At 41.1% G+C, this 72,089-nt stretch overlaps 1 protein-coding gene across 8 annotated transcripts; it reads right to left on the bottom strand.

The window, feature by feature from the left end:
* Positions 1-13,044: 13,044 nt before the first annotated feature.
* On the bottom strand, positions 13,045-56,879 carry FMR1 (fragile X messenger ribonucleoprotein 1). 8 transcript variants are annotated; one of them, XM_060183390.1, is made up of 17 exons: positions 56,241-56,879; positions 41,708-41,760; positions 38,136-38,229; positions 35,383-35,454; positions 34,443-34,591; positions 32,181-32,274; positions 31,981-32,097; positions 29,553-29,723; positions 29,373-29,451; positions 26,762-26,871; positions 25,970-26,104; positions 25,095-25,157; positions 22,339-22,425; positions 19,004-19,199; positions 17,341-17,448; positions 16,801-16,883; positions 13,045-14,973 (listed from the first exon to the last, which is right to left on the bottom strand). In XM_060183390.1, the coding sequence occupies exons 1-17, from the start codon at positions 56,862-56,864 to the stop codon at positions 14,863-14,865; spliced, it is 2,346 nt and encodes a 781-aa protein (XP_060039373.1). In that variant the 5' UTR covers positions 56,865-56,879; the 3' UTR covers positions 13,045-14,862. The 8 variants fall into 8 exon arrangements, with proteins under 8 accessions (XP_060039373.1, XP_060039371.1, XP_060039370.1 ...); XM_060183388.1 differs by having other exon boundaries at positions 13,045-15,024; XM_060183387.1 differs by having other exon boundaries at positions 17,341-17,523.
* Positions 56,880-72,089: the final 15,210 nt, after the last annotated feature.

The following is a 72,089-nucleotide window of genomic DNA, read 5'->3' on the forward strand; positions in this document are numbered from 1 at the left end:
ATGTGGGAGTCTACAGAAGGGAAACAACATGAGTGGTGGAGTGTTACAGTGACTCTCTTCTCTCCCCTTTCTCTCCTCTCTATTTCTCTCTGTAGTGTGTGTGTGTGTGTGTGTGTGTGTGTGTGTGTGTGTGTGTGTGTGTGTGTCTCTGTGTCTTTCCCTCTATTTAGAGGAAAGGAAAACAGAAAAAAAAGGAAAGAAGGAGGAGGAGGAGAAAGAGAAGAGGAAGAAGATGGAAGAGGAGGAGGAGGAGAAGGAGAAGAAGTAGGTAGTAGAAAAGGAGGAGGAGAAGGAGGAGGTGGAGGAGGAGGAAAGAGAAGAGGAAGAGTAGGAGGGGAGGGAGTGGGAAGGGGAGGATGAAGAAAAATGCAGCTGGTAGTGGTGGAGTCATGGAGACACTGAGACTCTGATAACCCTGGTGTCAGGAAAAAAAAAAAAACACCAATTCAAGGTAACATTTTTTTTTGCCTCCAGGGTTATTGCTGGGGCTCAGTGCCTGCACCATGAATCCCCAACTCCTAGAGACCATTTTTCCCCCTTTTGTTGCCCTTGTTGTTGTAGCCTTGTTGTGGTTATTATTATTGTTGTTGATGTCCTTTGTTGTTGGATAGGACAGAGAGAAATTGAGAGAGGAGGGGAAGACAGAGAGGGGGAGAGAAAGATAGACAGCTGCAGACCTGCTTCACCACCTGTGCAGCGACTCCCCCTCAGGTGGGGAGCTGGGGGCTCGAACTGGGATCCTTACTCTGGTCCTTGTGCTTTGCACCATGCGCACTTAACCCGCTGCGCTACCGCCGACCCCTTCGAGGTAACTTTTTAATTTTTTTAATTTTGTATTTATTTATTCACTTTTGTTGCCCTTATTGTTTTATTGCTGTACATTTCATGTGAGGCCTGCATCTGGAGGTCTTTCTGCTATGTATTAGAGACCTTCCTCCACAACATATCTAGTCTGTTTTCTGCTTTCTTTCTGTGACTGGTCCCTGGTGTATCAGAGGCACATACACAGTGAAAATAGCCCCCCTTTTTATAATTATTCTTTATAAAATAGAAACACTGACAAAATCATAGGATAAGAGGGGTATAATTCCACAAAATTCCCACTACCAGAACTCCATATCCCATCCCATCCCCTGATAGCTTTCCTATTCTGTATCCCTGTGGGAATATGGACCCAGGGTCATTATGGGGTGCAGAAGATGGAAAGTCTGGTTTCTGTATTGTAATTCTGAACATGGGCATTGGCAGGTCAACTCATACTCTCATCCTGTTTCTCTCTTTCCCTAGGGGGCAGGGTTCTGGGGAAGCAGGGCTCCAGAACACATTGGTGGGGTCGTCTGTCTAGGGAAGTCCAGTTGGCATCATGGGGTCATCTGGAACCTGGTGGCTGAAAAAGAGTTAAGATATAAAGCAGAACAAACTGTTGACTAATCATGAACCTAAAAGCTGGAATACTGCAGATGAAGATTTGGGGTCTCCATTTTGGAAAAAGCTAGTAGGTCTATTTATATCCCAAGGGGCCCATGACTTTACTATGTTCATATATATCCATAAATTAGGGCAAAATAAATACCTGAAATAAAAAAATACACAATTGTCTGCAGTAAGTCAGTATAGAGTTCATAATGAAATAGGGTCTACTTAGACTTAGATACCCTCCTCACCTACTTCTTATTACAGTTCTCCCACTCACTCCAAAGTTAACCTTATCAAAGCAAGGACTGCAGAAGCTGAATAAGGGCAAGAGACTGGCATACTTTAATGATGACTCTTTAGTCACTATCAGCCCCCCCCCATTAGCTGGGGCCCTAGTCAGGAAGTCCTGAGATTCCCAAACAGACATGATGGGCCTAGACCTCGAATAAATCTCTCTCTCCATTGTTACTGGTCATTTGTATCAGAAACAACACAACAGACCCCTTTGTGGGCCCCGATAGAAACTTGCCATCAACTTGGATCAACAATGGTAGAGAATATTCTATCCTCTGAAGGGAGGATGGACAACATACTCTATGCTACACCTGAGGAAGAGGGGTCCTGAAATTGGGGCAGCTAGGAATGTTCTAACTCATGACCACAGAATGTGAACTCAGATCTACAGGGATGCAGAGGTCACTTAGGCTCCTAAGCTGAATATGGACCCCAGATCACATTAAATCGATGGGGTTTACAGTCAACAATATTTATACCCCTTTCCCAAATTGGGGAGCTACTCTCTTCCCTGATTCAGCTTTCTGGTCCTTTTTTCCAGCCATGACATCATCTCCACAGACAATATCTTGGATCCACCTGCATATCAGATCTCAGGCTCAGGGGGGGAAAAACCTAGTATAGCCATAGGCCCTTTGGAATATAACTAAAATATGCCTACTAGCTATCTACAAAATGGAGGACCCCCCAACTCTTCAGCAGCACAACTATTCAGTCTTTAGGTTTATGAATGGTCAACAATTTGTTTGGCTTTGTATGTTAACTCTGTTTTCAATCACCAGGTTCCAGATGCTAGCATGATGCTGACTAGATTCCCTAGAAAGACGACCCCACCAATGTGTCCTGGAGCTATGCTTCCCCAGAGCCCTTCCCCACTAGGGAAAGAGAGAGACAGGCTGGGAGTATGGTCAACCTTTCAATGCCCATGTTCAGTGGAGAAGCAATTACAGAAGCCAGACCTTCAACCTTCCGCATCCCACAATGACCTTGGCTCCATATTCCCAGAGGTTTAAAGAACAGGAAAGCTATCAGGGGAGGGGATGGGATACAGTGTTCTGGTGGTAGGAATTGTGTAAATTTGTACCCCTCTTATCCTATGGTTTAGTCAATGTTTCCTTTTTACAAATTAAAAATTAAAAAAAAGAAAATCCCATTGTTAGGATTTGCTGTATCATACAGGACCTCGCCATAATTTATGTCCTTTGACATTTTTTATATATAGCTGTATCTTATAAAGTAATGTGCCACTGGTTGCTTCTGTTCTCCCTGTTCTCCTTTAGGAGAGGTAATATTTCAAAGAACAAGTCATTATTAGAAATGTATTAGCAGGGGCCTGGTGGTGGCACACCTGGTTGGGTGCACATGTTACAGAGCACAAGGACCCAGGTTTGAGCCCCTGGTCTGTTGGGACATTGTACAGATGTGGTTGAACATTGGCAGTGCCCACAAACCACTATATTTCCATGCAAGTATTACTTACATATCACCCACCACGTTATCCCCTCAGGGTATTGCTAATTCCCCCAGCTAAAACTACAGCAACTGCAACTAAGGAAGTTCCCAGAATGCCTTTTTCTTTTCTCTACCCTCTTCCCTAGTCAATTCCGTCCCAACTTGCCACTTCTGTTTTTACCCTATAAAACCTGCTGCTGTTCCTAGTTTCACCCCCTTTTTTCTCTTCTGCATCCTTACCTAGAGAAGACCTGGAGAAGGGCTGGTGTACATAATGGGAGGTGGCCATTTTGCTAGTTCCACATGGCCTAAACCCACTGTGCTCACATCCGACTCTGGAGTGTCCACATGAATAAAGATTTATATTCCTGCTCTGCCACGAGTTCCTGGTCTCTCTCCCTCCTGCGATGCAACCCTGACACTGGTCCCCACCTGCAGGGGGAAAGCTTCAAAAGTGGTGAAACAGTGCTGCAGATGTCTGTCTCTCTCCCTATCACCCCCTTCCCTCTCAATTTCTGATTGTCTCTAACAAATAAATAAAGATAAAAAATTTTTAAAAAGAAATGTATTAGCAGGGGTCAGGTCGTGAATAACCTGGTTGAGAGCACATGTTACAGGGCACAAGGACGCAGGTTCAAGCTCCCTCTCCCCACCTGCAGGGGGAAAGCTTTGCAAGTGATGAAGCAGGGCTTCAAATGTCTCTCTGTCTCTTTTCCTATCTCCTCAGCCCCCACAATTTCTCCTTTTCTCTATCCAATAAAGATAATAAAAATTTAAAAGGTACTTTTTTAAAAAAGAGATGTATTAACAATTTGAGCCCACTGTTAAAATTCAATTTGATTACCAATTTGAAGTCTTAAGTGCTTAGATTGAAGGAACATATACCCCTCCCTTTTTAAAAGCTCTTTCAAAGCTGGATTTATTTATTTTCACTTTATAATTGACTATATTTTGGAAAATATATCTAGGTAATTTTAAGCTATATTTTCTTTTGTCAATTTCTTGGAGGTCAATGGATCTGATTAATTTGTCACCTCCACCATGATAGAGGTCTGCAGAACACTCTCACCCCAAATTTAGGTTCTAACCCACCATTATGTACCAAGACTCTAATACCTCCTCATCCCCATTCCTTCCCATCCTTTCCCAGTCGCCTTTGCTTTGGTGCAGTACACTATACCCAGTCCAGGTTTCACTTACTCTTCTTTTTCACTTACTCTTCTTTTTCACATACTCTTCTTTTTTCTTATGTCTCAACTGTTAAGTGCTATCATCCTGTATTTTTTGGCTCATCTCACTAACCACGATGCCTTAAAGTTCTATATAACATGAGGAAGTAGAGATGTCTTCGTTATTTTAAACAGCTGTATAGTATTCCATTGTGTATCTTGGCCATTCATCTGTCACTGGGCATCTGGGTTGCTTCCAAGTTTGGGCTATCGTGAATTTGCTGTTATGAATGTAAGTGTAATGTAGATCTCTTTGGACAGGCGTTTTTCCTCTGGATAAACCTCCAGGAGAAAAATTGTTGGGTCAAGGCTGGGTGGTGTCACACCTGGTTGAGCGCACATGTTACAATGTGCAAGGACCCGGGTTTGAGTCTCCAGTCTTCACCTGCAGGGGGAAAGCTTTGCAAGTGGTGAAGCATTGTTGCAGGTGTTTCTCTGTCTCTCTCCCTCTCTATTGCCCCCTTTCCTCTTGATTTCTGGCTGTGTATATTCAATAAATAAATAAAATAATTTTGGGGGTCATAGGTTAGGTCCATGTCTAATGTTCTGAGAAATCTCCGGACTGTTTCCTATAGGGCGTGGGCCAATTTACATTCCCACTAGCAGTGTAGAAGGGTTCCTTTCCCTCCACATCCTTGCCAACTCTTATTGAAAGCATTCCTTTCTTAGTGACCTACTGAAAGTCCTGTGCTCTAACACTGAGATAGTTCCCTGGACCTACAGTACGACTCATTTCAGAATAACTACCTTTCAAGTACTCAGTAGTCACATACATGTAGGCAGTGGTTGAAGAACAGAGCTCAAGGGTCACACATACAGCAGGTTCCAGTAGTGGCTCCATCAGTTTTATCCTTTTGGTACAGCAGGTAACTGAGTACCACAGTGAACACGGCAACCACTATGAAAGCCACAGTAGCCAACATTCAGGGGCTTCTTTGGCTAAAAAAGAGTCTATAACAATGGGAGATTGTCTGGCCCCTATTCCTCCCTTCTGGCAAGGCCAGTGAGAAGGGTTTCCTCTCTCACCTACAAGTATGTGCTATTCTCTCAGCTGCACAAGTGTGCAGGCCTTGGCAACACAAGAGACTGCAGTCACCGACAGGATTGCTCTCACCCATCAGGACGGGCTATGGGAGTGGTATGAGGGGACCTGGTGTGTCTGTATCAACTGCACCGTCAGGCCAAGGGCCCATGAGCACAAGCTCATTGAAGAAGTCATGTGCATTTCTTGGCTGCACATGAAACCATTCACAAATCCTGCCAGGGAAATTAATTTACCACTTAACTAATTAAGTTCAAAAATAATAGTTTCTTCAAGCTCCAATATTTGGTAGGTCCAGATCTGCAGAGGACAAGACCTAGGTCAAGTTTTTTTTTTCTTTCTTTTTAAAAAATATTTATTTATTCCCTTTTGTTGCCCCTGTTGTATTATTGTTGTAGTTATTATTGTTGTCATCATAGTTGGATAGGATACAGAGAAATGGAGAGAGATGAGGAAGACAGAGAGGGACAGAAAGACAGACACCTGCAGACCTGCTTCACCTCTTGTGAAGTGACTCCCCTGCAGGTGGGGAGCCGGGGGCTCGAACTGGGATTCTTACTCCAGTCCTTGCATTTTGTGCCACATGTGCTTAACCCGCTGCACTACTGCCCGACTCCCTTTCTTCTTTCTTTATTGGGGGGATTAATGGTCTCCAGTCAACAGTAAAATACAGTAGTTTGCACATGTGTAACATTTCTGTTTTCCACAAAATCTTCTAACCCACTCATTTAGGTCCTCCTCCACCACCCTGTTCCAGGACCTGGACAGAGTCCTTTACTTTGGTGCAATACATTAACTCCAGTCCAAGTGGAGTTAATGTATTGCGTTTCTCCTTTCTGTTATTTTTCAACTTCTATGAGATCTTCCCATATTCATTCTTCTCTTTTGGCTTCTCACTTAAAACGATTCATTCAAGCTCCATCCAAGATGAGATGAAGGTGAAATCACCATTTTTAATAGCCAAGTATTAGTCCATTGTGTATATATGCCACAACTTACCTACCCCTCTGTTGTTGGACCACTTGGTTGCTTCCAGATTTGAGCAATTTGTGCTGCTATGAGAACTTGGACTGGAGTTGGTGTATTGTGGGTTCAGGTCCTGGAACATGATGGTAGAGGAGGACATAGTGGGGGTTGTATTGTAATGTGGAAATGTTCCACATGTACAAACTATTGTATTTTACTGTCAACTGTAAAACATTAATTCCCCAATAAAGAAGTAAAAAAAGAATGTGCTATGAACATAGGTATACACACATCTTTTTAAAAAAATTTAAAAAAATATTTATTTTCCATTTTGCTGCCCTTGTTGTTTATTGTTGTTGTCGTTATTGCTGTCACTGTTGTTGGATAAGACAGAGAGAAATGGAGAGAGGAGGGGAAGACAGAGAGGGGGAGAGAAAGACAGACACCTGCAGACCTGCTTCACCGCCTGTGAAGTGACTCCCCTGCAGGTGGGGAGCTGGGGGCTCGAACCGGGATCCTTAAGCCGTATACACACATCTTTTTGGATGGGTGTGTTTGGTTCCTTCAAGTTTGATTTTGCTGAAAATGAACTCAAACCTAGACCAAAGGGTTTATTGTTATTATCTTACTGACTGGGTTATCACTAGGGTTCCATGATTGCATGACTCCACCATTCCTGATGACTTTTTTTTTTTGAGAGGGCAAGGGACAGAAATAGGACACAACAAGAAGAAAGACTTGCTCCATTTCTTGCTCTACCATTCTTGAAATTTCCCCACATACTGCTGGTGGGCACTAGGGGCTTGAACCTGGGTCTGTACACTCCTCGAGCCCACATAGGACACTCTTGCAGTTGGACCAGAACAATCAGTCTCCTGGGTTGTGATTGTAGGGAAAGGGCATTTTGAGAACTGGCTCCAGCAGCATTCTTGCTGCTGGCTAACCACTCGGCTTCTGGATCTTCTCTAAGGACACAGGTGGCTTTGGAGATGTGCTGGGCAGGAAGTGTGAAGGATGAGTCACCTTCACTTCCATAAGGAACCCTCTAACTCAAGGCTCTGAGCAATTCTTGGAGAGGTCTCTATGAGGACCATCTGAGATTAGCATTGTTTCCTGCACCTGTATGTTCTCTCTACAATCTCCTTCGTATGCTTTGAGTGGCTTATCAGCCTGTCTACTGATCCCATTTTGCCACACAATTCCTTTGTTCAAGAACCAGAGTCACAATGTGTCACATAGAAGTTGTTCTCCCAAACAGACATGACAGGCCTAGACCTTGAATACACCCCTCTCCATTGTTACAGGTAATGTCTATCAGGAACTACACAACAGACTCCTTTGTGGGCCCCCATATGACCTTGCCCTCAGCTTGGATCAACAATGGTAGAGAATGTTCCATTCTCCGAAGGGAAGATGGACAACATACTCTATGCTACACCTGAGGAAGATGGGTCCTGAAATTGGGGCAGCTAGGAACGTTCCTACTCATGATCACAGAATGTGAACTCAGATCTAACAGGGATGCAGAGGTCACATAGGCTCCTAAGCTGAATATGGACCCCAGATCACATCAAATCGATGGGGTTTACAGTCAACAATATTTATACCCCTTTCCCATATTTGGGAGCTACTCTCTTCCCTGATCCAGCTTTCTGGTCCTTTTTCCAGCCATGACATCATCTCCGCAAACAATAACCTGGGTCCACCTACATATCAGATTTCAGGCTCAGGAAAAAAAAAAAAGTATAGTCATGTGCGGGAACACAGTGGGTCAAGCCTGGTTGGAACCCAGGATACCTCTCCGTGAGGAAGAAAGGCGTTCACCTATAAGTCTCCCCACCCCTCCTTGACCTCCATCTTGTTAGACCCAGAGGCTGTAACCTTTCCCCCTCCACCTCGTCTGGATAAGCCTGATTTGCTCAATGGAATATGGATACCCCAAAGAGCCGTTTCCTCATTCTTAAGCCCCATGCCCTGGGTAGGGGGAAGTCAAGAGCTGGAGTTGTTAGAAGGAAGCTAAGAGTTAAAAAATATCTGATTGGTTCTTGCCTGTTAAATGTTTGCCCCTATTTGGCTTGTTGCTCCAGCACCTGTCTTCTTTTTACCCCATATAAACCCTGCCTTTTTCTTCAATAAACACACTACCCTCTGCCATAGTGTCCAGAGTCATCACTCTGCGCAGTCACCCCCACCATGGTCTATACTTCTCCTCCTCTACAACACCTCTCTGGTGGCCAATAGAGTGGTGGACATGGGTTGGACAGGGCAGGCCTTCCAGAGCTTGCCCCGCAGTCATAGACTCTTTGAAATATAACCAAAATAGGACTACTATTTACCTACAAAACAGAGACCACCCCTAACTCTTCATCTGAACTATTTCAGCCTTTAGGTTCATAATTAGTCAACAATTTGGCTCTATATGTTAACTCTTCTTTCAGCCATCAGATTCCAGATGCCAACATGATGCCAACTGGACTTCCTTGGGCAGACAACCCCACCAATGTGTCCTGGAGCCCTGCTTCCCCAGAACCCCGCCCTACTAGGAGGAGAGAAAGGCTGGGAGTATGGATCGACCGACCTGTCAATGCCTAGTTCAGTGGGAAAGCAACTACAGAAGCTAGACCTTCCACCTACTGCACCCCATTAATGATCCTGGGTCCATACTCCCAGAGGGATAAAGAGTAGGAAAGCTTTCAGGGATGGAGATGGGATATGGAGTTCTGGTGGTGGTAACTGTGTGAAGTTGTACCCCTCTTATCCTATGGTTTTTGTCAGTGTTTCCTTTTTATAAATAAAAATTTTAAAAAAAAGTGCTCCCCCTCCACTTACTCATTTGGACTGAGCCCTGGACCTTCTTACAATGCCCCTTTGCCTCACCTTCCCTTTTGGGATTAGGCCTCAGCCAACCCAAAAGGAATATGTCACCCCCTAGTCCCTAGCAGGAACAAAGGTAAAAATATTCCCCTCCCATACAAATCTCAGCAGCTTTCCAAGCATTCTCTGGGTGCTCATATTTCTACCCAAATGCCTGGATTTTTCACACAACTATGTTAACATGCCCACATTTTCCCAGGCAGAGGGCTGTCACTCTGTCCTACATCGGGGGGTGGAGGGGGTGTCCTCCTCTTTGTGGTTATGTCAGTCTGATTTTCTTGGCATTCAACTCAAGCACCAGGCATGTCCATTTGCCTTTTTCAATTATTGGGACTAACTCAAATCACTGATGGCAGCAAACCTCAAACACTAAGCATTCCCTATAATGCCACAGGTACATTCTGAGTGTGTAGAGCATTGAAGCCACTCATATTGCATGCCAGTCGTTGCCCACCCCACCCCAAAGGCTCTGGGTGGCTGCATAACTGGCTTCAAATCTAAGATGAAGTTGCACCAACTTTTCCAACGGCACTTAGAACTTGTGCAGGGCATTCCAGGGGTGGGTCAAAATAGTTGCCTTATTTGGTGGGCTTCCGAGGGTCTTGGTGGCAAATGGCATGGTCCTCAGTAAGCATTAGGGCTACATGTTCTCCAGACTGTCAGCCTCCCACTACCAGTCCAGGAAGGATGCTGTTTATTTTTGGTATACTTCAGCTGATTCCTTTTGCAGGTTCCAAAAAGCAAAGGACAACGTTGGTAGAAGTGGAGTTTGTCTCAGGTTGGGCACCAGCCATGAGGCAGTGGGTGCAGGGCTGTACTCCCAACCCAGGTACAAAGAGAACCTTCTAATGAAGGTAAGGAAGAGGCACCTCAACATCCATGTCTCATGGAAAAGCATGTGAAGGTCAGGGCTATTGGCTACCCTCTGGGGAAGGCCGCTTTCTTCCTCTGAAGAGTTTACCTTTCTCCAGGCTGAGACTGAGAACAACCTCTCTACACAGAGGTGAAATGTCATAACCAGTATTACAGAGCTAGCTTATATGCCCTCCTGGTCAGGTGTGGATTATCCCTCCCTCCTTCCACTTGCTGAGCTCCTTATGTCCCTATTGTATTATATCTGTTTATGATAGAAAACACTCTTTGAGCGCCCACACTCTGTTCTTTGATGCAATATCTTACTGGTCCTGCTCTCCTGAGATGTCTGGCAAAAGACAGCGGAGTATTTACCAAAACAACTTTATACTTGAATGATGCCTGGGTTGGGGAGAGTATAGTGGTTATGTAGAATTTCATGCCTGAGGCACTGAGGTCCCAGGTTGAATCCTCAGCACCATAGACCACAGTTGAGCTTGTGTGTGTGTGTGTGGGGTGTGTGTGTGTGTGTGTGTGTGTGTGTGTGTGTGTGTGAAAGCCAAGCCAGAATTATTTCTTCTTTTAATATGTCATCCAAATTCTGTAAGATACTTAACTATATCCTAAGTCACAGAATTCCTTGTAAGCATATTCTATCAACAGCACATTTTCCAGCTTCCTTTGTAATCAAGAGTATAGTGTACAGAAACTGGAGAGATCTGTAAGGACACAATTTTGAAGCTAGATCTTTAATCATTTAGCAAATGCCAACTTTCAAGGATTTTTAATCTTCCTCCCACTGACATAAAAAGAAGTCTTTGCTATGGAGTTCTGGTGGTGGGAATTGTACCCCTACCTCTTATCCTATGGTCTTGTGTTTTCATTTTATAATTAAAAATAAAAAATATGTCCTTGCATGATAAAAAGTATGTTTCTTCTTCACAAGTTCTCTGAGAAATGATGTTCATGATTTAAATACAAGTATTGTTAAGCTAAACAGGATGAGCATCTGGTAATGGCTTATCTTTCAAAGTAAACGGTTATCAGAAGCATCAGAGGGCCACTAGGTAGATGCCGTTTATGCACAAAAAGCAAACTGACTAAATAGGGGTCAGTTAGTATGCAGATCTGAAAATTCATTGTATCCCTGAAGCACCTTGAGTTTCTAGTCTGCTGCCCCCAACAGGTGATTGATGTGTTGCACTAAAAACTACTGTGAATCCAGGAAAACCCAATCACTTCACTCAAGAGGACCTTTCCTTTCTGTCCACTAGCGTTTTCGCTGGGGCTCAGTGCAGGAGAGATTCCACTTTCCCCCTCCCTCCTTTTCTTTTCTTTAGTTTACAGAAGGTTAGAGACAGAGGAGAAACCATCTGCAGGTGGGGATAGAGGACACTTTCTAGCCACTGCTGCTAGTGGACTATGCTATATGTAATTTAGGTAGAAAAGTTAAGAGACTGGGTGGGTGGTGGTGCATCAGACTGAGCACCCACAATACCATGTGAAAGGACCAGGGTTCAATTTCCAGGTCCCTACCTGCAAGGGAAAAGCTCCACAAGTAGTGAAACAGTGTTTCAGGTGTCTCTCTCTCCCTGTCCTCGCCTCTCAATTTCTCTGTGTCAGATAAAGTTTGCAGGAAAGCAGAAAACAAACATTAATTTTTCTGGGAAAAAAATCAGTGCAGATGAGATTGCCCTGTGTCATCTGGGCATTTTCGATTCTAATACTAGACAGGACTTTCAATGATGCCACCTCTCCATTTGCACCCCTTTATCTTTTTAATTTTATTTTACAAGAGCACTGCTCAGCTATGGCTTATGATGGTGCAAGGGATTGAATTTGGGACTTTGGTGCCTCAGGCACGAGAGCCTCTTTGCATTTGTACCCTTTTAGCTAGGTGTGCCAGAGTTATTTGAAGCAGCTGTCTTGGCAACCAACTCAGCCAGTTTTCTACTTACAAACCTGTCATCGAATAACTACTGAGATAGTGATATGTTGTATATGCTAAATCAACATTGATTAATTCTAGGTGACAGAGTTATGTTTGTGTGTGAGTGCAGAAACCAGAATGGCCTAATGGCATCCCAGGTAACTGGTATGCTGACATTTTATAACTGAGAGTATGGAGAATTATTTCCAAGTTTCTACACTTCTGTCCTTTTAAAGCTTTTGAAAATGATTAGTGATTAATGAGGTAGAGGGAGATGGAGATTATCACTGGCAAATGCAATGATGGGAACAGGACTTCATGCATTGGAGTCTGACACTCTTGTACCACCTCCCAGGCCATGCATTTTGCATTTTAAGTGTGCAGAATAGAAGATCTGCAAAATATATATGCCTTGTAGGATAAATAAGCCCCCCCCAAAGTTTTTTTTGTTGTTGTTATATTTAGATACTTAAAACCAGGAGCAAACATCTATCAGACTATTTTTTCTTTGCTTTTTCTTAAGTGCAACTTTTTAATAAAAATTTACATCTAGATAAACAATCTTCAGATTTTCGAAACTTTAATAAGATTTTAAAAACATCATGAATTTGAACTGAAAAAAAAATACACGTTTAGTACACAAATATTGTAATATGAATCAACTCCAATGCCATTTGAAAACATGTGAATCAAATTACAGTTTAGAAGTTAGTATTTTATATTTAAGCAAGTTAGCGCCTTGCTGATTTGAGCCTTTGTAAAAAAGAGACTTAGTGCATATTGTAATGGCACAGTGTGCTTTTGCGCCATTTTTTTCACCTTTTCAAATAAGATCAAGTTCTTCAACGTTGGTAGATAACAGCTAACTTCCTATGACATGTGAAGTTTCCAATGGTAACAGTTACATTTTGTAACAGAACACTTTCTATAGATTTCTTCTATCTTAAAAGTTTAAAAGCAATCACTTGTAAAGATTGCATCAACATCAATTTAGCAGAGGAAGATCAAACTTTATTGAAACTGCTTGCATACAAAATATATTGCACTATAACCAAACAAATGTCAACATAAAATCCAATCTGTTGTTGCTAATATGTACAGAGAATATTGCCCAAGAGCAGTTACATTACAAGGTCATTATTCTACCTTGGTTAATTATCTACAGTATTTTAAACCAAACAGCCTACAGATGATGTGTGCAAGGTACCAATTTCTGTTTTCAAATACTATACATTCCCAGAATAAATAACTAGAAATCAACATTAATGGTTTGGCAATAATTTTAAGAGACTTTTTTTTTTAATATTCTTGAAATCATGTGCAGTTTGTCGCCATTTTTATATGCTTATTTGTATGCAAGGAAAAATAACTGTAAAATGAAAACTGAAAGAAATAAACTCACAAAATACATCAGAGGCAGAACTTCGGTTTGTACGGCTCTGTACAGATTCAGAGGCAGCACCCCTAGACTTGGAGTTATTTTTATTTTATTTTTTTTACGAAAAAATATAACATCTTAAGAGTGAAGATCCTTCACATATTTTCCTCAGTAAATTTCATAAAAAAAAAAAACTCAAAACAAAATCCATAAAAAAAAAAAGCCTAAGGGAAAAAAAAAGTAGTATTTGTTAACCAATCTTAAGTCTGCTTTCCCATTCTGCTTAAACACTAGACCTAATATTTCAAAGTTTAACCTGCTTCCAAATTTTCTTAGACAAAACACCTGTACGTCACAGGATTCTTATGCACACAAGATATGACCTCCCTATCTCCCCCGAGATAAGCATGAAATTAAAATATGGAAAACATCACAAATATTGAGGAGGACAAAATCAAAAAGGCTCTAAGTTTAAAGTTGGTCATCAGGCCAAAGAGCAGGCATATTCCCCTAACTTTCAACCAGGAATATTTGTTCCTAGCTGAAAACATTTTAGCCTTTCTCAAAGGAAAAGATGGTCATTTCTTCTCCTGTCTCTACAGAAAAATTACACAGCCCTCTCGTAACACCACTTGTCAAACTTCAGTGCAACAAAACAAAAACAAAAACAGTCCTAGTCTTTATACTGCTTAACCTGATGTTTATGTAAGGAAAAAAATATGGAAAGCATGCATTCTCCTATAAAGTACTAATGTTTGACAGGGTTTGCTACATCTTTAACATTTAGTGTTTCCAACTTATCTTCCCTGAACTCTGCATCCAAATATAATATTCCTACCTGCCAAGATATAAAAAAGGCACAGATCATACAACTTTTTTTTTTTGCTAATGAAAATGACAAATGTCACATCACGCACATCCCAGGGTCCACTAAAATACTGAAAAGTGGACCAAAGCATAAACTGACACAGGACATGAAATGACATCATACTTCATAGAGACTTCTATGTGAGATTGAAAAGAGAAGTCTGGTTACCTTCTATATATTATCATAAACAATATATTATGTATTCAGAAAAACTGAAATGTACTGGTCGATTTTATCCAATGCAGGGAAATGGTCCAAATTAACAGAGTATCACGGCTCAGAACTTCTTCTTCTTTTTTTTTTTTTTTAAGTAACTAATCAAATCCCTGTCTTGAAGTTTACTTAAATTGATGTCTGAAAACTTTGAGCTATCTCTTCATGCAATTTGGAAAATTGTTGCTTACGGTTGATAACAAAAAATAAAATCTGAGACAAAATTTGGGTTCATTTCATGCCCTGTGCCATCTTGCCTACTATTTGTCTTTGGCCTAACAAAGTTTTCTAATATGGAATAAGAATTACGGAAATGGTATAGGAAATATAACTTCAGAATTATGCAGTTTAGGGTACTCCGTTCACAAGTGGTTGCTGACCATCCGCGTTGTCTGGCTTTTCCTTCTTCTGGTTACGATCTTTACCCGTGCGCAGCCGGTTACCTTCACTGGAGGTATTCTGTAATGTTTTAGTGTGGACACTCCTTTCATTATTGCAGTCAACTCTGATCTAAAACAAGTTATAGTTGTTATATACACAGATCATCTCCTACTGTACTATGTAACTGGCCTGACAAGAACTTTAAGTTTGCCTGAAGTGTAAATTTCACATTACAAGGGGAAATGGAGGTGAGAATAGAAGTATAAAACTTTAGGTCAGATAGAATCTTTACTTGGTTTATAAGTTTAAAAAGACACTCTTCCTTCTAATTTAACTGGGTCACATTGGTCATCTCACTGTGCCCCAAATTATATAAAAACTTCTAATCCTACTGCCTCCTCTTCAAAACTGAATAGAACAATGAGAAACGACTAACGTGAAGTACCAGTACTGATTACAGGAGTTATACTTAATTATCATGGTAGGATTCAAAAGGAACAAAAGCGAAAGATATAAATCTGGACTTCACCAAGAAGGGAAAAGTGTTTGTTGCTAAAGGTTCAATGTTTTGATTTGGATTTATTCTCATACCTGCATGGAACATACAATTTTTAAAGTGGTATTCTACTCTTTTGATTATAAATATAATTATAAATAGGCAGCCTATTAATCAAAGCAATCAGGCTGGCAAGTTTAGCCAATGTGATAGTTTAAATGGGAAACTACTGGGTTGTCAGAAAAGGCATGAAACATTTTTGCATAGAGAAACATGTCATAACTTTTCTGACAACCCAATATATAACTGGCACATAAATACTTTGCATCTTTGTCAAGCACATTTATATACATTATTTTATTAATAAGTGATTAGGCCTAAGGTCTTTCCTATGCTGGTCCTTAAGAATCTGCAAAATTAACATCTACTTAGAACTGCTATGAATTCTAAGAAATATATTTTGAAGTTTCTGCTTTTAACATATACCTCTCATTAATCCTAACTGTTGATCCCAAACCAAGGAGGAATCCTAGCGACTTGAATTAAAATATTAAAGAGTTTCAGTGAAAACTACTGAAGTTATAGCAGGGAGCTGAGGGGGGGGGGCAGGTAGAAGGCTATCTTTGATGACATGGCAGAGGAACTTCAGTTGGTGGGTATGTGGAGACTCATAAACATACAGATGTATAAAACTATACCTCTGAAACTTTATGGCATTGTAAACCAAGATTGTATCAATGAAAAAGAGATTAAGATTAGAGAAAAGAATTAAGAGCCAAAGAAATAGAATAGAATGCAGATTATAGAAATCAAACACCAAAGTTTGAATGTAAATCTCTCATCATAAACTATATGATTGACTCTACAGTTTACTCACCTATAAGATGGAATAATAAAACTACTTACCACAGGGGGCTGCTGTAAGATTAAAGGAAATAAAACACACATACAAAGAGCACTTCAGAAAGGTGCCTGGGTATGCTCAAGGGTTAATTAAGATTCAGCAAAGGTGATGTCCAGTTTAGAAGGAATTCTTAGCAAAGAGGCTGGCTATAATTTTATACCATGTACTCATTACCTGTCTATCATATTACTACTACCCATGAGACAGACACCTTCTTTCACTTATTTTCCAAAGAAGATAACCTATTCTTGCATCTCTGGGGTAGGGGTGGACCCACAAGGCTTACTCAGATCTCTCTCTCTAGGCTGCATCATCTATAAAAAAGTTGTGTAAATTTTTTCAAAGAGCTAAGATTGTTCACAACTGTAATGGTGAAAGAAAGATGCTTCACAAATACCATGTTTACAACCTTTGATCGCTCTGAAAAACCTAATGAAAATCAACTCATACATTTCAACACAATGTCACTGCAGCAATTTGGAGGGAAAGAATTACATGGCTTTACCTGGAGGGAGCCATCAGCTGCTCTTCCTTTAGCATCTCTTGGATTGCGAGGACGATTATCTGTTCGGGAATGGTCATCATTTCCTATAGGGACATTTACTGAATCTGAAATGCTTATTCCAAGTTAATTTATTTAGACCAATCACAGAATCCACAGTGTAACCAATAACCTAGTGACTCCCAGCTACATAACAGTTAATAACCTAGGATACTACTAAGAAATAGAAATGACCGTGAAGGCATTGTAATTCTGTGCCAATAATGGTTACAGGTCAACCTGAGCTAATAACCAAATTCTATGTTTAGACTTAGAAGAGGAAATACCTAAGTGATTATTCTTATGTTCGCTATGAACTACAAGGCAGCATGTCTAACAGTCAGTCCTCATTACAAAAATGAAAAGCTGAGCTTTTCTTCTGGTGATCAGTGAAAATAGGAGGAATGAGGCCTTGGTAAAATATCACTAAATTACCAACATTTTCACAGAACTTCAGGCAAACACGATGCCTTTTTCTCAGTCATTAAATCAAAGCCTTTATACCTTTGAAGCCACCTCCTCGTCCTCTTCCTCCTTGTCCTCGTCCTCCACCTCCACGCCGTCGCCCATCTCCTCTGCGCAGGAAGTTCTCCCTTTCTTCCTCTGTTGGAGCTAATGACCAATCACTGAGTTCATCTCTGTGGTCAGATTCTGTTTCAGAAGCATTTGATGCTTCAGAATTAGTTCCTATCGAGAGTTAAAAGTTATATACCATTGTCCGACTTTAAAAAAAAAGTTAGGTTAACAGAATCATCCAGAGACGTTTCAGGGGTATTCCAACACTCTTCCCAATTTATAATCCCACCACGTTTTACTACCTTCTATTTTGTTAAAAAATTAAATTCAAAATAAAGGGCTTCATAATATTTGGGGCAATTCTGGTTATAGAAATCTGGTACTCATTAAAATAAGTGGGGAGAGGGTTTCATTAGCCATCTAAGTTCAAACCTGAGTATGCCACATCATTAAACAGCTGCGCTCCTTTAACATCTGTGCTCTCTGGAGGAAATGTTGCCTACAACAGTTAAACGCAATACCTTGATAAGCAAAACCTCTATAAAGGGACTTCCTTATAATCAGGTTTGAGCCCAGGGACAGAAGGAAGTCCACTTCTGCATGGGTAGCAAAGAAGGCCACTGTGGCAGGTGCCTTTGGGAGGAATCTCATGTGGGATCAGGGCAGACTTGGGTGAACCTAGCTCAAGTGGGATATGCTTGCCTGATATTTGGTTCTCTCCTCCTACACCCACTGGAATAACTTATCATTACCAAAGAAATTATGATAATTAACTTGGTCTACTTGAGGGGCTGACTACTAATAGGGAGTAGGCAGTGGGGGGTGGTGGTGGTAAGGTGAGAGAGAGGTGAGGAGGAAGGAGCAGGTTATGCCTCCCCAACTCCACAACATCAACTTTACTACCTCTCTCTCTTCCTCTGGAGGAGCTAATAATAGCTTCACCATTATAGCTTCATTCCTGTGGATCTTGAAGGCTTGTCCATATCTTAAAGAGTTCCTTTTTGAAATGTAAATATTTGTGAGATGGATTATACCTTATACTATCATTAGCAAGTTACATAGGAGATTACACAGTTGAGCAAGAAAGACAGTAGGCTGGCAATTGGTGGCAACGTTCAGTGAAAAGGACTGGGAGAGCAGAAAGAAGCACTGACATAAGAGCTGGGGAGGCAAAGAGAGAGTCTTTGCCTACATCTTGACTGTGCCTAGGGCTGACTTTAGCCATGCCACTCAATATCACCTTATGAGCCACAGGATGCAGACCCCTGATTTACACAGTCCATCCAGCAAGTATGACCTGCGCATGCCTGACAAAAAATGAGCCACAGTACACAAATGAAAAAAAGTTTTGGCTATACAGTAATAGAATCAAGAAAGGCCTTAAGAAGTCATCAACACACAAGGGTTTAAGCAGATTTATCCCCAGTCAGAACATGGACAGAACTCACACCTGCCCTGTGAAATCTATGTGTTTGTCAGATTTTTTTTTTTTACTCTGTATGTCTCTTACAACACAACTTGACCCACTGTGAATTGGAAAAAAAAAATGTAGTGAGAAATTGTTAGAATGGGATTCTAACGAATAACAGAGATTAGTAGCTATTACGTCTAGGAACAGATATAGTAACTGAGTAAAATGCTTAGTTTGTACCTGAAGTATATCCAGGACCGCGTCTGCCGTGCCCCCTATTTCTGTAAGGTCTACTACCTCGACCCATTCCTTGACCATCATCAGTCACATAGCCTTTTTCCTTATCTGTACGATTTGGTGGTGGTCTAGAACTAGCTCCAATCTGTCGCAACTGCTCATCAATTTGTAATCTCTCCAAACGCAACTGGTCTACTTCCTATTTAAAATATACAAGATAACAGTAAAAATAATTTAACATTTTCAATTCTAAACTCACAGTAAACACCGTTACACAGAATTATCAGAAAATTGAATGGTGTCCTTTAAAAAGAAAATATAAATAGAACAAAAATACTCAGCATTAAATTTACACTGAATAGAAATAAATTGCTTGATTTGGCACTATTATCCAGTAGAATCAGAAAAGGCACAAATACGCTACTTTGGGGACTTCTTGATGAGAGGATACTGAATAAACCCACTCTAGGTAAATGGCATTTAAGGTGTAACAAGTTAAGCTTAACAGTATCACATTCTGTAAATAATCTTAACTGAAATAGACCTGCTAGTTAGTGTTTTAATCCACAAAGCATTAAAATTGAGCCATCTCCTATTTTCAAAGAACATATAATATGGTAGATTCTTGGATGTAATTAAATCACAATTCTTTTCAATGAACTAAAATGTCTATATTCCTTACATGGGAGAAGGGACTATCTAATAGATGACAAGTTTGGTCTTAGGGAATGCCCTCAAAACTTCTGGACTACAACTCTGCTAAAACAAGTATGACAAACAGTATAGAGTCAGTTAACCAAAATATATAGCTAAAAATCTTTAACAGACCCTTACACACAAGGTTTCCATATGCTGGGTTTTATCTTTCCTTTTAAAAATAATTCTCATTTCATTTTTTTCTTTCTAATTCTTATTAGAAAGAACAGAGAGAACTTGAGGGGGGAGATAGAGGGAGAGAAAGATAGACAGTGACAGACCTGTTTCACTGCTTGTGAAGCTTCCCTTCTGCAAGTGGAGGGTAGGCTCAAACCTGGGTTTTTGCAAATTGCAACATGTGGACTGAACCAGGTATGTCACTGTCCGGTCCACTGCTAGGTTTTATCAGATTCAGATAAAACCTACATCTAACCCTTATACATACATCTCATAAACTGGCCACTGGGACATGGATCTCTAGGTATAATAGTATAGGTTATCTCAGTCAAGCAAGAGGCTGTAATAGGGGCCATCTACACGAACAGTCAATTGGAGCAGCTTCCATAAAACTTCAGTTTGTAAAAATATTATTCTGTGACAGCTTCTAGAAAAGAAAGGGCAGGTAAGGGTCGACGTGAGTTTCATCTGTGCTCTGAACCAGAACTGATAATTTACAAAGGACTTCAGCAATGGAGTCTATAGCTGAGTAAGCAGTTTACTCTAAAAGTATAGTTAAAGCTCATGAAATGGGAATATCTTGCAAAACAGGATGACAGTCCAGGGTTGTCCCACTGGGGCAGAGCAGCCACCTTTTGGTAAGAAAAGCCACGCCCAGCCAAGGGAAGATATGATGGTGGAAAGAATGGCAACAGGACAGCTATTGATAACCAAAAAACGATATCTAAGTGTGAAGAATAAATCAAAAGATCTAAGAACATTTGTCAAGAGAACAAGGAACTGAGACGATGTAACCCTCACTCTACAGGTCTTTATGATTACTTAAGCTAAGAATATGAAGGAAAACATACAGCAGATTAGACATAAAGTACACTTTAAATAAAAACAAATAAGCAAATCAAAATGGATATCCTACCCATGCAAACCTTGCTGGATGAAACCTTCCCACTTTGAATTATAACTGACCGGGATAAAAATGAAGGGACGTCTAGCTATTATGTTTTTCTTCCTTATTTCCATACATATAGAAACCAATTTTATTTTATTTTTTTTAAGAAATCATCAAAGAAAACTCTTAAGGTAGCCTTAGAAATGGTAAAACTTACTTTGTATTCACTGTTGTAGTACAAGTCACATTACAATTTTGATGCATATGGATGTAAATAATTATTTCAAATAAGTGACAAATATTCAGACTCAAATTCCATGACATTATAGAAAATACTGGCCAAAAAGAATTTCAAGAGGCAGCTAGTCTAGGTAATTACCTTGCATAAAGTCACATAGCTAGTTGGTGACAGAAAAGAGAATAGAAACAAACTGTTGGGTTGGCAACCCAGTGTTCTTTTCACTACATCTTGTAGACTACTGGTTCCTACTTTCCAGTTTGCAGACTATACAAACATTAACTGAAGTGAGCATTTACAAAAAGACACAAATTGTTTATATTTTGTGTAACAGCATAGAGAAAAATACTAAGGTTAAACATTAAAGCAGAACTTTAAGAAAGGCTGGGATTTCCTCGGTTTAATGACATGAAGGGACAATAGAAGCAAGTGGTACACACACAAAATTTACTTTGGAAAAATAAAATCAAAGTCAAGAAAGGATCAATTGGGTGATAAATTAGGATTACCTAAACTGAACAAAGAGACTATCTTTAAAAAAATTTTTATATTTATTTATTTATCTATCCCCCCTTTGTTGCCCTTGTTTTATTGTTGTAGTTATTATTACTCATGTCATCATTGTTGGATAAGACAGAGAGAAATGGAGAAAGGAGGGAAAGACAGAGGGGGAGAGAAAGATAGACACCTACAGACCTGCTTCACCACCTGTGAAGCGACTTCCCTGCAGGTGGGGAGCCGGGGTTCGAACCAGGATCCTTGTGCTGGTCCTTGTGCTTTGCGCCATTGGCGCTTAACCCGCTGCACTACAGCCAGACTCCCAGAGACTATCTTTTAAAAAAAATATTTATTTATTTAATCCCTTTTGTTGCCCTTGTTGTTTTATTGTTGTAGTTATTATTGTTGTTGTTACTGATGTCATCACTGTTGGATAGGACGGAGAGAGATGGAGAGAGCGAGGGGGAGAAAGAGAGGAGAAAAAGATAGACATCTGCAGACCTGTTTCACCGCTTGTGAAGCGACTCCCCTGCAGGTGGGGAGCCGGGGGCTAGAACCGGGATCCTTCCACATGTCCTTGTGCTTTGCGCCATATGCGCTTAACCAGCTACGCTACCACCCAACCCCCACGAAGAGACTATCAAAAGAAAAAGATAACTAGCAGACTTTACTGAGAAGTGGAATTATTGATCTGGTTTGTGAATATTTTTTTCTATTACCTTTTACAGGTCACTCATTGTAATGTAAAGGCTAGAAGAAATCCTAACCGCTGAAAGATTTACTAGGGAATTTTTATGTTAAACCAATTGGATAAGAAGGTAAAGGTCATTCTGTTCTCACCTTCAAATAGTTCAGGTGATAATCCAACAAAACAGTGGCGTTAGCAATGCTGTCCTTTGTCCCCACAAAAACAAATGGTACCATGCCCTGAAAAAGAAATGGCAATAATAAGCCTTTAAGAGCAGTGATGGAATAATCTGAAAAAACCTAGTAACCACTAAGTTCATAACACAGGGTCTTACAAACAATAGGTACACAAATGTTTCTTGAAAAGATAAAAGTCAATACATGAAAAAAGAAGTAGTTTGTATAATTTACACATCTACCATGAATAAAGACAGAGCAATATACCAAGGCCTTAAATACATTAAGTATTATATTCTAAGCACTACCATTGAATGTTGGTAAAATAAAAAATTTTGCACTTCAAAATTAGATAAGCCTTAACATGAGATGCATAAAAATATAATTCTATAAAATGCTCTCATTTACTTAGTGCAGGCTTTTCCTACAGAAACTTATTTAAAGAAATCACTTAGAATTAGGTACCAGCATACAAAAGTAAAAATGAAATGAAATTTTGCTAATCAACAGAGTACAAACAAAATACAATTAGGATAAAGTGAAATGCACTGAGTAATTATTCTGTGAGAGAAAAAAGGCAGGTACATTTATAAGCATAACATTTAACAACCCCGAATACATCTCAGTAACAAATTTTAAAAACTGTTAAAGGCTGAATCATAAGGAAAGTATGATTACCTCTCTATGGTACTACTTTTAATATGGGGGATAGCTTTTAAAAATATATACTTAAAAGAACTTTAAAAAAAGAAACACTGCTATTGTAGTGTATTGGTCTAAAGAAGAAGAAATAAACAAACAAAAAAACCCTTTAACAAAACCTTTTTTGTTAAAAAGTTATAGGGAGGGGACCAGGGAGTGTCACACCTGCATGAGAGCACATGTTACAGTGTGGAAAAACTCAGGTTCAAGACCCCAGTCCCATTAGAAGGGGGGAAGATTTGCAAGTGGTGAAGCAGTGCTGCAGGTGTCTTTCTCTCCCTCCTCCCTCCCTCTCAGTTTCTTTTGTCTCTATATAATAAATAACTAAGTAAATAAATGTAATAAATACGGAAATCTGGTCAGCAGTACAAATAAGCAGCTAACACTTATGATCAAGTAGGTAGTTGTTTAGCATTTTGCTACTGAAGTATAATACACATGGCTACTGATATTCACAAGTGACCTAAGACAAGCATATGGAAGCGCTGCTGATGTGATTGTAATTGTGTGGGTGTGAGAAACCAAGACATTGTGCCTTTGAACAAGTACTACTCTTTAATAAAGAACATTCGTTTGAAAGGTGTAGCTACTGCTGGGCTGCTTGGCTGGACTGCATTCAGTACAGCATCTTCAAGGCACGTAGGGGCTGAAACAGGCTTTTTTCTTTTTCACGGGACAGTGGCTGTCAATGGGGAACAAAACTGAAGGATTAGGAGATACTGCTTCTGGTCTCACTTGCATCTAGTAGGTGAGGTACTGCTTCCCAGCAGCAAGAAAACACCTGCCAAATCAGGTACAACTGTAAACCCAGAGCTTTATGTGCATTTCCTGTGAATAATATAGGAACTAAAATAATATATAATATATAAATAATAAACAATAATTTAGTTCATATAGTAATATATGAACTAAAATATTGATCAGGCCTATGAATTAGGCTTTCTTTTAACAAAACTTATTTTTTTTTACTTGTTACAAAGCAGTAAGCCATATTAGTTCCCAAAATACCATAGGATAAAGTGCTACACCCTTCTCTCTAGCTTATGTATGACCACAATACATCTGCATCTCTACATCAAGAACTGGGGTTGAGCACTGGACTTATAAACTTGAGGCCCCAAGTTCAATTCCCAATACCATCAAATGTCAGAGCTGAGCAATGCTCTGCTCTGTTCATGAAAAGAAACAAAACCTAAAAAAAGGCAATAGCTTTGGGTAGATGGACTTTGGAACACAGACTTAAGAGAGTTTAATTTTCAACACATCCAAACTGAACTGTTGGTGTCCCTAGGTGCTACTCTTAAGGTAATCACACTGTCTGTGGTGCAGAATAGTAAACTGAAATGAAGAGAGACAAGAGCAGAACGGTGGGTGCCTGGAACAAAGACACTAGGGTACATTGACTTCACCCTGTACTGGGATGAGAATTGGGGGGCCTGGCAGAGAGGAAGAACCAATGCACTTGTTCTATTTCTATTTATAAAGTGGCAGTTTCACTTTAGCTCTCTTGTGAATCCTAACACTTTCTCCATAGACAGTTCCTGTGGGGCAGGGAGGGAGCCCTGGCATCCAGGAACTCACAACATGGCTGAGGGTATCAACAAGGCAATGCCAATGTAGTCTTGCTAGAGGGCCTGAGGCAAGGACACAAAGAAAGCTGCACAATGAGTCAAGACAAAGCAAGATGGCGCTTGGTGGACAGCACACTCTGAATTGAGGAAGCAAGTGCATACATCTAGAAGCAACAGTCTAATGGCGTTTACAGAACTTTAAGTACTTCAGCAGAGCTCAAGCTTCTCTAGAATGCCTGGGGGCGGAGTGGTGAGAGATGATACTGCACAAGAGACTGTGGAAGAAAGGCCTTATAAGCAACAAGAAGAGACTTGAGCTTATCCCCCAGAGCATGGGAGCTACACACCCAAAAGCACTCCTCCGCCATCTCCCATCCCTGCTGAGTATCTGTAAGCTTTCTTAACAAGGGGGATAAACAGTAAAAAATAAAAAGTATTTTTCAAGGAATGTTTTCCTACCTGCCAAGCCTTGAGTTCAGGTTTCTGGGATTCCCCTGCTACAACTGATGAAACCACTAATACCTAAAGCAGTATAAGGAATGCAAGTGATGTCATTAACTATAACAAATGTAGAAGCCTGAACGCAGGACTTTCACTGCAGGACTTCTAAACCCATCAATAAAGTTAGGTTAGTTAAAATATGAAAACCAGGGAGTCGGGCTGTAGTGCAGTGGGTTAAGCGCAGGTGGCGCAAAGCACAAGGACCGGCATAAGGATCCCGGTTTGAATCCCGGCTCCCCACCTGCAGGGGAGTCGCTTCACAGGCGGTGAAGCAGGTCTGCAGGTGTCTATCTTTCTCTCCTCCTCTCTGTCTTCCCCTCCTCTCCATTTCTCTCTGTCCTATCCAACAATGACGACAACAACAATAATAACTACAACAATAAAACAACAAGGGCAACAAAAGGGAATACATAAAAATAAAATATTTAAAAAAATTTTAAAAAAATATGAAAACCAGTCTGTTAAATATGGTTATAAGCTATAACTAACACATCTAAAAGAAGGTATATTTTTGACTTACTATAACCTGCAAAATTTCAAGGAATACAGCATGAAATAATTTATGTCCACCCTCAAAAGAAACGTGACCACAAGATGCAAACCCGTATTTTATGCTTACAGTGTTAGATCTATCACTGTGAATAAACTAAAATGTGGCTATCACTTTGATCTGTAATACCTCCTTAAATTGGAACATTTGAAAAACAAAAAAAAAAAAAGATTGAGTAGCCTGTAAGTCTAGTCAGAGAAAACACCGAAAACATCAATTGTGACATCTGACCTACTAAAAGAAATCACTTTTAGTATAATGTAAAGTGATAACTAATTCTTACCCTCTGGACTTTTGTGCTGTTAGGTTGAGAAAAGTGAGCACTGTTTTCCTTTATATCTATATGTTTCTTTTCTTCTGGGGGGGCAGGTCCAACCCTTGAATTATTGGAAGTTAGGGAATTTGGTGACATAATTTCCTTGAGGGAAAAATGAAAATATGGGGGGGGGGGAGAGGAGAGAACAGTTTCAGGTTTTATTTACTTCCATTAATAATTGTATTTTAAGAATATGAATTTTGCATAGTTTTGGTAAACACAATTACAAAAAATGCAAAATATATGCAGTAAAATGCCCCCAAACATTTAGTCAGTCAAGAGATTATGTCACAAAAGGCTGTACAATATGTGAAAATTCTGATAATTTTCAGGGGGGTTGTATTATAAGCTATACCACTGCACAAAAGCACACTCTTGTCTCCACACCACAAATTTCACTGAAATATTTGTATAAGTCCTATCGCAAACATAAATGCAGGGTTATAATATCTGAAGATTACAAAGAGATATCATGTCCATATAAAATTTAAGGCATACATATTAGATACACACACATAAACATGCTAGATAGAGACAGAGGACGAAAAGTGTCCATCAGAAATACCCAATATTTAATTTTTTTTTACAATTATAGCAAGCCACTGTAAAGAATCAGAGTCGACAAAGAAAACATTACCTAGAAAATGCAAATTTTTATATTTATAGGGAGTACATGATGGTGACCTCAAAATTAATATGTAAAAACAAGAACTTTTACTTTTTATTAGACAAATCAGAAATATATGCACTAGAACATACCTCTTCTTGTGGAACATTTTTCTCGTTTTCAGCTTCAATTCTCACTCTCACAACTCCTGACTTGTCTACAATCTCCTGAATCAGTTTTCCATTTTTCCCTATTACTTTGCCTAGAAGTGGATAATTTATGGTAGTTTTTAACACATACATCCAACCAGTGAACACATAGCATTGTGAGCTATCACATTCTCATTTATATGCCTGTGTGTGTATATATATCTGTGAGAAGTTAATACCCAAACAGAGGTTCTTACTCTTTTCAAAGATCAAAGTTAAAATGGCTTTCTATTTTTACTAGGTTACCACAATTTTAAATACATTAGGTCAGGTATTAGGGTTAATATTAGTGAACTGAGAGGGCAAATCTGAATTTTAAAAGCAGTTCAAAGATAAGCTCTAATTTTGCATAAAGGGGTATATGTTAAACTAGATGGTAGAAACTATTATTCTTTCTGGATAGTTTTATAGAAGGAATTAAGGATAATAGAAAATATTCACTTATTTTGATAACTTTATCTGTATCTGATTAGAATTCATTTTTTGGCCTGTAGTCAGTATTTTTAGAACTGTATATGGCACATTTACAAAACAATCTTAGTTTAAGTGACTCCAGCAGCTATACATACATACATTTAAAATAAGTGCAAACTATTCAATCCAATGTACCAGTGAAACACTACAATTATCTATTATTCACCAATTTATCAGCACATTAAACAAATGAAGGCATCCAAGTAAAAGGTTAAGACAGCACATGTTAAAATAATTCAAAATCACAATGAAAATGAAACCTGTTCAAGACTTAAGTATTATTCAATACCATCTATTAAAACTCCAAAGACTTTGTGTCAGAGTAAATGAACAAGTACTTTTAATTCTTTCTCTCATTTTATAAAATCCAATCAACACACTTCTTTCATAGCCATCATCATGTCTACCTTAAAATAAGTCATTGCAAATTTAAGAACTATTGGGTTTAGTGATCTGCATGTTAATTAATCTGGTTCCAAGGACTCTCTCCAGGTACCCTAAGCACCCTTGTAGTGGTTATGCCCAGCATCTCATTTAAGGAAAAAAAATCCACTAGTAGATATGATCCCAGGCAAAGCTTTGTCACAACAGGATCATGTGCTTTTAAAAAGCACAGCCTCAGGACCCTTGCTGTGCGCTGTGTGTGGCAGTCTCATTCTCTCACTTCCATGACCCCTTTTGATTAGTCACTGGTCAGGTGTCATTAGTCATCGACACTAATAATAAATCTGGGCTTCTGAGCTAGGTCCTTTGGCCTATAATTTATAGTCTTCTTATCTTCAAATCAAATAGTGGAGGGAGAAGTTACATGGAAACTTTCCAGTTTATTTTTAATCTACAACACTCACATTTTTATGAATGAATTCTGATTTTAACAATGGTCTGTGTGAGTTAGCAAAAAGGAAATGGAGATTTTGGTGCATTCTATTAATATCTTAACTATGGTTAAGTGTGCTAGCTCTATCAAAGTGATTAAACCCATACATACACTACTGAAGTGGTAAAGAACAAGAAAACTCTTTAGAAAAGATAAGTCAAAATATATACACTGAAAGAAGTCTATAAAAATGGATCATGATCATATTGTAGGATGCAAAGAAAATCCATGCATCCAGTTGGTGGTATTTCCTCATCTACCATGTGTAGTATTCTTGAAACAAAAACAAAACAGACCATTCATTTTGTTATGTTCTACTAAAGACATCAGTAGCGTTTGAGAGTATTGGTGAAACATTTGTAAATATCACCTGTAGTACACACATACTCATAATGGTCATGAAACAGCAGTACTCGGGAGTCGGGTGGTAGCGCAGCAGGTTAAGTGCACATGGCACAAAGCACAAGGACCGGCCTAAGGATCCTGGTTTGAGCCCCCAGCTCCTCCACCTACCGGGAGTCTCTTCACAGGCAGTGAAGTAGGTCTGCAGGTGTCAATCTTTCTCTCCCCCTCTGTCATCCCCTATCTCTCTCCATTTCTCTCTGTCCTATCCAACAATGATGACATCAATAACAACAACAATAATAATTACAACAACAATAAAAAACAAGAGCAACAAAATGGGAAAAATAAATATAAACCATTAAAAAAAAAGGGGTTGATGCTGTAAAGTCTCAGAGGCATTCAGTTACCTCTAGCTTTGGAATTAAATAAATCTAAGTAATCTAAATTCAGTTCTTCAACCCAGAGATAATTAAAAATGACTGCTGTCATGTAACAAACCTATTAGAACAATGAAATAACCAATCTGCTCACATTATAAAATACCCAATGGCATTCATTTCAAATAAATTTATTTTGTTTAAAAGTATATAGAATATATAGTGAGAGATTGTGCCAAATATATCCTCCCAAGCATTAGTAGGTTTGACGTAGCAAAGTCACATGTTTTGCATGCCTTCTGAAAACACAGTCTTTAAGTATCTTTACCAAATGTTTTCTGTACACTCTAGTGATAAGGTCATATTTCAGTTAAATGAACCTTTACCTGAAGGACAATGAAATTCTAGTAGTGTATTAGAGTTGTGTAACTCAAGCTTTTGCTGTGTCAACTCAGTATGTCAACAGTAATTTTTGACTTACCCACTAGGTTCCTTGGGACTTGAATGACATCTTCAGCAAATTCAAGGAAGCTTCTAGCCTTTTTCACTGCATCTTGATCCTATAAAAAGGGTGTTTTAAATGATGAGCCACCCTCCAACAAGCCATCTGATATATTGGCTTTTATTCTAGAAAATCTGACTGTTTTAGCAAAAATTGTACCTCTCCATAGATATGAAATGTGCAGGTGTCTTCATCTAAGTCAATAGCAGTGACTCCAGGTACTTTTCTAGCTTGCTGAATATTAGCACCATGTGTACCAATCGCGAGGCCCATCAAATCTTCTCGTACAATAAATTGTTCATGAAATCTGGAGGCAAGTTGTCTTGAACTCTGAAGAGAAATGCAAAAACTGATTACTGTGTCTTATCAACTATTCAGACAATCATACTTAGGTCAGCCATATAAATTATCTTGACCCTGGATAATAGGGGCCTACATATTAGTCTGTTGGAAACTAACCAGTTTCAGAAAATATTTTCCATAAGCACTTTTTTGGGTACTGGAGATCTATTTTTATTAATAAGGAAGTTTGTTGACAATTTTCCAAGTTAACTTTAGAAAACCTATTTGCAAGGCTGCCTTAGTTAACCAAAGACATCAACAATTAAGCAGGTTGCATGTTCCCAAATAAAAACCAGCTCACTGGGTCTGACAGATTCAATGTTATCTAAGTTGAAAAAATGAATATCAAAGAAGATTATATTCATTTTATTTTTATTAAACAACACCAGAATACATACATTAAGTGTATTTTCAGGAAATAGTGCCATTTAGAGTATCACTAGATACTATGATCGAGACAACCCTCTGAACTGACAACCTTAAAATATTACCCACCACATGGCAACCAAAAAATTGTTGGTACAGTAGTGAAATTGAATGTATATCAAAAGTTTACAACTTATCTGCCATAAAGTGAGACTAGAGTCTGTAAGACCTTGTGATCTGGATCCACAAGTATGATGAATTCTCTCAAATGTTCAGTGCTAAGGGGACTATGTTGCACTGGCATCTCACACTTGTGGACAGTAGTAGCTCTTCTGAAATAGTACTATCGAAACTTGATGTTTAGTTCTATCATGCCATTAATGAAAAACCAAACATATTAGTGGCTCATGTTGAAAAATGGAAATTTCTTATCTGAATATGTGGATCTATTCAATATTAATAGTGTGGAAATACAGGCATGCACACTAATTTTCCATTATTCAATACACCTGAGAATGTGACTACTGTATATAGTTTAAAAAGTATAATATCCTTTCTATAGGTTAGAGTAATAAAAGATAACATCCCTAGGACTTTTTAAGAAGTCATATATTTTTAGTGCTGATTCATTCTTTCCATGAATACTTCACTAATAAATGGTTTGTAAAAGGTGATGGCAGATCACTTAAGAAAAATTAGATGTTCAAGAAGAGGTATATATTTCCTTAATATTCACAATGAAAGTAGGGAGGTTGTTCTGGTCTAAAAGTTATGAGAGAGTCGCTAAAGAAACCACAAACTTGTGAACACAGGGACATCAAGAGAGAGTGAGGAAAAAATTAAATAAGCCAATGTAGCAGGATATATGAATGTTTCCTCTCCTGCTAAGAGTTTGGAAATCACACATGAAGGTGGAAAGTAGCAAGAGCACAGCTTTGACTACCATCACTCTGTATTCTTAAGTTTTTCTTTATTATTATTGGACAGAGACAGAGAGAAATTCAGAGGGGTGGGAGAGATAGAAAAAGAGAGAGATACCTGCAGCCCTGTTTCACTAATGGTGAAGCTTTACCCCTGCAGGTGGGGACCAGGGGTTTTGAACTTGGGTCCTTGTGCACTGTAGTGTATGTCCTTAACCATGTGCGCCATCGCCTGGCCCCTACTACCTTCACTCTTAAAATGCAGTCCAGAGCTTCTTTTTTACTTTACTATTTTAATTGCATGGTGTTTTTTCCTTAATGAAGTGAGTAATGGTGAGGAACTATAGAATCTGACAGTAATGTACTTGAATTGGAGCATTAAGACAAAATTCATTTAGTTTCAATTATAATGGGTAGAAGTACTAGTTATCAATGAAAATAAATGTATGGTGATGGAGATTATTGGAGGATTAATAAAAGTAGATAAAATGCACCTTAAGAGACGAACTAGTAAGTTAGGGAAATAGCCTCTGGCAAGAATCTGAAGACAGGAGTTTTAAAGAGTGACAACCAATTAGAATGATGAAGTTTTACACTCTTTTAAACAGAGATAAACATACATAATAAAAGAAATACGATTAAATATTTAAGTACACCCTCATACACTATGATAAGATATTATATGGAAGAAGCATTGCCTCATTTAATTGGCAGCTTTGAGGAACTTCCAGCACAAGTGAGTTGATCAGAAGGTTTTTAATACACATAAGCTGCTGGAACCTCCAGGCATGAACACTTTAGTGTGATTATGTTTTGTAAAGTTTAAAAAATACAAAACAAAGAATCACAGAAAGGTAATAAACAAAGGACACAAAGCCCCCATACTCAAGTTTTCCAACTGTCTGGTGACTTCTAGAGAGCCTTATAAGGAGCAAGCAGTGCGCAGGAAAGCAACATACCTCTAATTGCTTGCTGGCTTCTTCATTTCTCAGTATCAGAGACAGTTTAGTGCGCAAACTCCGAAAGTGCATGTCAATCAGCATGTGTGCTCGCTTTGAGGTGACTTCATTGATAGACTAAAGGATATAGGTTAATAGTTATTATCAAAGGAAATGCCCAGCATGAAATACATCAATCTAGGAACATCAACAATACTCACCAAAATGATAAGCTGGTAATTTTCCGGATCATAAGTTACAGAAAAGGCACCAACTGCCTTTTTAAAGTCCTTATGTGCCGATTCTTTGGCACACCTAGAAAGCAAAGGAATATCCAATGTGAAAATACAAATGATTTCCACTTGCCAGCATAGTCAAATGCAGAGTATTCTGCACTACAGCAGTGTATCCACATTAAACTTAATTTATGAAAACTATGCTATCTCCATTAAAAAATTTAGTTATCTTGCTGCATATCTCTAAAAGAGTCCAGTCAAGCAATCAATACAATAGAGAAAGAAAAGGGTCAGTCTCTTGAGAGTACTGCTGACCTGAAGTGAGTGTAGCCTAGAAGGTCCCTAGTTGTGACCTGAGAATGTGAGCTCAGACTGACAGGGATGCAGAGGTTACACTGGCTCTTGTGCTAAATATGAATAGACATGGGCCCTAGGTCAGGGCGATGGGATGTATAGGTAACGATATTTATATACTTTTCCCTTATTTGGGAGCTTCTCTTTGCCCTGATCCAACTTTCTAGTCTTATTCTCAACTCTGACACCATCAGTACACAGCCCATCTTCGTGTTTGCTGTCTGGCTCAGGAAAAACTTAGTAAGCCATGGGCCCCTTGGAATATACCTGAAATAGCCTTCCTAGCATCTTCCCAGATGAAGACCCCACATCTCATCTGCTATATTCTTACTTTAGGTTCCTGATTATTAAACAAGTTGTTCTGCTTTATCCTAATGCTCTGTAGCCACCAAGTTGCAGCTGCTACCATGATTCCATCCTGACTTCCCTGGGCAGATAACCTCACCAATGTGTCCTAGAAAGCCACCTTCCGGGAGCCTGGCAGTAGCAGGTGGTGCAAAGCGCAAGGACCGGCATAAGAATCCCGGTTCAAGCCCCCGGCTGCCCACCAGCAGGGGAGTCGCTTCACGGGCGGTGAAGCCGGTCTGCAGGTGTCTATCTTTCTCTCCCCCTCTGTCTTCCTCTCCTCTCTCCATTTCTCTCTGTCCTATCCAACAACGACAACATCAATAACAACAATAATAACTACAACAAGGGCACCAAAAGGGAATAAATATTAAAAAAAAAGAAAGAAAAGAAACCCACCTCCCCAGAGGCCCACCCCACTAGGGAAAGACAGAACTAGGCTGAGGGTATGCATCAACTTGTCAACACCTATGTCCAGCGAGAAGCAATGACAGAATCCAGATCTTCTACCTTCCGTTGCCCATAAAGATCTTTGGTTCATACTACCAGAGGGATAAAGAGTAGGGAACCTTTCAATGGAGGGGGAGTGTATATGGAACTCTGGTGGTGGAAATTATACCTCTTAGCCCACAATCTTGTCAGTCATTATTAAATCACTAATGAATTTTTTTTTTAAAAAAGATATTACTGGTGAGATTAAAAAAAATAGATTACTGGTGGTCTTAATCAAAAGTGACATAGCTGCTCTCATCAGCAAGCTTTCAGACTTATTTATATGTCCACAAAGGTGATGTATCAGCTGTCAAAAACTTCCAGAGATAGCTACAGGTTACTTAATATTGCTTTGCTCTTTTCGAAATGAAACTACTGTCCAAATTAAGGGAGAGGGTAATGTATGTGCATCAGAAGGTACAAAATAAACACACATCTGCAATCTTTAGAGTAAAGCATAATTTCTGTGTATTATGAAATATGAGTTTATATTTACCTAAAATGTGACATGTCCAAATCAAACTAACTATAATCCCTTGGTGAAATCTTTAAGAGAATCTCTTATCTAAAAAAGTCTTCAAACATTACTCCAGATCTAAAATTCTAAGAGATGACCTTATAAGGCTTTTTTTTTAAATCTCTACCTACTAAATATTTATCTAAAAATATTGTCAAAAATGGGAAAAGAAAATCTTGAAATTCATTTGTTTAGAAAATCTGTTTTATTTTTTCACTGTCTGGAATTTCATTTGTAACTTTTGACACAGAAATCTGTATTAATCACTTCAAAATTGTAAAGTTCTAGGAACAAAGGTTTTTTTTTAATTTAGGAAACAAATGTATATTATGAATGTTAGCTACACTAATCAGCCACCTAAGTTCAAACAAGTGAAATGCTGACTTGGTTAAACAACTGGGGAAGGCACCCTAAGAACTTCTTCCACTAGTTTTCCAAAGTCCACTAAAATGAAAAATAGTTCCCTACTATTCTAAGATTTGTACTATTTTATAGTAATTGCACCTGCAAGTTCTTAGAACTTCTTCATAGGAACTTACATTTGTCGTAAATCTTCTGGCACATCCAGTTTGATCTTATGAAAAGTATCTTTACTGGCAGGTTTGTTGGGATTCACAGATCGCAAACGTTCAATTGTGACAATTTCATTGTACGTAGCATCACAAGCTGCATACTCTATCACATAAAACTGAGAGAAATTAAAAAAAGTGTGGTCATATTTCATATTTATTTATTTCCCCTTTTGTCACCCCCCCTTTTTATTGTTGTTGTAGTTATTGATGTCATCATTAGATAGGACAGAGAGAAATGGAGAGAGGAGGGGAAGACAGAGAGGAGGAGAGAAAGACATCTGCAGACCTGCTTCATCGCCTGTGAAGCAACTCCCCTGCAGGTGGGGAGCCAGGGGCTCGAACCGGTATCCTTATGCCGGTCCTTGCGCTTCCTGCCATGTGCGCTTAACCCACTGGGCTACTGCCCGACTCCCATGATTGTTAAAGCAAGAGCAATGAGCTACATATTCAGTTACTAGATGGAAAAATACTTTATTTGATGAACTAAAATGCATCAAGTATAATGCACAAAGAGAAAACATATTTAATTGCTACCAGGATTACTGGTGGGGTTTGGTGCAGGGACTACAAACCCGACACTCTGAGCAGTCATTTTTTCCCCATTTTATTTTATTTGATAGGACAGAGATGCATTGAGAAGGGGGAGCAAATGACACCTGCAGACTTGCCTTAATGCTCGTGAAGTATCCCCCCCCCCCCCGCAGGTGTGGAGCGGAGACTTGAACCCAGGTCCTTGCACAAGGTACCTTGTGTGCTCAACTGGGTGCCCCACCATCCAACCCCCAGAGAAAATATTTTAATAAAGTGATTCAAGTCAGATATTACTTTAAAATAAAAATTCAGATTGTAATGTTGAGTACTTAGGTTTAAGAAAAGAGAATATAAAAAAAACTAGACATTTTCCTACCTCACCCTTTATCATCCTCACTTTAGCTAACCACCAACAGCAAGGTTCTTTTTCATTTGCTCTTGAATAGACCTATATAAAAAATATAACAGAAAATTTTATGATTATCATCATTCATAAATCTATCACTTATCATTGAGAAAATATTCTTAAAATGATCTTGGTGTCTTTCAAATACACATGCTATGTACCTTAAACAAGATTGTAGCCCTACAGCTAAACATAGATACAGAATCAGAAACCACCTGAATTAGAGAACTTTATTAACAAGTTGCTTTCTAATTTCTCTGTTCTATTTCAGTAATAATTAGCAAACTAAGTACAAGTGTTAACGAAAAGCTGACCATTCGTAAGCCTGGGTATATTCACTGGATGCTATGCAAGTTGCAAAGATGGGTCTAAATAACTACAAACTAGTTTTTGTTTTACTTCAATAGACAAAAGACACTGTAAGTTACTAACCCTGGCCTACTGGATGGCGGGTTGGTCACTAAGTGGGGAAGACCTTATAGCACTCAGTCTACTAAGCATACCCAGCAGACTAAGTGGGATCTTTCTTACTCTCATTTCTTTTCTTCTTGATGGTAAAATGGGCAATGTCATGCTGTCAAGTCCCTGGATATCACGTTCCTAATTTCATGTACTACAGATCTGTTCTAAGGCATTTTTCTGATGACCACTTCAAAGTTTACTTAAAATGTTCAGTTTGAAAACTTTCTGTGGACACCAGCAAATCAAGGTTAATAGGAAAAGAAACAATAAAGTATACATTGAGAAAAGGCAGAAATAAATACTGAAACAGTAGAGGAAAGGGGGAGGAGTTCGAGAGATGCCCCACACAGTATAAAACACATTTTACCAGGTTCAAGTCCTCAGCCACTGCATGGGAGCATCTGCACAGGAGAAGCTTCACAAGAGGTGACTCTCCTCTCTGTCTCTCAATTTTCTATATAAATAATGAGTCTGCTGGAAATAGTGGAGTCATGAAGGTGCATGCCCCAGAAATAAGACTGGCGGCAAAAATCAAAGGAGGGAAGGGGAACAAGAGAGATGATGAAAAAGAGAGAAGATAAATACAAAGCCCCAAGGCTGAGTTCTAACTCTTGTCTTACTTTTACAGTGGAAATTTTACTTTATGGTGCAAAAAAAACTTAACCCCCCTGCCTTACTATTCTGCTCCCACCACCAGACTTTCAAACCTGTTCTTGTCAGAGAGATAATCTAATTTTGTTATGTTGCACACTGAGGTCATTCTAGCCACCATATCTCAGTGATCCCCAGCAATTATGTGACTTAGGTGTGAGGGAAATAAAAAATTCATTTTATCCATTTCTATTATGACCATATACTATGTAAACATATCAAAAGGGCTGTTATCTTCTTTTGCTTCTCTAACCTACCTTAATAGGTCCCACAATACAGTGACTCAATGTAAATTAATTTAACCTGTATTCCCCTCTTGTCACTATTAATGCATCTCAACTCTGTTTTAGGGAGAGTGATAACCTCAGGTGTTAGTGCTAGGCAGTGTTGAGCAACTGCGTCCCATTGGCTCACACCTGTCATCATGTCACTAAATTAGGAAAAAACAAAACAAACAAACAAAAACAAAGTTATCTCTTGTGAGCACTCCTAGTAAAGAGAGGCCAAAAAGTCCTGTTCCTTGCTTTTAGGAAGCTTGCACTCTCTTGGTGGTAGTGGTCTAAATGTCCTCAACTATGGACAGTGCTTTGTGGCCCTACAGAGAACCCTCACAAAGGCAAGTCCAGCTCCTCCTAACATCTAGTAGGAAGTAAAGAGAAAAGAACACAAAAGTAGGTAACCACAGACCCCTGAGGAACATGCCTAGCCTTATCCATTCTCTTGTTTTCTTCCCTAAGACTAACAGCCCACATGCCGTACTATTAGCAATCTTCACTAGAAGGTGGCCCTATCCAAAGTAGGGGAATCTTCTGTTTCTACACCATTCACACCTAGCACAGAAAACATAAATTCAAGAACCTGGCACCACTTTACCTACCTGCACAAACGGTTAGTTAGCTCTTCCGTTCCTAAGATAGGCATTCATGAAGTTGCAACTATTAACAAAAAGCATTACGCCAAGTATTGTGGAGAAAGAAGAGAAGCTTAAAAAGGAGTTGTGAAAGGGTGGCTACTCAAACTGTAAGGCAGAGCACACTGCAAGTGCCTTGAGTTCCACAGCAATTTCCAGTGACTAGAAAAATCACTAGTTCGATGCTCCTATTGATGTGTTCCATCTCCAGTTCCATACTGTGATGTCCGCAACATCAATGGTGCATGTACAAGTGGTTCATAGCATGGCCTATGTGTGAATATACTAAAAAATCAGAGATGGGTTTCTGAAGATGCACCAGAACGATTTAATGCCATAGGAAGAAACCCTAGGATGCCACTCCATCATCAACCATGAATTTTTTTTCCTTTGTAAAACCAATTTTCCTAATCCATATTGTGAAATTGGGGACATGGTTGTGAACTAACAAGCTATTATTCAAACAAAGACTCGGAGAAAGAAGTACTGGTGGGCAAAAGGAAACAGTGCTTTAAAGTGCAAGACAACTGCACTTAAGCATCTTGTATGGTTCCAAAGCATTCTGAAGTTGGCTCAGCTAAAAGCTATAATCCATATGGGAGTTTAAAAACTGTGTTAAAGGTGGGACAATGACAGGCACTGGCACATTAAACGCCCCACTTTTCCAGCATGTAGTGACTTGATGGCAGGGGAGACTTACCTCAACTTCATCACTTTCATTTATATCTTTATTATAACCTACAGGTGGTGGGAATCTCACATCATGGAACGGAATCTGCCTCTCTGGCTGCCAACTGCAAGTAAGCAAACACAGAATTATTCAATATGCTTCTCAGTGTGACAGAAACAATGACCATGCTGCCAATAAATTTCTGTTTAAGAAGGACACCATTTTTCTAGTCGAAAGGAGCCAAGGATGTCAAATGGTCAGTGGCTGGCTGAGTGGGGCAGGAAGGCAATCAAGAGACCTTTCAACAAAGTCTGCATGCAGCACAGCAGCCTTGTAGTTCTATTTGAAATCTTTTTTTTTTTGAACACAACAGATCAACAATTTGCCAAACAAGTTGTTTGTCCAATGATTTCACCCTCCGAGCTCTAAATGTGAGGCCACAACAGCAGCTACCTTTGATGCTTAAATGAAAATGTTAGTATTAGTGTTAGTAATCTCATCACCATATGTCCACTAGCAAATGAATTATAACCGCATTCCAGTGACCACAGGCACTGGTCCTATGTGCCCTCTCATTCCCAAGCAAAATGGGACAGTTGGCACATTAGCAGTCCGTCACTCACTTATCCTCCTTTACATTTTAGATCCCGCGAGGTACTCAATTCTTGCCACAGGTAGCTGGCTGCTGATCGCCATGAGGAGCCAGCATGCACTGGGCTGGCAGGGTCTCCCAAGCCACAGACACCCAATGGAAACAGCCTAGAGGAGTTTGGCAAGTTGCTTATGTTCTTTAGGTTGGACATGTTATGGAACCATTTTAAAAACCGCCAAATAATTATATACACACACACTCATACCCCTCCCATCAGGTCAGATAGTAAAAGGTAAGAGCTTGCAAAAAACATTGGAAGATTCAACTGCTAAAACAGTCATTTCTAGATATTTTTTTCTTTTTCCTAAAGGACTTTCAGTAAAATTTTATAGGGGGGAAAAATCACAGAGAGAGTGCTGTCTTGCCATGTGTTTGATGCATGTTGGCGCCAAGGCCCCGCTGCACTGAAGGAATCTTCAGTGTCCTGGTGTATGTGTGTCTGTCTCTCTGAAAAAAGTTCTAATTATTTTAGATTTTTAAAAACAGCTATTAAATAAGATAATAGGTACATAAGCCTGAATGTATAAAAACATGGTTAGGGTCTATATATTCAATCTACCCCTTTTCCTGAACAACTAGAACCTCAAATAGAACAAATGGACCTCCAAATCACAAAACTTTAAAAAACTGTCTTCAGAAGTTTTTTTTTTTTTACACATAATGAAAATTAGTGATTTTACTGTCTTGTATATTCATTGCTAGATTTAAAAACATATGACATATTAGTTTTCTTGTTCTAAAGTCTTAAGTATAGATAAAATTCAAATTATTTATTGAAAAATATAAAATATGGGTGATAAAGTATTTAAAAATCTCTAGTTTTTAAACACTGTGAATGAAAGGATAAATACTATGTGAATTTATATAAAACATTTTTTTATGATAGCAGCACAGTTTGCAATAGCCCAAAATTGGAAGCAACCCAGTTGCCCAAAGACAGACAAATGGCTAAGAAAGTCAAAGTACATATACACAATGGAGTACTATGCAGCTGTCAAAAATGATGATGTGTGCTCCTATCCAATATCATGGTCAGATCTGAAAGGTATGCTGAGGGAGACAAGCCAGAAAGAGAAAGGCCACTACCAAATAGTATCACTTATAGGTAGAACGTAAGAATAGAGGACAGTTACAGAAAACATAGGTGAAACTTGGACTGGGTGTGGTGTATATTACACCAAAGCAAAGAATTCTGGGGAAGAACAGAAAAGGACAGGATAAAGGGACATTTGGGATCCTGTTGTGTCCCCTAAACACCAATCAAGGATAAGAGGCTGTGCCTGTGTGTTAAAGACTATACTGTTGATGCTTAACCCCCAGGTCATTTTTTTAAATGGCAGAAGAGCAAAAATGAAACACACAAGGAAATGCAAAGTCACCAAACAGTAGTGATCTGCCAAATCTGAGCAGTGTTCTCAACCCAGTGTTAAATCTCAATCTTGCTCCATGGACGTAAGAAAAAGTGATTCATCTATTTGAAAATCCCCAAGGCGATAGGTAGCTTAAAGAGAAACTTTCCTACAGCCATGATACAGGAGAGAATTAGATGGTCCAAGATAGAATAATTCTAAGTTTACAGCAGAAATCAGATTGAAAACAAAAGAAAACTGATCTGGCAACTCCACGTACAGACTGGAAACATTCTGAATTTATAGAGGAAATGGATGTTTGTTTCAGAATTTAAATTAAGGACTACAGGATAAACTAGAGGGTAGCAAATAAAGATAACTCTCTTTATGGGAAACAATGTTTACCCAATGATGGAATCAAGTAGATAAGTATAATTACAAGAAAAAATATTCTGCAAGTTAACAATGGTTCTTCCACTCGAGAAGATGCTGTTTTCTAATGTACAAGCATGGATGCATGACACAGCAAAGAGGCACATTCTGTAACTGTGCCTTCACATATTCAGAGAAAGATATTCTATAATTTAAACTTGTTAGAAACTGAGATTATCAGTGTGAACTGATAATAGATTCAGATATTCTAAATCCTTGGATCTCTGTTCCTCTAAAAGTGTTTCAGGCATCTAAGAAACAGCTTAGTCCAGGACAACTTTAGAACATTTTCATCACCTCACAAAGAAATTTGAGACTCTTATTCTGCCTTCCCATCTACCTCAGTCTAAGCAAATGTCCATCTATTGGTTTGTTCGAAGTCATGAAGCATTTCTGCACAGAAAAATACGCCATGACTTTTCCAATAACCCAGTAGATACACAACATCCAGTGCCATACTTAATTCTTCTGGAACATAAAAGCTACAACACTGATTACTGAGCACATCCTAGAGTTCAGTAAGATCTTAGGACTGCACTCCCATCTGTACTTTTAGCTAGAGTGCATACATATTTTTTAACATCTGTAGTGGCTACTCTGAAAATGGGCTTTATTAGTATTTTTAAAAATGTAATCAAGAGACTTGACTCCTCCAATGGAATGTTAGTATCTATACTATCAATGATGTCCTCCCTACATTTGTAAAGCTTTTGTATTTGCTCGTCTGGCAGAGGAAGGCAGAAAAGATGAGTTACCATAATTATTTGCTTATAAACACAAGAAATAAAAAGTTAGCGGTTATGCATGATTGTTTCCAATAAGATATACTAGGCAACTAAAACCACTGATTTGAGGTTTGTTATAAAACTCACATCATTTTTACCAATACCCGTGAATCCCTTCATTTTCATCTTTTAACAATCACAAATATTCCTATCCAAACTCTTGGTTACTAATATAGAAGAATCTGGTTTCTGTCTTCATATTCAAAGGGACTGAACAGTCATTCCACTGGTTTAATACTGAGTTGTTCAGAAACTTCCTGGTCAGTAACATAAGGTTCCATTCCTGAAAAACACTCAAACTTGACTTGATTTTTTAATGAGTAAAAACAGTTGAGTAGCATAAAGTATTAAAAGACTTAAGCACTGAGAGGTATAAATACTTACTTGTTTTCAAATGCAACTGTAATTGAATCCTCATGAACATCTTTCACAAAGGCCTGCAAAAAGAACACCACAGTTAAATGAAATTCTTAAAAAAATTTTTTTATTTACTTATTTTCCCTTGTGTTGCCCTTGTTGTTGTAGTTATTATTGTTGTTGTTACTGATTTTGTCGTTGTTGGATAGGACAGAGAGAAACGGAGAGAGGAGGGGAAGACAGAGAGGGGGAGAGAAAGATAGACACCTGCAGACCTGCTTCATCGCCTGTGAAGCAACTCCCCTGCAGGTTGGGAGCCATGGGCTCGAACCTCGATTCTTTCACAGGTCCTTGCATTTTGTGCCAAGTGCGCTTAACCAGCTGTGCTACTGCCTGACTCCTGTTAAACGAACTTCTAAGCTGAAAGTTCATTTTCTTTTTAGTGAAAAGTTATGAAAAAAAATCACTAAGATAAAATGAGATCTCAAATGAAAGCTTCTGGGTTTCTGAAGATCAACCATGAATCACCTAATATGTGCTAGCTCCTAGAAAAACCTGTGAGACCAAAGGAAACATGAAAGGCAGCTCCAAAGAGTCCATCCTCTAAAGGGGGAGATGTATTGCAATTAAACTAGAGTTCTGCTTTAGGCTAGAAGAACTGAAAGATGAAGAAACTTGTTGCAGTCCTTTCCCCTTAGTAAAGTTTTAGAATAACAATTGTGAAGGGTTAAATGCAATCTCGACCTACCCACAAGTATTTTAAATTCCTGTTAAACACCATATGCTGCTAAGACTGCTATAAAATACAAAGCTTTAGATCTGATGACGCAACCACTATTCACCTGTAAAAGATACAAAAAACCCCAGCTACCTAATTATCAAGATTTTTTTTATGTTTTTGCCTCCAGGGTTATCACTGGGGTTCGATGCCTACACTACGAATCCTCTGCTCCTGGCGGCCACTTCTTTTCCCCATTTTGTTGGGTAGGACCAAGAGAACTTGAGTGAGAAAGAGAGACACCTGCAGACCTGCTTCACCGCTCGCACGGGTCCTTGCACTCTGTGCTATGTGAGCAACCCAGTGCGCCACTGCCAGACCCTCATTATCAATAATTCTTTACTCAGCATGCCTCCGACAATTCTATAAAAGTACTTAATAGGTTCAGGAAAGGTGGTCTGATTTTGTTTTGACAATCAGTGGAAAAGGCCAAAGCAGAAAATAAACACACACAAAACCCCAAAGGACTTTACATCTTAATTCATTTTAAAATGCCATGAGCTATTTAAGCTTCTTATTCACATTTGTTCCCTACATGTTTCTCTCTTTCGGAATTTTCCCATGCCTGCAGGCAGGATTATGGTCAGAACCCTTCCCTGGCGGTAAAAGGCTCTGCCTGGCCTGGCTCCACTGCTCACCTCTTCAAATTCTCTCTTGTGTCCTTGCAAAGAGTTATCCAGTGGAGCCAGGAGGATCTCTTTCTGGAAAGGCCATTTAACCTTTTCCCACAGCCCTTCTCTGCTTATCACCTAGCTATCTCTCACTGGCATTTTATGCCTGCAGTGCCTTATGTCTAAGTGATAACACTGCTCCTGGTAGCCCTTTATTTTCCTTCATAAACTTCAGGTAGAGGCAGAGACAGAGATAGCACAGCACCCTGCTGTTCACTTAGTGGAGTGCATGGTATTCTCAGTGATGCCAGGGTCTCACAGACCTTGCGGTCCTCACATGGTTAAATGTGCCCTCTACCTGGTGAGATATCACCTGGTCCTTACCAGTCTTACAGATTTCAGTTTAGAAGTCACCTCCTATGGGAAAAGCCAGAAGAGGACCTGAGCTTCCTGCCTACTTCACCCCTCCCTATGACAACTATAAACCCACCCTCTCCCCAGGAGCAAGGCCCCACAGGGTGGGCAATAAATTCTATTTCATGTATACTTGGACTTTTAAATAGTCACTTATTTCAAGGGTGGGAAAGGCCAAATCTCTGACCTGGCATATTATTATTAACCTGGAATGTTATTATTCACTTCCATGAAGTTAATAAATAGGAAGTAAACCACTGCCTCTGGGATTCCTACACCAGCCTAATGGAAAAAAGGTAATGGGGGGGCATAGTGGACTGTGCCTCATGGAAGACAAACTGCTTGAGAGGAGGCTGAAGGGTGGAGTGGAGGCACTCAAAGCTCAGGAGCAGCAGGCACAGAGGGCAAGACTTGGAGGAATAGCTTGGGATGTGATAGAAATAAGTACGTGGTGGACAAGAAGTCAAGACAAGTCAGTGGGAAGAAAGAATAGTGCTGTCAACAAATGGCACTGGAACAAGTGGATATCTAAGTACAAAAAGTATTTTTTAAGCTTGGTCTCATATATTTAAAAAAATTCAAAAAACATGCATCAGTGATCTAAATGTAAGCTGTAATCACACACACACACACACACGGAATACTACTCAGCTTTTAGAAATGGTGAATTCACCTTCTTCACCTCATCTTGGATGGCGCTTGAAAGAATCATGTTAAGTGAGATGAGCCAGAAAGAGAAAAATGAATATGGGATGATCTCACTCATGGGAAGAACTTCAGAAACAAGAACAGAAGGAGAAACACAAAGCAGAACTTGGACTTGGTTTGGTGTATTGCACCAAAGTAAAGGACTCTGTAGGCATGTGAGTGGGGGGGGTGTCAGTGCAGGATGGCAGAGGAGAAAAAAAAGAGCTAGGAATATACAACACTTAGAAGAAGGCAATCAGAAATATCCTCTGGTTACTGGGAAAACAACTAGTCTCAACTGAGACCATTTTTTAAGTTCTGTATCTTCACTAACTAGCACAGTTTCTGGTATGTAGTAACTTCCCAATGCGAATTAAAGAAACTACTACATGAAAATGTGTTGGTGAATAAGTATTTCTTTAAAGGTCTGAAGTTTAAAAAATAAACAAAATGAAGATTTAAAAATGATCATCTCCCCCGGTTTGAACCCCGGCTCCCCACCTGCAGGGGAGTCGCTTCACAGGCGGTGAAGCAGGTCTGCAGGTGTCTATCTTTCTCTCCTCCTCTCTGTCTTCCCCTCCTCTCTCCATTTCTCTCTGTCCTATCCAACAACGACAACAACAATAATAACTACAACAATAAAACAACAAGGGCAACAAAAGGGAATAAATAAATAAATATTAAAAAAATTTAAAAAAAGATCATCTCCCAAATATCAAATTAAAACTTATCGGGGGGGCCAGGCAGTAGTGCAGAGGGTTAAGCTCACATGGTGTGAAGCTCAAGGACCAGTGTAAGGATCCTGGTTCAAGCCCCTGGTTCCGCACCTACAGGGGAGTTGCTTCAGGAGCAGTGAAGCAGGTCTGCAGGTGTCTATCTTTCTCTTCCCTCTCTTGATTTCTCTGTCCTATCCAACAACAACAATAATAGTAACAAAATGGAAAAAACAGCCTCTAGGAGCAGTGGCTTCTTAGTGCAGGCACGGAGCTCCAGCAATAACCCTGGAGGCAGAAAAAAAAAAAAACCACCCTACCGGTCAAGTATTAATCAGCCATTCATATGAAAAACACTGACAGGTAAGGCAGGGATCTGGAAAACATTTACAGGTTTATATGGATACAGAGACACCAAGCATCTATAATTACACCTAGAGGAATGAAAGCAAAGCTGTGTTGAAAAAGCAAAGTGTCCTTTTAAGATCAGGGTGGACTGTGATGGAATCTGGGTGTTCTGCTATACCCAAGACGGCCACATTATTTATTTCTAAGGATATGCAATCATCTTTACAGCTGATGGTTTAAAGGGGGCAAGGGGCCCACATTTTCTTCTGATCATTTTGTTCTTGCCTATTCTTGCTCATCTGTATTTAAATCACCAATATCTTCTATAAACACTTTGAGAAAGAATTCTGAGTACAGACCATGGCGTTTCGAGACTAGGAAGCACATGCTAGATACTCTACAGGGTTGTATGCCTTGTTACTGCTTTGGCAACTGAGAGGGCTTGTTTTTGAGTCCAAGTTGCAGGAATTGCCCTTCCCACTCTCAGTTTAGTGAGGAAAGTTTTAGCTTTAGGAAGTGGCTCAGTGGGTAGAGTATGCACCTTACCAAGCGTCGCAGGTCCTGGGTTTGACTCCAGGCACCAGGTGAAAGCACCTCAGAAAGCACCAATACTCCACAGAAGGTGGAGAGGTGCTTTGGTGTCTCTATCTCTTCTTTCTTTATAAAAAAGACACAATAAAATGAAATTCAAGCCAGGAGGCAACTCACAGTGTTTGTGCATGTGTGAAACCTGGGCTCATTCCCTGGCACAGTAAAATTATGTAAATAAATCAAGTTGTAAAAATTAGGGAGACCAAGAAGAGGATGCCCCCCCCCCATTTTACATGGAAAATACTAAACTCACATTCTGCTTATTGAGGGTGCAATATTCGACTAAGGACTAAGATCAAGATCCCCCCTCCCATGGATAGTTAATCCTTTATTGACTAAGGTCATTACTTTAGTCTTCACCCTTGTCTAAAGTTTCATATTTGCATGCCTGAGAAGTTGGGAGCATTAGTTCTCATCGTATATTCCAGCAGAAACTATTAATTAATTAATTTGCTAATTAATTAATCAGGAGAGCCTTGTCCTAGTGGATGGGTCAAAACCTGTTCTCACTAAATCGAGGGTGTTTCTTCTACTACTACTACTACTACTACTTAAACTACTACTACTTAAACTACTACTACTACTACTACTTAAACTACTACTACTACCACTACTTAAACTACTACTACTACTTAAACTACTACTACTAAACTACTACTACTACTAAACTACTACTACTACTATTACTACTACTTAAACTACTGGAGAAAGACCCACTAGATAGTACTAGCTTATTATTACTTTTTTAAGATTTTATTTATTTACTCATGAAGATAGAAGGAGAGAGAAAGAACTAGATATCACTCTGGTACATGTGCTGCTGGGGACTGAACTCAGGACCTCATGCTTGAGAATCCAACAGTTTATCCATTGCGCCACCTCCCGGACCACCTAACTTACATTTTTAAGTGTCGGGGTCTTTTTTTTTTTTCCTCAAACCCACCATAAAAGCACTCTAGAAGTCCCTCACATTACTTCACTGCTGTATTTTTTTCCGTCTGGAAAAAAAACAGTCACTGCAGTTTAATCATATTCATTCATCATGTTTGCCCATTTCCTAAAATCATGTATTTCTTCAAAGGAGGAAGATCTGCCACAGTTGTGACTGTTCTGAAAGATGGAGGTGGGGGGGGAGCTTTCAAAGGCTCTGAAAGCAATTCCGGATGCAGAGTGTCAGAAATGGTTTGAGTAATCATCCTGGTGACCAGGGACACTGCCTTCAGGTTAATGAGGCTTATGTGTCTACCAATGTTTCCACGAACACTCCCAAGTCAGTCGTTTTCAGTCACTGATTGCTTATCAAGTGAATACAGAAGACTTTGCTGCTGTTCAAATAAGTGGAATAAAAGCAGCTCATTGATGGCCACTGACTGGCCTGCACTGGCTTCCTGTGACTTTTGAGCCACTTCAATGTTCCCATCTTCCTGCTTCTCTTCACTTTCTCCAGTAACTTTCCTTTTGGTCCTGGCCTTTCTTTACCCAACAATCACACCCACCTTCCCCCAAAACCCACCGACTTGGAACATCGCATTTTGCTGTGACCCCTACCTATTTCTACCAAACAAAGCTGGTATCTGGGGAGGAGAGAAGTTCAGGGAATTTCTGCAAGGCTAGCAAGGAACACAGCTTTGGTGGGTCTGCCTGAATAGACAAAGAGAGCTGCAAAGGACTGGTAAGTTGAGTAGGGTTCTTTTAAGGCAGTAAACTTAAGTGGTTAGCAGGTTCACTGTGGATGAGGCTTTGGTTCAGATTTGTGGTTCTGCTGCATAATGGCCTGGGCATTCTCTAAGAAGTGGTCGGTCTCTGGGCCCCGGATTCCTCCCCTGTAGTACGGAATGCAGGAACTAGGTCTATCTACGAATGTGACATCTGGTGCTCAGCACAGTGCCTGCCACAGAGGGGACAGCAAATCTATGGTGAGTAAAGCGAACAGGGGCCTAGCTCATTATTCATACAGGACGCTCAATGCTCTTGCATTAGGGAAGTGTGTGGCTCAAGAAAAGCACACTTTTAAAGGCCTGAAAACTTCGACAGGAGGGCCAGCAAGATAGCTTACCTAGGAAGGTGCCTGATTTGCCACGTTCAACCCCATACGCCTCTTCCTTTTTGTTTTAAGACAGGAGGGAAGGAGGGGGAGAGGGAGAGGGAGAGGGGTACTGACCATAGCATCAAAAGGCTTCCTTTAGTACAGTGGAGGCTGGGCTTGACCCCGGTGCATGCACATGACAAAGAAGCACACTATCAAAGTAAGCTATTTCACTTGCCCATGTCTCTCCACGTTGTATTTCAGGAAAAAAAAAGGGGGGGGGATGGATGGTGGTGGTGGTACCAGGAAAAGTTTCCTTAAAGGCACTAAAACTTGAAAGGGTACATGTACTCGGAGCATAGAAAAAAAAATGGGGTGGCTTTGGGTTTGAGAAAGATGTCAAAGTACAGTTAAAGACAGACAGAGGCTCCTCATCAAGGAGAATAAACAAGAGGTCAAAAGGTCATACAGGACCCTCAACTTGTTGGTAACTGGGCCACAGTGGTCAACAGAAAACTATCCTTACCCAAACACAAAGGAGAGAGACATGCAAATCAAATATCACACCACCAGAACTGATGAAACCAAGACAGAAGTCCACCTCCATTTGGGTGAACTCACTCCCCTGTACTATCTCATTTACATCCCTTAGAAAACTCCCTCAGAGTCATTGGTCACAAGAAATCTCTGTGCAGAGATCTGTGAGAATGGCCTACACCACTAAAACAGGAAACGGCAGGTGTCAGCGAGGTCGTGGAGCAAAAGGGCCTCTGCTACACTGTTGGTGGGATGCAAAGTGGGGCAGCCCCTTTGGAAGACTGTATGGAGAGTCTTTAAGCAAATAAAAATGGAATTACCTTATGATCCAACAATACCACTCTTAAGCATTTATCCAAAGGACATGAAAACACTAATTAATTTGAAGGGACATATGCACCTCTATGTTCATAGCTGTGTTATTCACAAAAACCAAAAAGTGGAAGCAGCCAAAATGCCCATCAGCAGATGACTGGATAAAGACAGGAGATATGGTAGGGGGGAGGCAGAGCAAGCAGTGGTATCTGGTTGAGTGTTATGTTACCAAGCATAAGGACCCAGGCTCAAGCCCCTGCTCCCTACCGCAGGAGGGATGCTTCAATTTCTCTCTATCTTATCAAACAGAAAAGAACAAAACAAAACAAGACAACAACAAAAAGGTCACTGGAGTGGTGAATTTGTAGTGCAGGCAAGGAGCCCCAATGATAACTCTGGTAGCAAAAAAAAAAGTCATGAGATGTGTACTCCATGGAATAATACTCTGCAATCAAAAAAGATGTTATGGAGGGGGGGCGGTAGCGCAGCAGGTTAAGTGCAAAGTGCAAGGACATGCAAGGACTGGCGTAGGGATCCTGGTTGGAGCCCGCTCCCCACCTGCAGGGGGGCCTCTTCACAAGCAGTGAAGCAGGTCTGCAAGTATCTTTTTCTCCCAGTCTTCCCCTCCTCTCTCGATTTCTCTCTGTCCTATCCAACAACCACAACAGTAACAACAACAATAAACAACAAGGGTAACAAAAAGGGGAAAAAATGGCTGCCAGAGCAGTGGATTTGTAGTGTAGGCACCAAGCCCCAGTAATAACTCTGGAGACAATAATAGTCATAATAACAACAACAACAATAAAAAAAGATGATATGATGTCCCCTGCAACAAAATGGAAAGAACTGGGGGTGATTATGCTTAGTGAAATAAATGAGGGGGCTGGGCTGTGGCACACTCAGTTACTCAGTTAAGTGCGTATCTTGCCAAGCACAAGGACCTGGGTTCAAGCCCCTGCTCCCCATCTGCAGAGGGTCTGCTTCAGAAGCAGTGAAACATGTCTACAGGTGTTTCTTCTTCTCTCCCTCTACCTCCCCATCCTTTGTTTCTCCATCCTAATAAAAAAAATTAAAAAGAATAAAAAGTGAAATAAGTGAGGAGGTAAAAGACAACTAACTACCAGATGGATTCCCTCATAAGTGGAATCTAGAGAACAACAACAACAACAAAACCACATGAACTTGCAAAAACAAAAACATAAAAAACCAAAAGTAAAGAAACTTTCTCTATAACTGTGAAAACTATAGCGGCTGGCACTGGGAGGGTGAGGATACAAAGTCTTAGCAGTGGGTGCTGTGTGGAACTGCACCTTGCAATCTTACAATCGTGGATGCCACTGCTAATCACACACACACAAAAAATATTGTGTAGAGAAAATTATGTAAGGCCTCAGCCACCACACTGGACACAACTGCTGAAGATGGCACATGTGGCGCAATGATTCTCAGCAGAGAATAAAACTTCAAGCACTGCAAAGTATCTCAACCCAAAACCGGAAGGAAGGACAGACAGAGGGCCAGGAGGCATGAAATGTTAGAGACTGTGCATACAAAGTGAGTTGTTACTCTTTACCTGTGGGCACTAACACATAAGAAAAGGGAACAGAGGAGGGTGGGCAGTAGAGTGTGGGGTTAACCGCACACAGTACAAAGTGCGAGGGCCCATGCAAAGATCCTGGTTCGAGCCCCCAGCACCCCTCCTGCAGGGGGGGTCGCTTAACCGGCGGTGAAGCAGGTCTGCAGGTGTCTATATTTCTCTCCTCCTATCTTCCCCATCTCTCTCAATTTCTCTCTGTCCTGTCCAATAAAAAAATGGGAAAAATAGCCTCCAGGAGGAGTGGATTGGAAGTGTTGGCTCTGAGCTCCAGTAGTAATGCTGGAGGCAAAAAAAAAAAAGAAGAAAAAAGAAAATGGAACAGACACAAAGGAAAGAATATAAATCTTATCATCAATGGACCTTCCAACCATACCAGTGCATATTCAGAAGCACGTGACTTACCTCGGGCTTTCACCATAAACGGAGAACAATGTAGTCTTTGGGGTGCACCTGACCCAAAGACAATACACAAATGAGAGGAAATAGTATTATATGAATTATTAATGTTCCCTGTGTACTTGAGCTCTTATGCCCTTCCAATGCAACAACATCGATTGTTATATATAACACCATGAACAGTTTACAACTCTTTCTTTGTTAAGAATGTTTTCTCTTTTATTTACTTTAGATAAGAGACAGAGAAATTGAGAGGGGAAGGAGGAGACAGAGAAGGAGAGAGACATCTGCAGACCTTCTTCATCACAATGAAATTGAAAAATGGACATGAAATCAGTCCAATTCATTTCACTTAGACATATTACCTGTGCTCAAATCCTAATAGTTTGGACAATGAATAGTAAGTCATTTAACTACGTTCTCTGGAATTTATGTCTTCGAATACAAAAGAGGATATTAGGGGGAAGCTATAGTAAAAAAGATAAACTACAAGGGCAGGGGGGAAAACATACTGGTTATGCAAAGAAACTCTCATGCCTAAGGCTCTGAAGTCACATGTTCAATCCTCCTGCCCCACCATACACCAGAGCTGAGCAGTGCTGGGGGGAGGGGGGTAAAAGGAAGGGAGGGAGGAAAGAAGAAAGGAAAAAAGGACAAAGAAAAGGAAGAGGAGGAGGAGGAAGAAGAAAATTAGAAGAAGAAGGTATCTAAAAGACTGCCTGGCATCTAGAAAACTTGGAATGCCTATCAACAGTCACAATCATGACCCTTTCCACTATGTTTCTGTGGGATAGAATCAGAAACCCAATTATAGGGGGTTAGGCGATAGCGCACATTGCAAGAAAAGCAAGGACCAGCTTAAGGATCAAGGTTTGAGCCTGGGGCTCCCCACCTGCAGGGGAGTCGCTTCACAGGCGGTGAAGCAGGTCTGCAGGTGTCTATCTTTCTCTCCCCCTCTCTGTCTTCCCCTTCTCTCTCCATTTCTCTCTGTCCTATCCAACAACAACGACATCAATAACAACAATAACCACAACAGCCATAAAAAAATAAAGGCAACAAAAGGGGAAAAAAATAGCCTCCAGGAGCAGTGGATTCGTGGTGGTGCAGGCACCAAGAGTCCCAGCAATAACCCTGGAGGCAAAAACAAACTAACAAACAAACAAAACAATGCTTCCACAAAGATTCTAAACACTAAATAATAATAATAATAATAATAATAACAAATAAAATCACTAAAGACAATGAAAAGAAAAAAAATGGGATAATCTGAAAAAATTAGTACCAAGGAACATCTGTTTCAAAATTAGATCTATAGATCTGGAGAAAATATAAATAGTTCCTTAGACCAGTTTATCTGTATTAAAATAGTGATTTCTAGCAGGCTGAGTAGTTAGCTTATATGGCATGTTGGAACACTAAAATCTTCATGTAAAGTATTCACTCTTGGGGGCTGGTTAGGACACACCTGCTACAGTACAGAAAGACCTGGGTTCAAGCCCTTGGTTCACACTGGCAGGGGTGAAAGCTTCATGATCAGTGAAGCAGTGCTGTAGGTCTCAGTCTCTTGCCATCTCTCTCTCCTTCTCTAGCTCCCCTTTCCTTCTCAATTTCTTTGTTTCTGTCAAATAAAAATATATTTTTTAAATTTACATTCCATCTTATATTTAGCTGCTAGCTTCATAATGCCGTTCACTGATGAAAGTCTGTCTCTCGACAAATTTCAAAACACAGCATATAGGAAATTAAAGGAAAAATCCAACAATAGGAATGAAATGTAGCATATTAATACTCTACTATGACAATGAATTAGTTATATGTACGTATGCTTTCAGAAAATTAAAAAGTTTTGCACTATTTTGGGGGGGGGCTTGTTGTATGAACCACTCTAATACTCCTGGTAGCCTTTTTCTTTTTTTCCTTTTTAGATAAAAGATGAAAGACAAGAGAGAAGAAGAGGTATTGCAACACTGCTGGTGAAGCTCCCCCGCTTTGCAGGAGGGCTCCTATGTAATAGTGGCCAGGGACTCAAACTCGGGTCCTATTACATGGGAATGTGTACACTCCACTGGGTGAGCCACCTCCCAGCCTCCTATAGCTCATATTTTTAATGTGATTTATCCATCCTGAGTAATTTCCAAATGGATACAACTGTGAATCCTAAGATTATGAGTACATTTATATTGCAATATCTTTTCTCAAAAGAAAAAAAAAAAGAAATTGAGTCGGGCTCAGCGGGTTAAAGCGCACATGGTGCAAAGCGCAAGGATGCCAGTTGGCCGCCTGCTCCCCACCTGAAGGGAGTCGATTCAGAAGCTATAAAGCAGGTTTGCAAGTGTTAAATTTTCTCTCCCCCTGTCTTCCCCTTCTCTCTTCATTCTCTTCATTTCTCTCTTGTCCTATCCAACAATGACAACATCAATAACAATAATAATAACTACAATAATAAAACAAGGGCAACAAAAGAGAATATTAAAAAAAAGAAACTTGCACTATTTTAGGCAGATATCCTTAGAATAAAGATCTTATTTCAACATTGTTCATTCAGGAAAGGCTTTATAAAGATTTCATGAGGTATATTTCAAATGTTGTTTTTGTCTTAAGTGACAGAAGACACTAGAAACCACTTTTGTGAGTTTCTTTTTTCTAAGTCAAACAAACATAAAGACACTAAAATTGTGACCCTATCACTACATGTAGCTGTCCAGATTTTTAAGAGTAAACAGCAGAGGGAAAATAGAAACATGCTTTTCACCCTTCTCAGGGTTGAGGTCTCACAGTTTTGTTGATTTTTCAATCAGCCAGCTTTTAGTGTAAAGTTAAACCATGGGTTCGAAAGATGGAGAATTAGTTGTCCCTTGCAATATGGTGGTTCTATTATGAAAATAAAAGTCTAAGTTCAATTACACTGAAAACATTTGGGTAGTTGAGTTTTTTTTTATTGTTTTAATATTTATTTTATTTATTTATTCCCTTTTGTTGCCCTTGTTGTTTTATTGTTGTAGTTATTATTGTTGTTGTCGTTGTTGGATAGGACAGAGAGAAATGGAGAGAGGAGGGGAAGACAGAGAGAAGGAGAGAAATACAGACACCTGCAGACCTGCTTCACCGCCTGTGAAGCGACTCCCGTGCAGGTGGGGAGCCGGGGTTCGAACTGGGGGTAGTTGAGTTTTTAACGGCTTTTGTAGAAAAATCTGATAAGCAAGGTCCTCATTTTCCTTATAAATGTTAACTTATCTTCATTATAGTTCAATTTGATTGGTCTTGCCCGTTTTCCAGCCTAGCCCACTGGAAAAGTAAATTTTATCACAATATTGTAAGTCTATAAAAAGTCAAACTTTGTTTTCATGATAGGAGCTCTATTTTTTTTCATCATACACAACATGAGTGCTTCCTAAAAATAAGCTCTATGCACATCTACTTGTTCACTGTCCCTCAAAAACCAAAAACAAACAAGAAACTAAAAACAAACAAAAAAACCCTGGACAACTCATTCTTTTTACTTACCTTCAAATTAGGCTACTTTGAAGAAAACAAAACAAACAAAAACAACAAAAACAAAAAACCAGAGGATTAATCAGAAAGCTAGATGGCATTTTGTATATTCCCACCAGTTTGCAAGCAACTTCGCGGGAACAAATCATGTTTCTGGAAGAGAACAGTAAATCCCCCAAGATCAAGATGTGCTACATGTCCTCTGTTGCAAGCAAAGTCCACTAAAAGACAAAGACTGGCACCCAACCCAAGGCTTCCTCACAGATCTATTAGCAAACCGCTCAACAACTAGTCGTTGAGCATCTTTATTATAGTCGCCACCAAAAATCTAGCGACTTAAAATTGCCAGTCTAGAAGCAAAATGATTCTACACAAAATAAGCAGTAGGGACTATGCAGCAGTGAAATCAATGTAAGCAGAATTTTGGCTGTAGAGTCCATTGAAACCATTTTATACTGTTCCAACTATTAACTCACACCATGGGTACTTTTGCAGGTTAAACCTTGATCTTTTTTCTTTAAGATTTTATTTACTTATTTATTAATGAGAAAGATAGGAGAGAAAGAACCAGACATCACTCCAGTACCTCATGCTTGAGAGTCCAGTGCCTTAGCCACTGTGCCACCTCCCGGACCACTAAACTTTTATCTTTTTGTTCAAAGTGTGGGAGAGTTAAATACTTTATTCATGAAATCTATAAATGGCTCCATAAAATTGGGCAACATAAATCCATAGTGAAGTCAGTTTTTAGTCTCCCTATAGTCAAACAAGGTCTTGTTTGGAACATTATTCTTACATTAGTCAAGAATGAAGCCGGACAATGGCAATAGCTAATTATCAGGCTTTTCCCCATGTGCTCCTTCTATTGCCCCAACACTGTAAGGATGTGGGGGGCGGGCTGTGGTCTTTAAGTCACAGAAGTTATATAGGAACACTGAAGATCAAAGAGAATTTATAGATTACTAGATGCACCAGTCCTAATAATCGATATTAATCGTCCCTTGAATTGAAGGTATCAGATGGTGTGAAATATTGGAAGTTGGAAGTGAAATGCACGCTAAAACCATGCTTGCCTATTTAAAAGCCTCAATAATACCAATTTGGTGGGCTACATAACACGCCATATTCGGAGATTCTCATGTACTTGGATCACAAAAAAATTCTTTGCCCTCACTTAAAAAAAATTCCCTAGTTATATACTCAGCTAAGTTCTCAAAGTTTGAGGGCATCGATGCAGACTTTAGAGAGTTCAAAACTGTTCAGTTGCGGAGCGGCTAATGGTTTTTTTTTCTTTTCTTTTTTTTTTTTTTTTCAGGCTTTGGAAGCATCAGCATTCCAGAAATCTGCCCGCATTTCCAAGAGCTGGGGGGGGGGGGTGCCGCATTTAAGACTGGGAACTTCCTTCATTCACTGCCTAGACGAATCAGGCTCTCCCCGCAACTTTCGGATCACAAAGCTCTCTTTAAATTCACAAAGAGATGCCACCGACACATCCGATGCCATTGTGGTTGGCTGCCTAGGAGAGCTTCCTAGTCCTCTCCCCTCACTCCCCGAGCCCAGAACCCGCGGAGCTCTCCGAAAAAGAGAAGCCAGGGGAGATCTTTAGCCCCGGCTGCCAGGCAGGAGGCGGCTTGATGGAAGCACCCCCGGCTCCTCGGCAGCTACCCACACGTCAGGCCCGGATCCCGCTGGGAAAGGAGATTTCGGAGATGAGCAATAAGCCGGCGCCTTCCCCGCCCGCCGAGAGGGGCCCTCCCCGCCGGGATCCCATACCTGCCGCCGGCCCCTGCCCATCACCGGCCGTCCCTGGCGGGCGGGCGGCGGGGCTCGGCCTCCTGAAAAAGCAGCCCCGCTTCCCTCGCCCTCCCCTCATTCCGATGGGCGCAGGCGCCTCTGGCAGGCGCGGCGGCGGGGCTGGAGGAACTGCCTCCAGGCCCAGAGAGAGGTCCTCCCGCCGGGTCCCCATCCCGCCTAGCGCGCCCCGGTCCCGGGCCTGCCTCCCGCCACGGTGGAGAAGAAAAGAGACGGCGAGCAGGGCCCGCCCCGAGCTCGTACCTTGTAGAAAGCGCCATTGGAGCCCCGCACTTCCACCACCAGCTCCTCCATCTTCGCGCTGAGACTCCTCACGCCGGGAGCCCGCCCCCGAGAGCTCGACTGCGGGTGCTCGAGGCCCAGCTGCCACCGCCGCCGCCGCTGCGCTACCGCACGCCCCCCGGCAGCGGCGCCGCCGTCCCAGCTACCGCCTGCGCTCGCCGTAGGCTCGCCGCCCGGTCGGAGGCGGCCCCTCACCGGAAGTGAAAGCGAAACGGAGCCGAGCGCCTGACTGAGGCCGGACGCCTCAGCCGCCCCGCGTGTAAACACCGCCGTCGTGTCACGTGACTGGAGCCGCCCCTCCCCCAGGCTGCTCCTCTGCGCCCCGCCTTCTCGCGCTCTGCGCTGGCCGGTTGAGGAGCGCGCGCATGCGTGCTGCTGGGCGCCGAAGGGGGGAGCAGAGCCGGGCCTATGGCCAGCGAGCTGGTTGCGCATGCACGCGCCAAAAGACTGACGGGAAGGCGGGGAAGGCGGGAAAGGCGGCGGCCACACGGTCGTCAGGCCGAGGTCGCTGTCTTCCATGTTGCTCGGCAGAGGCTGGAGCATGCAATCCCACGGAGAGGCACACAGAGGCGTGGGGAAGGGCATCCCACGGCAATCACCAGCAATCTGTTAGCCCACCCGGCTGACTGGGGTGGGAAGGCGTCTCTCTGGCCAAGTGGCCCTGAGGAGCCTTAGGGATCTAGGAGTTAAAGGCCAAGAGTCGAGGCGAAGAGTAAGATTGCAGACAACGAACTAGTCTTAGTGGCGATCACACTGGCCCAGGCTTTCGTGGCTCTGTAGAGACAGAAGGTGATCAAGACAAATCTTCCTCAGAGACTTAGGAGACCGTCCTGAGACTGCTCCTGCGTCCCATTAGTCGGGGGAGGGGCAGTGGCTTTTCAGGGCCCCCCAGGAAAGTTTACCCCCCTAAGATTCAGTTCTCACCATTAGCCGACCTTCTTGTGATACCTTTGCACACCGGGAACAACGAATGTTTCAAACACGCCAACCACGGAGGGTTTCCGCGCCCGCCGTGGCAGCGTGGACTGGGTGCAGGAGAGCAATGGCAGCCCACCGGTGACGTAGCAGACAGGAATCCGGAAGTCCGTCCCCTTGCGACTGAACCCCCCCCACCCTCCTTCCGCGAGATTCTGCTTTGCAGACACAACGTTTCTTTTTTCTCATGCCCAGCCCAACTCTGCTGTTTGGATACACCTCGACCCAGGGTCGTTTGGAAAGCCTGGATCCGACTGTGAGGGGTCTTGAGCCTGATTCTTGTGCCAGGCACGTACCCAAGTGCTGCCAAAACCGTGGTGAAGGAAAAAAAAAAAAAAAAGAAGAAGAAGAAGAAGAAGACATGCTTGCCAGCTTTGAACTTGGACCCTAGAGGGAATCAAACCCCATGCTCAGAAAAGGTCATGTGAGTTGCCATTGCAGTGAGATTAGGGTGAGCCCCCAGGCTGGGATGAGAAAGAGTGGTCACAGGGGATGGCAAGAGCTGGAATGTGACCTGGTGGTGGAGGTGAGTGAACAGCCCCAGGCAAGTGCTCGAGAATGAGAAGCATCCTTGGGCCTCTGCGCCTCTTCCCCACTGTGGCCTCGGCTTGTGGATGCTGGTGGAGCTCCAGCTTGAAAGCAGCAGGTCAGAGGGCTTTCCTTGCTTTTCCACATTCCGAGAGGCAGGAGTAAACAGCAATGACCCTTTGCACCAGACACTAGTAGGGCTTAAAGAATGCCCCCATAGATATGAGAGGAATAGGGTTTGATCTTGAAACCCAAGATCAAAATGATGAGACCTTGGACTTCAAAGGGGGGGGGCTTGTTCAGTTCGTTCGAGACTTTTAAGAAGTTTTGACTTTTCGCTACGCCGAATCCATGCTCTCCCCCAAACCCATAACGTGTGTTTATACCTTCTTGTCTCTCTCAGAACATGTGTCCTGATCCCAGAAACAACCTACCTCTCTAGGGCTCTCAGTTGGAAACCTCTCAGCTAGCTTTCTTACCTCAAGTGCTGACAGTTTACTTCCTCTGTTCCTGGATTCTCAGCACATTGTCATGTTTGATGGCTGTGAGGGTATATAATATTTATAATAGATACTTGACATTAGTTGTTCCTCCTCTGAATCACTATTCATTCTTCTAATAAACACCTGCTGGACTATGGTTGATGTGGAGCCTGCATAATTAACACCAGGCAGCATTAGGAGTTTGGTTTTCGGGAGTCAGGTGGTAGCGCAGCGGGTTAAGCGCACGTGGCGCAAAGCGCAAGGACCTGCCCCCGGCTCCCCACCTGCAGGAGAGTCGCCTCACAAGCAGTGAAACAGGTCTGCAGGTATCAGTCTTTCTCTCCCCCTCTGTCTTCCCTCCTCTCTCCATTTCTCTCTGTCCTATCCAACAATAGTCACTACAACAATAAAACAACAAGGGCAACAAAAGGGAATAAATAAATAAAGAAGTATAAAAAAGAGAATCCTTTTAAAAAAGACAAGGACAACAAAGTAAATAAATATAAAAAATTAAAAAACAGAAAATTATAAAAAAGTCTATTAAAAAAGAGTTTGTTTTTCACATTTATAGAGGTGGTACTGGTCTGTAGACTGCTGCACCCCCCCCTGTAAACACTCAGTGCTACATCCATCAGCAATATCTAGGTCACTGTGTGTATGCCTAGGCCATTGCCCATGACCTCTGCTGAGTGTTCCATATTTTTACTGCTGTATTTCCCTAGTTATGGGAGTCTAGGCCTCTACCAACTTTCTGATGTCACAGTGTGGTAAAATCTGGATGTGCACAATAGCTCTGAGCCACCTGTGAAGCCTAAAATTTACTATTTGAGGAGGAAGGGAGAGATGCCCAAGCACCAGTTCACCATCTATGGGATTCTGGTAGTGCCTTCCGTAGTGCCTTAATGTGGTATCAGGACTTGAACTCAGGGTCTCACAAATGATAAAGTGTCCCCTCTACCTACTGAGCCATCTCCTGGGCCCTTAACAGAACCTTATAGCACCACACTGCTCAGTGTATATATAGCAGTGACTCAGTCAATGTTGAAGGTCATTATGATGCTGCTGGATACACTGGAATCCCTTATTTCTGTTCTACTCATTGAACTGTGAACTCTGTCCATGCAAGACTGATGTCTTGCTTACCTTTGCATATCTGCTATCATTAAAAGCAGTTTTATTTAAGACATGCTTGCAGAAAAATCACCTGCCAGGTGGGGCTGGATAGCATAATTTTTATGCAAAAAGATTATCATGCCTGAGACTCCAAAGTCCCAGGTTTAATCCCCCACACCAGCATCAGCCAGAGCTGAACAGTGGGGAAAAAATAATAATAAAACTGCCTATCCACACCACCTTGGTGATTCAGCCTTGTTCATTTACGTTCCTGTCTACTTCAGGACATGTGTCCTGACCCCCAAAACAACCCACCTCTCTAGGGCTCTCAGTTGAAAACTGAGACACTCTAGTCTCTAGCTTTTGAAATGCCCTGTTACAGGACCGCACAGCAAGGCTGGATCCAGAAGCCAAATGTAGCCCTACTCATGAACTTTCTGCTCCTCTATGCTTCTCTCTCTGTCACTAGCATCTCCTTATTCTTCATTTTATTTTAGATTTATTTTTCCTTTTTTAGATAGATAGTAACAAGAGGCAAAGAGAGAGTGAAAGGGACCATACCACTGAAGCTTCGCTCATTGTGTTATATGGCTGGTCTCGAACCTTGTTCACACACTTGGCAAGCAGCTCACTGTCCAAGTCAGCTATTTCACTGGCATAGCAGCTCCTTCTTCCAGTTAGTTACTCGAACCTAAAGCTATGTGGTTTTTTTGTTTGTTTGTTTGTTTTGCCCTGCCTTCCTCTCATACATCAATTCCATCAGCACATTCTTTCAAAGTATATAATCCACCTGTCCCCACATTCACTGCTAAACCTTCAAATCAAAACCCCATCCTATTATCCATGGATTATTGGTACAACTACACCACTTTCAATGCAGCCACCTTTAATCTGCTTATTCTCAACCCAGAAGATGACAGGACCTCATTACAGGTGTCAGCTAGGTGCTTCTGCCACTCTGAACTCTTGTGCAAGGGCTGGGGTGGGCAGTTCTGTAACTGCCTCAGGGTAAAGCAAAGTCCATACTGATCCCAGCTTCAGTGTCCTACATGTCCTGTCATTTGGAATATCTGTTCCAGCTTCTAGCTATGCACATCACCCTATTCAAGCCATGCTGACTCCTTTGCAATTTCTTGAAGACCCTAGATTCTAGCTCCTTACCCTTTAGTGGAAACAGTGGAAACAGAGACTTCTGTTTCCTTTTATTCACTTCCAATCCCTAGCATCTACCACAGAATTTGGGACATAGCAGATACTTACTAATTGTTTATCCAATTAATTAATTAACAGATGTTGAGCACTTGGCTCCAATCAAGTCTGATCTTGGGCCTAGTTTTCTGTCCTATCAGAATGATGCTTCAGCATTTCTGGCCTTGCTTTGGCCCTTTGCTTGCACTGAACTGCTGTCTGTTGTCTTTGCATCGATTTGTTCTGTCTTGTTTCCTGCTTCTTCGCAATTTGAGCCTTAGAGACTTTCTCAGGCCTCATTCTCAGTTAAAATGCCCCTTGTCCTTCCCAAGTGGAGAAAGCCTATACAGCCTTTAGAACCCAACAGAGTCTCACACTTTTATGATACTTTCTCTGATAATTGCATTTTATTTTGACCTCTCCTTTGAACAAGATATCAGAAAAAAAATCAATTAATATTCTTTCTGTATTGGAGCAGCAGTTTCAAGTTTACTGAATATTTGAGCAGATAGAGATAGAGCTGAGGAGAGTTGGCATATGTATTTTGGTGCCTTGGTTGTAGTTGAGAAGGCAATATGGACACATTATTATCAACTAAGGTTTATAGTTGAAAGCTCACTCTGTGTTTTACAGGTGTGGTTTTTTTTTTTAGTATTTATTTATTTATTTTCCCTTTTGTTGCCCTTGTTGTTTAACATTGTTGTGGTTATTGATGTCGTTGTTGTTGGATAGGACAGAGAGAAATTGAGACAGGAGGGGAAGACAGAGGGGGAGAGAAAGACAGACACCTACAGACCTTCTTCACAGCTTGTGAAGCGACTCCCCTGCAGGTGGGGAGCCGTGGCCCAACAGGGATCCTTACTCCAGTTCTTGCGCTTTGTGCCACCTGCGTTTAACCTGCTGCACCACTGCCGGACTCCCCGTTTTTTTTTTCAAGTATTTATTTATTCCCTTTTGTTGCCTTTGTTGTTTTATTGTTGTGTTTATTATTGTTGCTGTTGTTGATGTCGTTGTTGTTGGATAGGACAGAGAGAAATGGAGAGAGGAGGGGAAGACAGAGGGGGAGAGGAAGATAGATACCTGCAGACCTGCTTCACCGCCTGTGAAGCAATGCCCCTGTAGGTGGAGAGCCAGGGGCTCGAACCGGGATCCTTATACCAGTCCTTGCACTGTGCGCCACCTGCACTTAACTTGCTGCGCTACCGCCCGACTCCCAAAAGGTATGGGTTCTAACGTATAATTCCGTCCACATTTAGGCTGTCCTCCACCACCCCGACAATCCCCTGAGGGCCACTCCACCAGTGCAGCTCCCAACACTGCAAACCACTGATCTTTCGATTGTCTCCAGAATTTTTTTTTCTGCCTCCAGAGTTCTCGCTGGGGCCTGGGGCCTGCACCAGGAATCCACTGCCATTTTTTCCCGTTTAGTTGCCTCTGTTGTTGTTGTTGTTGTTGTTTCCGTTGCTGTTGTTGTTGTTGGATAGGACAGAGAGAAATTGAGAGAAGAGGGGATGACAGAGAGGGGAAGGGAAAGAGAGACACCTGCAGACCTGCTTCATGGCTTGTGAAGTGACTCCCCTGCAGGTGGGGAGCCAGGGGCTTGAACTGGGATACTTAATGCCAATCCTTGCACTTTGCACCATATGTGCTTAATCTGCTGTGCTACCACCTGACCCTCTGATAATCTTTAAATTTTGTTTTTATTAGGCATTTGATATTGGTTTACAAAATTACAGGGTAACAGGGGTATAATTCCACACTGTTCCCATCACCAGAGTTCTGTGTCCCCATTGCCTCTATTGGAAACTGCAGTAGTTCTCCCTAGGTCACAGATATGGATTGACTGTTATTTCTGTAAATACCTATCTTTGTTTATATATATTTGCCTTTTTTCCCTATAGTCCTAATTTCTTAACCTTTCTAAGTCACAGTTACACCTATTACTACTTTCAAAAGTTCTTCATTTTTTTCCCTTTTCTCTCTCTGGTTCCTGATGGCTACATGTACACATGTGTTCTGTGTCATGGGCCCTAGTCTATATCTTGGTTCTGTGGCTTTGTTAGGAAGTGCATGGCCCAATATGTAATTGAGGAGTCCTATGAGCTAGGAACAGTCTTACCAGAGTACTGGAGCTGAAGGGTTGATATTCCATGTGTGGCGTCTCTGGACACAATCTGAGGCAGGATCAAAATTCTTTATGGGGTGCAGAAGGTGGGAATTCTGACTTCTGTAATTGCTTCTCCACTGGACATGTACTTTGGCAGGCCAGTGCATACCCCCAGCCTGTTTCTGCCTTTACCTAATTGGGTAAGGCCCTGGAGAGGTGAGGGTCTGGGACACACTGGTGAGTTCATCTGCCCAGGGAAGTCAGGATGGAATCATAGTAGCATCTGGAACTTGGTGGCTGTAATACAGCAAGCTGGAAAGCAGGGAAAATGTTTAATAAACAAACCATAAAGTTGGAATAGAGCTGGTAAAAGTAGGGCCCTTAGGGTAGAAGGAAGCTAGAAAGTTTATTTTAGAAATGTTCCGGGAGTCGGGCTGTAGCGCAGCGGGTTAAGCGCAGGTGGCGCAAAGCACAAGGACCGGCATAAGGATCCCGGTTCGAGCTCCGGCTCCCCACCTGCGGGGGAGTCGCTTCACAGGCGGTGAAGCAGGTCTGCAGGTGTCTATCTTTCTCTCCTCCTCTCTGTCTTCCCCTCCTCTCTCCATTTCTCTCTGTCCTATCCAACAACGACAACAACAATAATAACTACAACAATAAAACAACAAGGGCAACAAAAGGGAATAAATAAATAAAATAAATATTAAAAAATTAAAAAAAAAAAAAGAAATGTTCCTAGGTGTCCATGACTTTAGTAATTTTTGCCTGAGCCTGATAGCTAACATATAGATGAATTAAAAATATTGTCTGGGAAAATGATGTCAGAGTTGAGAATAGGACTAGAAAGCTGGATTAAGGCAGAGAGTACCTCCCAAACTTGAAGAACATATATAAATACAATTAACTGTTTACTCCATTAATGTGAGCCATATTTATTCATATTTAGCACAGGAGCCTGAGAAACCTCCGAGTCTCTGTCAATCTGACCTCGCGATTCATGGTCACAGGGAACATTCTAGGTGGCAGTCATTTCAGGATTAGTCTTCCTTGAGTGGCAGGGTAGGATGACCCAGTCACCCTTTGGAGAGTGGGACAGTCCCTACCATTGCTCCTTTATAATGAGGGCAATGTCATGGTTGTCTGTATAGAGTTTTGCCTTTTTGAGAAGTTTATATATTGAAATTATACAGTGTTAATGTAGTCTTTCCAGATTGACTTCTTCCACATAGCAATATTGATTAAAGGCTCATCTGTGTCTTTTCATGGATTGAGAGTTCATTTCTTCTTATTGAGAAACAATATTCTATTGTGGGACTTGCCACACATTGCTTATGCATTCACTTATTGAAGGGCATTTTGGCTTATTCCAATTTTGCTGGTTATGAATAAAACTTTTCTTCTTTCTTTTGATAGAGGATGAGAGATAGATAGGAAAGAGAGGCAGAGGGGCCTGGGTGGTGGTGTGCACCTGGTTGAGCACACACATTGCAGTGCACAAAAACCTGGGCTTGAACCAGTGTTGCAGATGTCTCTCTGCCTCTCTTCCTTCCCTCTCAATTTCTGGCTGTCTCTATCCAATAAACCTGTAAAGGTAATAAAAAATAAAATTAAAAGAAGAAATAGAGACAGAGAAAGGGAGATACTGAAGCATTGATCTACTGCTTGTAAAGGTTCCCCACTGCAGATGGAGACCATGGGCTTTAATCTGGGTCCTCTAGCATGGTGATCTGTATTCTCTACTGGGTGCACCACTATCTGCCTCCATAAGTAAAACTTTTTTTTTTGCCTCCAGGTTTATCAATGGGGCTCCTTGCCTGTACCACAAATCCACTGTTCCTGGAAGGCTATTTTTCCCCTTTATTGCCTTATTGGTGTCATTGTTGTTGGATAGGATAGAGAGAAATTGAGAGAGAAGGGGAACACAGAGAGGTAGAGAAAAAGAGAGACACCTGCAGACCTACTTCACTGCCTGTGAAGCGACCCCCCTGCAGGTGGGGAGTGTGGGGGCTCAAACCAAAATCCTTATGCCAGTTCTTTATATACATATATATTTTTTCCTTTTGTTGCACTTGTTGTTTTTTATTGTTGTGATTATTATTGCTGTTGTTGTTGTCATTGTTGTTGGATAGGACAGAGAGAAATGGAGAGAGGAGGGGAAGACAGAGGTGGGGAGAGAAAAATGGACACCTGCAGACCTGCTTCACCACTTGTGAGGCGACTCCCCTGCAAGGGGGGAGCCAGGGGCTGGAACTGGGATCCTTATGCTGGTCCTTGCGCTTTGCGCCATGTGTGCTTAACCCACTGCACTACCGCCTGGCCGCCAAGTAAAATATATATATATTTTTCTTCCTCCTCCAGGGTTATTGCTGGGCTCGGTGCCTGCACCATGAATCCACCGCTCCTGGAGGCCATTTTTTTTCCCCCTTTTGTTGCCCTTGTTGTAGCTTCGTTGTGGCTATTATTATTGTCCTTGTTGACGCAATTCGTTGTTGGATAGGACAGAGAGAAATGGAGAGAGGAGGGGAAGACAGAGAAGGGGAGAGAAAGATAGACACCTGCAGACCTGCTTCACCGCCTGTGAAGCGACTCCCCTGCAGGTGGGGAGCCTACGGCTCGAACCGGGATACTTACGCCGGTCCTTGCGCTTTGCGCCACATGCGCTTAACCCACTGCGCAGTTTTTAAACAATCACGTATAGATTAAAAAATATTTTGGAGGAAGGCCAGACAGTGGCGGTCTCAGTTAAGCACACACAGTGCTAAGCACAAGGATCAGGTGCTCCCCACCTGCAGGGGTGGGTGGGTGCTTCACAAGCAGTGGAGCAGGTCTACACGTGTCTATCTTTCTCTTTCCATGTCTATCTCCTCCTTCTCCTCCTCTCTCAATTCCTCTCTTTTCCATCCAATAAAATGGAAAAGGCAATTGCCCCTCATAGTGCAGGCGCAGAGCCCCAACGATAACCCTGGAGGCAAAAAGAAACCAAGCAGTTAATGAACCCAGGATGTTGTGCCTACTGCATGCCACTGATCTGTCTCCAGGTCCAGTTTTGTAATTCTTCATTTCTTCTAAAATAAGTGATAGAGAGATTAAGGGAGAGAGCGAGACAGAGACTGAGACCTAAGCACCCTTCCACCTTCTGTGGAGTTTTCTCTGTACTTTCCATGGAGCTCTCATGTCCTTCCAGGAATTGAAACTCAGGTCCTTGCACATGTTGAAGCATACACTAGCTTGTTGAGACATCTCCCAGACCCAATCTACAGGCTCGTATAAGCAGTGGACATAGGCATTCAATTCAACTTTGATAGATACCTAGGAATGTGATTGCTGGATTGTACGGTGGTTCCATTTACCTGGGTAAGAAACTGCCAAATGTCCTCCAAAGTGGCTGCACCATTTTGCATTCCCGCCTGCAGTGAGTGACAATCCTGTTGCCCCACCAGCATGTGAACTGACCAGTGTTTGGAGTTGTGGTCATTATAATAGGTAGTTTGTTGTTTAAACTTACGATTCTTTTTTTTCATTTATCAAAAGGAGACATTAACAAAACCATAGGATAAGAGGGGTACAACTCCACACAGTTCTGATTGTTGAATCATGTAGAATATTGAGTGCCTTTTTCGTTTACTTGCAGTCTGCATGTCTTTAATAACATCTTTATTCAGACATTTTGCTCATTTTTAATTTGGTTTATTTTTCATACTGATGAGTCTTCATAGTTGACAGATTATCATATTATGGTTTACAAATACTTTTCCCAACTACGTGGCCTGTCTTTTTCTTTCATGGACCAGTGTTCTTTACAGATCAGAGGTTGTCATGGTTGTTGGATAGGACAGAGAGAAATGGATAGAGGAAGAGAAGACAGAGGGGGAGAGAAAGACAGACACCTGCAGACCTGCTTCACTGCTTGTGAAGCGATTCCCCTGCAGGTGGGGAGCTGGGGGCTCAAACCGGGATTCTTACATGGGCCTTGCCCTTTGCGCCACGTGTGCTTAACCACTGTGCTACCGCCCGACTCCCTCTATCCTATCAAAAACAAAACAAAATAAAACAAAACAAAAAACAACCACAGGAGCAGTGGATTCATAGTGTAGGCACCGAGCCCCAGCAATAACCCTGGAGGCAAAAATAAAAATAAAAAAGTAAATGAATAAATAAAGATAGATACACCAATACTGACAGAGAACTGCTGGGGATTGAACCCAGAGCTTCAGACTTTCAAAACATGCAGTCTGCCTGCTGAGTCAACTCTCTGTCACTAAACACAGCTTTACTATGTACTGGGAAACCAAAAACTGTGACTTAGTTTATTTTGATGTTCACTTTAATATGATATTTGCTTTATTATGGTGGTCTGGAACCAAGTTTACTTCTGTTTCCAAGGAGTGCTGTATCTTACATTTTTGCTCTTTTTAGAGGTTTAGTCAATTTAATTCTTATTTCTCTCTCTCTCTCTCTCTCTCTCGCTCTCTCTCTCTCTCTCTCCCTTTTTGCCTCCAGTGTTATCGCTGGGGCTCCGTGCCTGCATCATGAATCCACTGCTCCTGGAGGCTATTTTTTTCCCTTTTTTGTTGCCCTTGTTGCTTTTCATTGCTGTGGTTATTGTTGTTATTGATGTCACTGTTGTCACTGTTGTTGGATAGGTCAGAGAAAAATGGAGAGAGGAAGGAAAGACAGGGGGAGAGAAGGATAGATACCTGCAGACCTGCTTCATGGCTAGTGAAGTGACTACGCCCCCGCCCCCGCCCCCGCCGCCGCAGGTGGGAAACTGGGGGCTCGAACCCGGATCCTTGTGCGGGTCTTTGTGCTTTACGCCGTGTGCACTTAACCCGCTGCGCTACCGCCGGACCCCCCCCCCCCTTATTTCTCATCTTAATGGCAAAAGGGATTTGGGATCCAGAAATGAGAGACCTGGTATTTTAGAAGCAGGAAGTGATGACAACAGTAGAGATTTAAAAGTTTGAGGGTGAATGAGTCAGGCGGTAGCGCAGCGGGTTAAGCACATGTGGCATAAAGCGCAAGGACCGACATAACGATCCAGGTTCGAGCCCTTGGCTCCCCACCTGCAGGGGAGTCGTTTCACAAGCAATAAAGCAGATCTGCAGGTGTCTATCTTTCTCTCCCCCATTTCTGTCTTCCCCTCCTCTCTCCATTTCTCTGTCCTAACAACTACGACATCAATAACAACAACAATAATAAACAACAACAATAAAAAGACAACAAGGGCAACAAAGGGAAAATAAATAAATAAAAATTTTAAAATATAAAAAAAAACTTTTAAAAAGTTTGAGGGTGAGTGAAATAGCTCACCTGAACAGTGTGATGCTTTGTCATGCATGCAGCCCAAGTTTGAGTCCTGCCCACACTGCATTGAAGGAAACTTTGGTACGATGTTGCCCTTCCCCCTCTTTATCTCTATCTCTCTCTCCTTTCTCTTTTCTTATCTCTGTCTAAAGAGATAAATTAAAAGCTTGAAGGGGCAGGGCGATAGCGCAGCAGGTTAAGCACACATGGTGCAAAGCACAAGGACTAGCATAAGAATCCCAGTTCGAGCACCAGGCTCCCCACCTGTAGAGGGGTTGCTTCACAAGCGGTGAAGCAGGTCTGCAGGTGTCTATCCTCTCCCCATCTCTGTCTTCCTGTCCTCTCTCGATTTCTTTCCTCTGTCCTATCCAATGACAGCAATAACAACAATAATAACAACAATAGTAAACAACAAGAGCAACAAAAGGGGAAAAAAGCCTCTAGGAACAGTGGATTCATAGTGCCAGCACTGAGCCCCAGAAATAACCCTGGAGGCAAAAACAAACAAACAAACAAACAAAACATTAAAAGCTTGAAATTTCATGGAGGTAGCTCCTTGTGGAAATGATGTGAAAATTCATAGCCTACAATAGCAGGGGATAGAACTAGGTACGTGGAATTTTAAGTGTCAAAACAGGACAATAATAGTCCAAATTAAGGGTTTTTTTAATTTTTTAAATTTTTATTTATTTTTTCACTTTTGTTGCCCTTGTTTTTCATTGTTGTTGTAGATATTATTGTTGTTATTGATGTCGTCGTTGTTGGATAGGATAGAGAGAAATGGAGAGAGGAGAGGAAGACAGAGAGAGGGATCAAAAGATAGACAGCAGCAGACCTGCTTCACCGCCTGTGAAGCGACTCCCTTGCAGGTGGGGAGCTGGGGGCTCAAACCGAATCCTTGCACTACTCCTTGCATTTGGCGCTATGTGTGCTTAACCAGCTGCGCTACCACCCGACTCCCAGAAGTTTTTTTTTTTAATATTTTATTTTTATTTATTTATTCCCTTTTGTTGCCCTTGTTGTTTTATTGTTGTAGTTATTATTGTTGTTGTCATCGTTGTTGGATAGGACAGAGAGAAATGGAGAGAGGAGGGGAAGACAGAGAGGAGGAGAGAAAGATAGACACCTGCAGACCTGCTTCACCGCCTGTGAAGCGACTCCCCTGCAGGTGGGGAGCCGGGGTTCGAACCGGGATCCTTATGCCGGTCCTTGTGCTTTGCGCCACCTGCGCTTAACCCGCTGCGCTACAGCCCGACTCCCCTCCCAGAAGTTTTTAATCATGTATTTATTTATAATAGAGAAGAGAGACGCCCCTATAGCTTCACTCTGACATATGCGATGCCAGGAGTCTAATTCAGGATCTCGTTTTTGAAAGTCTAATCCACTGTGCCTAGGCCACTCCAGTGAAATATATATATATATATCTCCTCCAGGGTTATTGCTGAGGCTTGGTGCCTACAGTATGAATCCATTGCTCCTGGAGGCTATTTTCCCCCTTGTTGTTTATCATTGTTGTTTTTATTACTGTTGTTGTTGTTGAATAGGATAGAGAGAAATGGAGGGAGAAGGGGAAGTCGGGGGAGGGGAGAAAGATAGAAGCCTGCAAACCTGCTTCACCCCTTGTGAAGGGACCCCTTCCTGCAGGTGGGGAGCCAGGGTCTCGAACTGGGATCCTTATGCCTTTCCTTGTGCTTTTGTGTCATGTGTGCTTAACCCACTGCACTACAGCCCAGCCCCTGCACCCAATGATGTTTTAAAAAGCTTTGATTTTAGAGACCAGGTGATCGCACACCTGGTTGAGTTCACATATTACCATGCTTAAGGATAGAGGTTCAAGTCCAAGTCTGGGCTCCCCACCTGCAGGGGAAAGCTTCATGATTGGTAAAGTAGTACTTCAGCAACCTTCTCTCTTTCTCTCTCTCTCTCTCTCTCTCTCTCTCTCTCTCTCTCTCCCCCACCTCAATTTCTCTGTTCTATCAAATAAAGAAAGAAGAGAAGGAAAAGTAAAAGTGGCTGCTAGCAGCAGTGGATTCACCTAGTGGGCACAAAGCCTCAACAACAACCCTGGTCTCAGAATCAAACAGAACAACAACGACAACAAAGCACTGGTTTCATTGACTTCCCCTTATATAGTGGCAAAGGAGCAAAAGGGAGGGTTCCTCCAAATGAGCAGTAATTTTTTTCTTGAGAAGCAACTTTTAAAATATGTACCAAACCTTTCCCCTCCAAAGGCAGCTGGAATTGTTGAGCTCTGTGATTTATGCATGTGAATTAGTCAGAGAACAAGCATTCAGAAATGATTTTCTACACAGAATGTGACCCTCCCCACACAAGTGTCAGTAAATGAGACAGGAAACTTCCATTGGTGAATGGTAGACAAAATAACAATAATTATATATTTGACATTGTGCTGAAAAGATCAGTGAGTGCAAGCATGTTTGAGGCAGGTAGATAAGACAATGTTTGGAATTTTAATGGATCTAAGTAATTGATCTTTAAACTTCAGCATGTCCAAGATGAGCTTATGCAGTGGCCTTGGTACAGTTTACCAAAATAATTGAAGTAGGGCTAACTTTGTAAAAGTAAGCACTGTATTTGTTTTTACCGCAGGCATGATTTCATTTAAGAAAGAACATGTTCTTGCTGCAGTGGAATGCAACTGAGATTGGGGGGCCGAGGGGTGGGGTGGGGGCAGGCATTGTCAGTGAGCCCAGGCAATGTTCTGAATCGTTCCTCTCCAAGGCCAGGGGTCTCATGAAAAGAATAGTTTGTTTGCTTTTCTTTTGTTTTCTTCCTCTTAGAATGCTGGAATATCTGGGCTTCAGATTGAGTGAAGTATATGAGTTGGCAAGCTGAGAATTTTAATAAAAGTTGTGTACATGCAGATTGGAAGAGATGAGAAGAGTGTTTAGTGGACAGTGTTAACAGGACGAAAACCTGTTGTGTGTGTGTCTGGCCTTGGGCACATAGGGGAGGAAGAGAAGCGGGAGGTGGAGGAGGAGGGAAGGGGGGAGTAAATCCAGCAAGAACATATCTAACACCAAGAAGGAGGCTGAGGAGGAGTCTGAGCAAAGATGTAGAGTTGGAAACAAACACTGCAAACCTGTTCAGAAAAAAGTGAATTCTGATGAGAGAAACTTTACTGAACCCTGAGTCCAAACCAGATAGTTGCTAAAAGTAGGTGTCGATAGGATCTGCAAAAGGAGAAGTACCAGTCACACCAGTCTCTCAAAAAGGGCTAATCTAAGCAGATTCCTAAAGAAGACATTACTGGCCCTTGTCCTACCCAGCTCTGATTGACCTGTTAAAATTCTCACAAAAATCATATCCCAACCTCAAGGATCCTGGGCTATATTGATTAGATTCCTCATAAGGAGTGGATTTTGTGTCTTATCACCATTATGAAGTTACCAGAGAATGCAGAGTGGGGCTATTTTTTTTTCTTTGGCTAGTTTGTTTATCGAAGTGTAATTTTTACAAAGGACATTGTACTGTTAGTATATGATTCTGAGTTTTGACAAATAGTCAACAGTTGTATAAGTACAACCCACCCCTGGAAACCACTGGCTTTATTTCCCCAAGAATACCTTATTAGTGGAGTAATGCAATGGGAAGCCTTTTGAGTTTGAATTTTTGCACATTGCAAAATGCTTTTGAAATTCATACATGTATGTTAATAGCTTCCTACTTTGTGCTGCTGAGTAGTGTGCATTATGCACCACAGTGTGTTTATCCTCCTTTCAATGTCTGGAAGGACCTTTGGCTTGTTTTTTGCTTTGAAAGATTATGCATAATCCTAGTATAAATATTTGTGTAGACATATCTGGATGATGATACGAATTTTTGTTTCTTTCAAGTGAATACATGGGAGTGGGATTGATGGACCTATGGCAGGCTGTATATACTTTATCAGATTTTGACAACTATTTCCCAAAGTGGCTATTTGACTTTGAATTTCTAATAGCAATGCATGTTGCTCAGAATTTGTGTGTGTGTGTGTGTGTGTGTGTGGCACTTGATATTGTTACTTAAAGATTTTACTTATTTAATTTTATGTATGATTAATAGTGATTTACACTATTATACAATTGCAGGGTATGGCTCTGTTCCACACTG

The sequence above is a fragment of the Erinaceus europaeus genome, chromosome X (assembly GCF_950295315.1).
Source record: "Erinaceus europaeus chromosome X, mEriEur2.1, whole genome shotgun sequence".
Classification (NCBI taxonomy): Eukaryota; Metazoa; Chordata; class Mammalia; order Eulipotyphla; family Erinaceidae; genus Erinaceus; species Erinaceus europaeus.

Excerpts from the sequence above, each read along its gene's own strand:
- FMR1 (XM_007527601.3), bottom strand. The coding sequence starts at position 56,864 with ATGCCCTTCCCCACGCCTCTGTGTGCCTCTCCGTGGGATTGCATGCTC. Across the intron at positions 32,098-32,180 it reads ATTACCAGCTTATCATTTTG|TCTATCAATGAAGTCACCTC; the intron begins GTGAGTATTGTT and ends TATATCCTTTAG. Across the intron at positions 19,200-22,338 it reads ATCACCTGAACTATTTGAAG|GAAGTAGACCAGTTGCGTTT; the intron begins GTGAGAACAGAA and ends TATTTTAAATAG.